The sequence below is a fragment of the Tachypleus tridentatus genome, chromosome 5 (genome assembly GCF_004210375.1).
Source record: "Tachypleus tridentatus isolate NWPU-2018 chromosome 5, ASM421037v1, whole genome shotgun sequence".
NCBI classification, from domain to species: Eukaryota; Metazoa; Arthropoda; class Merostomata; order Xiphosura; family Limulidae; genus Tachypleus; species Tachypleus tridentatus.
In genome coordinates this window covers 16879106-16951194 of record NC_134829.1, presented here as the reverse complement: position 1 = coordinate 16951194, position 72089 = coordinate 16879106, and the positions used below count along the sequence as shown (strand labels likewise).

Here is a 72089-nt window from a genome sequence, read left to right as displayed (position 1 = left end):
CGATTTTTTAATTGTAGAAACTATTATTAGAAAATAAGTAAAAGACGAGTAAGGTAATTTTGTAACTTCAATTATTACTTAAAACATGACTCAGTGGTGAATCTGAAGCTTTTAATGCTAAACTTCGGGTTTCAATGCGTGAGATGGATAGCCCAATATGTAGTTTTCTGTTGTTTATCAGCATATACTCGGTTTTTAAGTTTTTCGCTATAACATTTGCAATCTTACGAAATGTAATCGATAGTTAATGTTTACATTTACTCATTAGTCCAAGAAATGTATATTTAATGGAATAACAAGAGGGAATCTTCAACAGCCGCGACTGTAAAGTTTGTACTTGGAAAGAAACTCAAAGCCATTGTGTGAGCCGCTATGCAACGCCTAAAAATTTGTTTATACTCTAATTCGAGAAACGAGAATACCTATAAAATATAATTGATAAAATGATGGAAGACCAAACGTAAAACAATGAAAATAAACAAAAAACATGGCTGTTTATTATCCGCAATCGATAAAAGCGTCCCCGGGAGGTTCAGTGGTAAGTTTAACACTTCTAACGTTAAAATTCAGGTTTCGATACAAGGCGCGCGGTTGGCAATCTAAAAACATTAGGAAAAAATTGTTTACCATTCACAAAACTACACATTTATTTAAATATGACCTGTGTGACCTAAAGACGTTTAGAACACTCTTTGACAAGACAAATTATTTTCTTTATCTCCGTTACAATATGAAATTAATTTGTAAGTATGGCGCATTACGGTTAAAATAACAATACGCAGTTTTAACTTTAGTTACCCTAACTTAATATTTTCTGACTTAAATTCACTTGCATTCACTTGGTCGCCTATATGTATATATATACATATTGCTAAATGTCACTACAGTATAAAAGGTGATTGTAAAATAGTTTGCAAATATTATATTAAGATATTTCACTGAAATAGCTTTGTTGTCGTATCATAATACAGTTTTCTAATAGTACATGTTGGGCTTTTGTCTCAACCTTTCTGGAGAAGCTGATAAGGAACCACCCATTGAAGAAATATTTGAAACAGACAACGAAATGACAAACAACAAATAACAGAAACGGGACAGCCTATTTAAAGGGTGTGCTATTTAGAAAGAACCCCTCTTTCTTGTGAGAATAAAGAAAACAATGAAAGAGACATTAAATCTGAAACATCAGAAAACAATGATGATTGGCTGTCAAATGTGGACCAAAGCCAATTATCACAAAATGACCAAACCATTAGCAGGTTCACTGCACTGACTAGTAAGAACAATTTACTACTTAGAGATGATGCAAGTCCAGATGGAGAGGGATTTTTCTTGGACTCCTTTTTGATGAGGAAGAACATCTAAACGAAGAGTATGTAATTTTAATTTTTCACAAGAATATAACATGTTTTAATTTAAATATTTGCACTTATTTCTAAAAGTTCTTTTTTTTCAGAATTCCAATATGATCTGACTTTAAATATATATCACTCTATCAAATATAAATTCGAGGTAAACATTGCCTCTATTTGGGATATAAATTAAGTACAACTGCAATTATTCTCTGACATTGTTCTTGGTTAATGAAATACGGACTTTTAATAAGAAGTGATTACCAAACTTATCTTTTGCCTGCCTCAAACCAATAACTAAAAGGTTTATCGTTTAACATAAATTATTAAAAGCTGAGTTGGAATATGGTAGCTAAAAGTCTGCGATGAATGTTATTTATATGCAGTACAACCATAATTAATGATGTAATGACGTAAAATGCTATTCGGATGCAAAACGATAAATTTAATTTTAAAATGAAAGTTTTGTGTTGCATATCTTTTTAAAAACGGTATTTCAGCTCTACTTATTCAACTCAGGTGTCAACTGTAGGAAAAAAATAGATACTCCGTAATATATTGCATTGACTCTGCAGACATTTATTTACATGTGTAAAAAGTTAGTTCAAACTTTAGATAGTTGGGATAAGAAGTGGTTACGAATCATACTATGTACTACAGTAATTAATATTTTCTGAATCATGTTTACAATTATTAGTGAGTATGCATTTCAGTAATTAATATGTGATTGTGAGACCTAAAAATTATGGTTTAAACTTCAAAAGAAAACGAAGCACCCTAAACCAATAGTCCAAAGGTTTACGGTATAAATTCTATCACAAAGTTTAAACTTCAAAATTCATTTTAAGAACTATCGTTAATTAAGACTATGGCAATATTTTTGGGAGAAGGAAAGAAAAAATAAGTTTTATCTAAAAAGTTAATAATAAAAGTTATCGATTTTATCATCTAAAATATTAATAAAACCCAATAAAAATATAAGAATTGTGGTAATTAATCTCTAACTTAGCTGCTTTTAAAATTCGCCAAGAACTTCGAAATGTCTACGTCAAACAATGTATATGCATAAACTAAAACTCAAAACGATCTTTAAAAAGTGGAATTTAAGCCAGCCCTCGTGAGTGTTTTAAGTATTAAAAAATATAAAATAACTATGTTCGTTTTGAATTTCGCGCAAAGCTACACGTGTACTATCTGCGCTGGCCGTTCCTAATTTAGCAGTGAAAGTCTAGATAGAAGATAGCTAGTCATCATCACCCACCGCCAACTCTTGGGCCACTTTTTATCAACAAATAGTGGGATTGATCGTCAAATTATAACATCTCCATGGTTTGGTGTGACGAACCCGCGACCGTTAGATTCGAACGCCCTAACCATCTGGCCATACCACTCCTAAAATAATGGCGAAAAACTTTCTAAAGTACATTAGTTGTAAAACCAACAACAACGTTTTGGGCAATGACGCTTTATCGGGTTTCCAGTAAAAATGAAGCTGTTTATACAATGGTTAGGTTTAAGAAACAAGTAGCAGATGTCTTGAAAACTCGAGATAAAAATTCTAAACTACAAAAGGGTTAAGAGATGTAAAATAAGTAAATAATTACAAATAAGAATATTAAAATAAAATATAATTCGGTACAAATATAGTAAATCATGGTAAATAAATTAAATAAAAAAGAAAACAACAAACTACAAGATGGATATAGGCGTGTGTGTTATAGCAAAGCCTCAGAGGGTTATCTGTTGAGTCCACCTAGGGGAATCGAACCCCTTATTTTAGGGTTATAAATCCGTAGACTTAACGCTGTCCCAGCGGGCGACGCGGTTATAGTCAACAATATAAGAAAATTAATGAATACGCACTATTATTCACTATATTTATTTTATTATTTATTTATGTTACTTCTCTTAGCTCTGTTGTAGCTCACAATTTATCGAGCCTTCAAGCGACGTGTTACTCGTTCTTTTAACCTAACTCTTTTATTAAGTTTTATTCTCATTGGAAACATGACGAACGCTGTTTCCCAAAACGTTGTTTTCATGTTTTGTTAATAAAACTATTTTACTTTGGCCAGTTTTCACCGTTAATTTATACTATATATTGCACTTTATTTCCTTGCCTACGCAATTATTTTATTACTAGTTCGAAGTATTGTATACATAAGTCAACAGTATCAAAACATACTTTTGTTGCTAAGCAGCACAGACAAACGTCGCATTAAAAAGAAACAACTGGATTTTATATATATGAGATACGAGCCGGAGTGCCAGTCCACTGTAGCTCTTAAAAACTACAAAACAAAATTTGAAACCGGAAATGTTCACGTTTCTTCTCACGGAGACAAAATAACTTTCATGTGAGATTTTGTGAAGAACCATAAACAGGAGATCAAATATTGGTAAACCCTGCAAAATACAAACCTAAAAATTTGTATGTATACCCGCAAGAACCTCTACACCAGTTTTGGTGAAAATAACATTCACACCTTCTGATGTAAATAGATTAACAGATAACAGACAGTATTGTTAAATTCATATAGATACTAAAACATCTGATGTATATTAGAAGCTATATAAATATGTATATCTGTGTGTTGTAAATCATTTTACTTTCTACATCAGTGTTGTAAGCAGCGGTGTAGATTCTGGGTGGATGGGGGGTATACATTCCCCCTTCATTTTAGGTGAGGGGTATGTACATCTTTAATATAGGAGTACTTCTAAGCTTTTCGACCTAAGCGATAGTTCGTAAGTGTCAGTCAGTAGGCCTAAGTATACATGCAAGGCTTGCAAGCACTATCACAGAATCTACCTACGTCTTGCACGTAATGTAAGATTAAGTAAAATTTTCATCACAACAGATTAAACAGAGCATGAAATTCGAAAATATTACTCCCAAGCGTAAACTCCTGTGATCTAGATCTGGCAGGTCATTTGTAGCTTGTAGCTGCATCAATCTTATGTTTATATTGTGCGGTTTTCCTACGCCATCTGTTCTTATGCATGTCTAGTCGGTTTTATTGTCGAACGCCTTACTCTCCTAAGCTGCCGAATCCGCTGACCATAGTATACGTTTAGTGTACAGTTAACGACAGGTTCGGGCCGCTCGGATCCAGACGCGCCCTGCATCACCTCCTCCGCTCCCTTTAGTCTGAGCCTCGATTTTACAACAGGGCTCATTAGACCTGTGTTTGTGGCCCCATTAATCCATGAAATTTCAGATTACCACCGCCCTCTAATAACGTGCTGGTGCTTTATGGTAAAAGAACAGTATATTATCTTATCATAGATAATAAAAATATAGTATTTTCTTGTATAATTAGAACACAAAAGGAGCGATTTCAACGGCCTGCAGCCTCTACTCGAATTGTATTGCTAGTTTTTGTTTAGGTATTTTTATTTAATAGAAGTGCTTATAGACATTATATAAAAACGTCTTTGCCTTTTGATAAGCTTTAACAGGAATATAATATATTTGTGATTGTTTAAATATTTTTCAAGAAACTTGCAATTACTTGTGTTGTAACTAGCACACATTATTGTCCCAGCGATGCCCAGGTGGTCAGTCGGCTCGGTAATCACTGTGAGGTTCGCGCGTTCGACTTAAATACATTGTACAGTTCAGTCCTACTTCCATTTTGTTCTATCTTCGTTCGTTGTACGTTAGAGTTTTTCAATAAAGACTGTGTTTTAGCATGTTGAGTCATCCAGGAAACAGATTCCATTTATGACAAGCAAGCGTCTGAAACTTTCCGATATTAGACAGTTCTGCAAGCCAGTTACTAGTACTACAAGTGACAATACAAATGCAGATAATCCAAGAACCTCAAGAAAAGGAATAGAAACTTGCGATACAGAAGAAATACCATGTTCTTCAGAGAACGAGTCTGAAAATGCTTGTGCAACTATTGCACATCATGAACCACCAGATAGTAGTGAAACAAGTTTTAGCAGTAATGAAACATCTGACACTCCACAGATACAGTGTGGAAAGCCATATCATCCAGACGCACAACTAATACCACGACAGAGAGCAAAATCTCAAAATATCAACTTCCAGGTCAAGCGGTTTGATGAGTTCCCATGGCTGCACTTCAACAATCAGACTCAAAAAGTCACATGCTTTCATTGTGTCAAGGCTGAAAATAGAGGCCTTTTTACAGGGAAATTGGAGAGGCGAGTGGAGTATACCTTCATATCCATCGGTTTTTGCAACTGGAAAAAGGCAAAACATATATTCAATGAACACCAATCCTCCTCTCAGTACAGATTTGCTTTTTTTCCAGAAGGTTCACTTGATGTAACTCCAGTGACTATCTAGCTACATGATGGAAAAAAGAAGCAGCAGGAAGAATACAAAAGAAGTCTAGCCAAAATATTCAGAAGTTTACGTTTCTTACTGCGTCAAGGTTTAGCATTACGTGGACATACTGATACGAAGGGGAACATCCTGCAGTTAATGAACCTCCTGGAAGAGGAATATCCTGAGTTGATGGCCTACTTGTCAAAGAAAACCACATCACATTACCCCAGGCTCAGAATGAAATAATGGAGATTTTAGCCATCAAATACTGAGGAACATAGCACATGAAGTGCAGCAAAGTAAAATCTTTGCATTAATGGTTGATGGCACTCAAGATGTTACAGGTGCCGAACAGGAAGCAATATGTGTACGATACGTAGATGAGAACCATGACGTGCATGAGACATTTCTTGGTTTTTACAGTGTTTCCAATACAACTGGTGAAACAATATCCTCGACTATACTTGATGTACTGACTAGACTCAATTTACCACTGTCAGGATTAAGAGCACAAACTTATGATGGAGCCGCTAACATGAGTGGTGCGTACAGTGGATGCCAGGCAAAAATAAAAGAGAAGCAACTGTCAGCTTTGTTTTTTCACTGCGGAGCACACAAGGCTAATTTAATAATGCAACATGCAGTTGAAGCTTGTGAATGTGTTCGAGATTCTATCCAGTTGGTACATGAACTTGGTGTCTTGCTTCAGAGGTCAGGCAAATACAAGACAATTTTTTGAAAAAATTCTATCGTCAGACAGCCACAATGGTCCAGCTAAATACATCCGCCCACTGTGTCCAACACGCTGGTTGTGCCGCCTATCTGCAATTACATGTGCTAATGATCACTACAGTGACATTGTTGATTCTTTGTATGAATTAGCAAATGAAAAATCAGATGTAGCATTGAAAGCACGAGGTCTGCTGGACAGATTTGAAAAAGGAAAGACAGTTTTAGGATTGTTGATGGCTCAGCATCCATTAGCTGCATTAGAGAAACTCAACCGTGCATTCCAAGCAAAATCAGCGACAGTATCTGGCATGATTGAAGCATCTGCAATGACAGTTGAGCAATTGCGGGTATTGCGAACAGAGGAAAATTACAATAAGATATTTGATGAAGCTGAGAAAAAAGGTAACTTCCATAGATCTGGTGCCTATTGAACTACCACGCATTCGCAGAACCCTCAGAAGAATCACAGGTGATGGCTCAGCACACCATTATGCAACAGCTAGAGATTACTACAGAAGCCAATATTTTGAATTTGTGGACACAGTCATAGAACATCTGACCACTAGATTCAATGCAGACAACAATGACTTGAGGCAATATCTGGCACTTGTGAACATGATCACATCTGGCAAGACTGACAACTCAGTTATAAACTTCTATCCAAAAATCTCTGCACAACGGCTCAAGTTTCAGTTGCCCGTGTTCAAAGGAACAACAAAAGCAGTACCTCTGAAAGGTGCGAAGGATGCTTACTGTAAAATGCATGAAACAAGCCAGCAGATGTTTCTTCTCATGAAAATTTTGCTTGTATGTCCAGTATCCAGCTGCGAATGTGAACGCAGCTTTTCTGCATTAAGACGGTTGAAGACGTGGTTAAGGTCAATTATGTCTCAGTACCGCCTCAACCATGTGGCAGTTTGTCACACTCACAGAGATGAGTTCGACAAGATAAATATAGAAGAGCTTATGAAAGAATTCCTAAACAGATCATCACAAAGGAGGTCTACGTTTGGGAACATGTAGACTAGAGGACTAAATGAATCTTACTTCAATGAAAAGTATGAATAATTATGTGCTACATTGTATTGATGTGTAATTTTCAAGACAATTTAATTATTTTTATCAAACAACATGAACAGTTTTTCAGTAGATATAAACTTATCAACGGTAATTACTAATTTTATTAATATTTGAAAACGTAATTCATGCAATGAAAGTTATTAGTAACCTTGTCAAGTATAATGGCCATCTTTTATACTGTGCAGTGTGCAGGAATAAATTCATATGTCAGTTAATTTGTGACACATTTGTCTTTATTCTATTAACATTTTGAAAACTGTTTGACGGCGCCTCACTTACACAAACCTACATGGAAAACTTGAAGTATCGTGGCAACAAGATTACTCTGTGACTGCGTGTTTACAGCTTTCAGGTTCACGTAATCAGAGATTATCAATTTGCAAATTGAACAGTCCACATAAGTGATTGTAAAAATCATCCCCCCATCGGGTGTAAAAAATCTACGCCCCTGGTTGTGAGACATGCTATACATTGCATTAGTGAATGTGCTTTGATTTGTTTAGAATATTACACCAGTACTATATAATACGTTTTGAAATAATTATGTTTCGGATATTGTTGCCAGGAGTTCACGCTCAGAGCAGTTGAGTTATTGCGTGCATCATCACTCGCTCTTCAGGTAAAAAGAATTTTTGAATCAGACATGAAATGTTTGTAATGATGCAATTAATACGGCGTAGATATGAAAACTCTACCTGGAAAACCTGAAATTGTTTGTGTTGGTAATAAATATTTAACGATTTGGTTGGTTGTAATAAACAACTTAAGGATTTGAGCATATCACAGAATAACAGGTATTTAATGTTCTGTATTTACGTATTCTGTAAAAATGTTGATTAATGGTCGTAAATAACTTTCTAGATGCAACACAGGTTCGTAAAGTACCTAAAGGTATTATTGAAATGGGAGATGTTTATATTTCAGTATTTATACTTTTTTTCTATTAAGCCTATACCAATGAAGTTTAACTTTTCAAGACGATAGGCATGTAAACATTTAACTAAACAAGCACTCAGGTTACCAATCTAATATTAATCTGCCAACAGTGTTAACATTAGGAACTTTAAGAAAAAGCTAAAACAAGAAACGACTTAAAAATGCATCGATAAAATCATTGAAACAGATGCAATAACATACAAATTTTGAGGGAAATATTCAAGTCTAAATACAAATATTTTTAGGCTTTGGAGTGTTTTTTTTTGTTTTAAATATTCAGACTAAGCATATTATAAATTCAGTCAATAAATTTCACTACTTTGTTTTCAGAGACACCCCATGTTTTTGAAACGGTTACAAGTGAAATAGATTTATTCTCATACAACATTCTTTCTCGAAATCTATTGTCCAACCAATAGGCCTAAAATTTGTGAGAAAATCGCATAAACTGTATATTTTTATTTCTCCATATTCCTCTTGATTTGACTATATCGATTCAAAATCAAAGACGTAAAAATAGTATTTCTGATATATTTCTTGTCTCTCACAAGTCATTGCCCATTAGGCCTTTCATATCATACAAAAATTGTAGTTTACATTTCTTCTTAAATTGTAAGTCGATTGGTTTCTAAAGTGTATCTCATCACAACAATAACTGTTTTAAAAACGTCATATATGCTCAGACAGTTAAGACTCAGATGCTGTTAAATGCTACTTTGTCCTAAAACTTTAAAGGTACGTTTTTGTTGATATAGTCGTATTATCATGACTCAGAGCTCAAAACGTGAAATTGACAAGAAGTTTATTGTGTTAGGCGTCATAGACCATTATGGAATATCGTAACTAAAATTTTTAACTTGTGAGTGTTAAACTCAACTGAGCATAATATACAATTTAAATACAGGCTGTTTATATTCCGTTGAATGCTGTCTGTGCCTAAAATTTAGGAGAAACATTCCTAGGATTTATGTATGAATGATAATTTAATGTATGTGACTAGTATTTGCCACACTTACTTATGTGTTTACTTCAGTAAGAAAAAAACACATTATGTTAGTAATACGCTGGCAAACAACGACTTATAAGCGTAAGGAAGTTTTATTCATGGTAAAACATACACATATACTTAGAAAAGATAGACCAATGTTCTATCGAAACATGTAGTGTATTATACCGTTAATAAAATGTCCCCCGCTGATACAGCGGTAAGTCTTCGAATTTACAACCCTAAAATCAGGGGTTCGATTGCCCTCGGTTGACTCAGCAGCTAGCTCAACGTGGCTTTGCTACAAGAAAACACACACACACACTCTCCATTAACAAAACCATTTCTTATGCTTATAAATCGTTGTTTGGCTACCTGTTATTGTGTTACTAACGTATAGCCCGTCAAAAATAAGAGGGCAAGTACTACAACCCCACGCCATAGTATACTTTAACCTGACATTTCATGGCTAACTGAAATAAATTTTGTGAAATGAAGCTTTACTAAAAAGAAGCAGACAAACGTCGGTAAAATGCGTTGTAAACCAATCCAAATTAAGGTAATTCAAAATTAATTTTGGCATATTCATAGAAAAGCCATTGCGTTTTGGTAACACTACGTATCGACAATGACTTTTATGTTATGTTGCCTAGCAACAAAAGTATAAACCTAATGTTGCTATTCGATGCACAGAAAGTATAGAATGAAATGTTCAGACAACAAAGCTAGAAAAGTATTTGTTAATTTAGACTTTTCGTTTACTTTAGAAGTTTGTGTTTTTTATTAAAAACGTTGGTGATATAACAGGACTGTATGGTTGTTAACTTTTTGAAATTCGCGTAAAGCTATACAAGAGACCAATCTGCGCTAGTCGCCTCTAATTTAGCAGCGTAAAACTAGGGGGAAGGCAGCTAGTCATCACCACACACCGCCACCTCTTGGGGTACTCTTTTACAAATAAATATTGGGATTGACTGTACATTATAACGCTCCCACAATTGAAAAAGCGAATATGTTTGGTGTGATGCGAATTCGAACCAACGACCATCAGATTACAAGTTGAGTGCCCAAGCCACCTTTCCATGCGGACCAATATAACAAAAAATAGTTTAATTCAAATGGAATTGACATTTGCACTTTCATGATACATTTTATACACTTAGGTTTAGGCTAGTGATCCTACACTATGACTTTACGTTAACCTATTATACGTGGTTTACTATACTTATAAGGTTTCACGTCCCCGTTGTTTTCCGTCACTAAAATCGTAATTGGCTGACAGTAATCGATCTATTTTATCATGATAAATACATTTTAGCTTTTCTGACTCGTAATATTTTGAGATATCATACGTTATTTGACTCTACAGATACTGGCTTTTACATAGCGTAGAATACTACAAGTTTATTATGTAATACTTATAACCAATATATTTCGTGTATTTTTTTTGGAAATGAGGGTACCAAAAAAACGAATATAAAAACATGAGAGGAATGTTAGGGTTCAGAAGTATTTAATTTATTGAGTTGTTTTGTTTATTTAACCATTTATTTTAGTATCACTAAAATCTGAAGTTAGTATTAACTCGCAAAGTATTATTGATGTAAAAAAAAAAAAAGACTCATCGAGCAAATTCATCATTGGTTGATTTAATACCACGTGACTTTACACTATCAGTCATAAAATATTACGTTTTATCTTTCAAGTTTCAAATTTAGTAAAGATGACCATAATGAATTTTTGATTAATAACACTATGTAACACAAATTTTGTTCCTGGTTAGTACGTGTTATTTCTTAATTTCTTATGTTGTAAAAGTACAGAAAATGGCCATTATTCACTTCAAACTTAGCTTTTGTGACCTAGATAATGAAATTTAGAAATTAACCTACTTTCTAGATAAAACGGGAAAATTTGCACATATTTATTTACATAAGATCTGAATAAAATAACATATAGATAAAGATTTACATGTATTTATACTAAAGTTATACAGAAATTTGTGGTTCAACGAAGACATCAGCTTTGACCTTTGCCTCAGACAGCTTATGGAAGAAGTCTCCAAGGTACTAGAAGGTTGTAGACTCCTTATCAAGAGATGTGACAAATTGTTTCATAAGACCTAATTTTATGTGCAATGGTGGGAACAACACCTTCTGGAGGTCCACTAGTGGCTTACACTTGACATTGTGCCTCCCCACAGAGAACTTGGTCCGTTGTGACCAGTGCTTCCTGTTGTAGTGCGATGCGGTGTCCTTGCTGTCTCAAAAGGCAAAGACAGCAGGGAAACTTGGTAAAGTTTCTTTGGAGACCCATCAGGAATGCCACCATTTTGAAGTCTCCGATAACATCCCAGCCATACTTATCATACTTTGAGGCTTCTAGCAAGATCTTGGTGCTGTTATATTCCTCTTTGATGTGCAACGAAAGATATTTAAATTTTAAAAGGTCTAAAATTTGAATAACATAAAATATTACTATTCAAGAAAGCAAACATTGTCTGTTTTACCTTATAGAGTTTTTTTTTTTTTTTTGCAGTATTCGCAGGTAAAATGAGGTGCCCAGGGTTTGTCTTAATCCCCGTCAGGCGTGCCGAAATATGCCTTGTAGGCTTCACACATTTTAGCAGATGCTGTCACAGAGTACTTTTTCGCTTTTGTCTTGATAAATTGTCCACATACATAGCAGAATGCGTCTGAAGAATGCTTGCAGCTTCTTGATGCCATCTCTGATAAAATCAGATAGGTTTATGTGTTCACTTAGGCAGCTAGAACTAAACTGAAGTTGTGAGTGGTAAACCCCTGCATATATATTTCTATGGAAAATTCTAGAAAATTATAAAAGGTTCTTAAAAATTCTCGTAAGTTCTACAACATTCTAGAAAGTTCTTGAAAATTCTTGTAAGTTTGAGAAAATTCTCTATCAGCTACTCACCACTGAATCTACCTGGAATGTTCTGGAAAATGGGTAAATTTGAAAATTTTATTGCTCAGGTCACAAAAGCAAAGTTTGAAGATAAAAATAGATTTTTTTCCATTTATATTAGGCATAAGCAATTGGGAAATAACACTTTCTGCCCAGGAACAAGAAAAAGTAAAAATGTTGTTGCATAGTGAAATGTACTACGTAGTACTATGTAATACTTAAGCAAAATGGCGACTTTTCGTATTTTTAGGTTCGCAACTTTTCTAACTAAAAAGAACGGTAGCAAGAGTTACTCTGGTTTAATCTCCCCCAGTGACTCAGTGTATGTTTACACACTTACAACGCCATACACCGAGTTTCGATACCCGTGGTGGGAAGCGCACAGATTGGCTGTTGTGTAGCTTTGTGCTTAATTTCAAACATACCTCGAGCATGTAACGTGTATAAGGCTTTTTTTTTCTGAATTGTATCGAAACAAAACAGAGCATTGTAGATGTTTGAATGTACGCGTATTCTACGTTTCTTCTTCTTCTCTTTAATAAAACCATAATATACAACTTTCACTGAACTTGTTGCAGTGCCGATACACATATAATATTTAAAAATCATTTCACATTATTCAGTTCATTACTCTCGCCCTGTAATGTGCGTGTGTTTGTGTTTCCACGCGCGTACCTAACAAAATAATAATCTGATATACACAAAAAGTTTACACAAGATGGGAAGCCAATATAGAACAGTTCTCCCCAGATTTGGTACAAATCTGGATTTTGTATTCTTTTAGAAGCAATTTTTGGATAATGGGGAGATAGGACACTTTCGCGATTTTCAGTTAATAACTCTGTAATGTGTGATCGGATTTGCACCACATTTTATGGGCATATTAAGGTTTAGACTTTTCATTACACTACGAAAAATATGTTTCGAATCGTTAATTATTTTGCATCTGATAATGATTTGTCTGATGTTTGAAGGTGAAATTTTACCCTAATTAAATATACACAAACGCATGTAACCTCATAAAGAAACGGCGGGATGCAGGTATTCAATCTTTCTGAATGTTCTTGTTGACTTTGTTATAATTTATTTATTACAATCATTGTTGTATTTAGGTAGTGGCTAGAGGGTGCTTAGCCCCAGGACCCATTGATAGCTTCCTTCTGTGTGAAATTACATAGAATGTTGGGCCCATACAATGTGACTCCGCCAGTAATTACGACCTATTTTAGAATAAACTTAACAACACCTTACTACTGTACTCGTCACCCTTTGTTTCTTCTAGGTTTTTTGCTAGTTACAGTTTACTGTGTCTCACTAAACATCATATTTGGTCAGAATCTTACGCTAATGGCTTTATTGCATCTGTAAATGTCACATCCTTTCATCCATTTGATATAATATATTTTAACAACAACAACAAATAAATAAAATTGTAGATGCTAAAATCTAAAAGGGATTAAATGATAAATTTGTGAAAAGACATATCCAGAAAACAAAAACTAAACAGCAAATTTTGTTATCTCCTCATTCGTCGTATTGTTCACATAACTCTATTTTCAGCACGGACTTAAAATGATAAAACATTCCTCTAGGACCAAGACCATCCTATGTTTGCAACTAAATAAAACGAATCCGAAGAGCAGTTGTGAAATAGGAGTTATCGAGATTGAAATTAACGATACAGTTATTATTTTGGTGTGAACGTATTTTACAAGCTGGCAAAGCATAATTCCAATTATGTTTGTCCTATTATATTTTTAAATTTCTAAAACCCTTCACAACCTACCCAGTAACATGTCTGTGAACTTATGAAGCTAAAAATCGAGTTTCAATATTCGTGGTGGGCACAACACAGATAGCCTATTGTGTAGCTTTGCACTTCGCTACAAACAATAACAAAGTTCACCCCATAACAATTATTTTTATAAGAAATAGCTTAAATAAATAAAAAACGTTCCGACCACCACTGTATTGTATAACAGCGACCCTAAAGAGTTCTGGACTGAGCGGAACGTGTCGTCTGCAGTAGATATGATGAACACTATGTGGTTGAAATGTTATTATTATAATACACTATTTTAATTTTTGAAAACCCTAGTGGACTAGGTAATAAAAAAGTGTTTGAAAATGTTATATGCCTGATATTAGTATCTAATGACAAATGTAATTATAACGAGAGATCTAATTGCAGCCAGAACTCGCTTTAGAGATGAACTCTTCAGTCCATACTTTCGACAAGAAAAAATATTTTGGTTTTCACGGTTACGTTCCATATTACCTTATCAGGTTTTGATAAAATATACCAATACCTTTTACCTACTCTCTTACAAGCCTCGCTATACAGGGAAACGCTGTAGATCCATAATTATTATCGACATTCCCCAAACTGATATAAATATATGACCATTGTAATCTGACCATTGTAATCTGACTATTGTAATCTGACCATTGTAATCTGACTATTGTAAGCTGCCTCTAAATTCAAAATTTCAACATTTCAGAACTGACGGATACGGCCTTGATGATCTATTTGCCTTTGGGCTTGATAGTCCGAAGAACAAATAAAGGAAGAATGCTGTGTAATGGAAAGATATGGGGTATTATTGTTGAAATTAGTCGGACTAAGTAATATATACAACAATTCATCAACTTATGGGTGTGTTAGATTATTAATACGAGATTTGCATTTTTATGGCGTGCCGTTTTGCTATTCTGTTTTTCAAGAAATCAAATCTTTCAAGACTTATGATTTTTATTTCTATTTGTATCTTACGTAAAATAAAATAAAATTTTATTATGAATATATTATCACCTATTTATGGCCAACTATAATATAATAAAAGTAACAATTTTACGATGATATTACATATTTCTTTTATTTTCACTTAAGGAAAAATATAGAATATATAATTTTGGAGGTAGAAACCTAATACATTCCTCGATTCACCTTACGTTTCACAGTGGACTGCAGCAGATAGCCCGATGTGGTTTTGCTATAAGAAAACACACACACAGTGGACTGCAGTTTAGTCTACGACGTTTGAGAAACTGTCAAAAAATCTTATGTACTCTGTAACTATAACTCATAATTACCACTACGTGTTATTCATTTCGTTTCATTACGAATAAGCAAAACTGCAATCCACAGCAGAGGGTATGACGGATGAATCTTTTCTGTTTCATGGACTGCGTTAAAAAAAAACAAAAATTCGAATGTAGTTTTTAATGTTGATTTCAGAAATATAAATTAAACTTTGGAGAAATAAAAATAAATTTTGTTTATATTTTTAAGTTTGTTCATAAAACAAAGAAAGCACTTTTAACATTACTTATATATACCCATGTATTTAAAAGAATGCAAAACATCAAGACAGTACAAAGTATCTAGTTACAAAGTAACAAATTCAATGTGAAAATTTAGAAATATTTTTAAATATCTGCTTAGAGAGTTTATCATTTTCGTGTCTACGACACCAAGAGATACGAGTTAGTCGTGTTACGATTTGTACGAAAATGTCACTTGTTACGTCTTGGTACTTTTAACTTACTGCAAATTTCAGAAATATAAATTAAAATTTAAAGTACTGATTTTTATAGGGAAAAATGTGAACATATTTTCATTTTTTTTAAGAATTGTTAAAATTAAATTTGTTATTTAGATAAAAATGTAATTATTTACTAATTAGTCGAGCTTGATCTAACCTCACATTAACTGACCAAAACTAGCAAAATAAAAGAAATATATTTTCCATTTCTATAAATACTAATTTATATTTATGAAATCAGCACTAAAATCTACTGTCAAAAATATATGTGGCACAGCGATATGTCTGCGGGCTTATACTGCTAGAAATCGGGTTTCGATACCCGTGGTGAGCAGAACACAAATGGTACTTTGTATAGTTTTGTGTTTAAATACAAAACAAACAGAACAAAAACATATACGTTTTTATTTGAACGCAATGAATAAACGGAAAAGATCCTGGCAAATCAAGGAATGTAACTTTCCGTTACAGTTTTTATTCTCCATACGGTTGGTTCAGTGTATAATATTGAACTATATATTTTGCAGAATGCCATAATGTTATCTGTGTACCCAACTCAGTGCGTCCCAAATTTCAATTATTCGTGAACCACCTACACGGTTTTTGCCATATACACGTGCTACCTGTACTTTTATTTACATTTTACTTAATACTTTTCTTTAAACTGACTCACTTTTTTTAATCTTTGTATAACACTAACAAACAAAAATAGTTCTTTGTATGTCATTGCGCTTACTCTCTAAATAGCCAATAAGCGGACCAAATGACGCGCATGCCCTCTGTATAGTGGCCAATGTTTAATTGTCAGCAAATAATGTAATAAATTCGTTAAATATATTTTTTCTTATATTTTTTTTCTAATACGCATTAAAAGAAATATATAACTATTAAAAAAGTCATCCGCGTGCCATCTAAAATCATATCGTATACCACCGGATGTTTGCGCATGACACTTTGCGAAATATTGATATAAATTATCTAGATGTTACGTATTATAATTTATCTCGGACGATATTGTTTTGAATTTCGCGCACAGTTACACAAAGACTATCTCCGCTAGCTGTCCCTAATTTAGCAGTGTAAGACAAGAGGGAAGGAAGCTAGTCATCACCACCATCACCAACTATTGGGCTACTCTTTTACCAACGAATAGTGGGATTGACCGTAATGTTATAACGCCCCCATGGCTGAAAGGATGAGCATGTTTGGTGGGACGGGGATTCGAACCCGTAACCCTCAGATTACGACTCGAGTGCCTTAACCACCTGTCCATGCCGGGCTACTCTTACTTGACTAAACAATAACATTTTACCATTTTTCTTATAACGCAGCCACGAACTTAGAACTGTCAGATTTAAAAACCTTGCACACTAACCAATAGGCTACTCCACCCTCTGTTGTGATAGGCTCTGTAAATCCACGTTTCAATTAAGACAACTGTAAGAAAGACAAAATTTCAACTTGTAACTTTAGAATATTTTCAACAATCCTAAGAACAAACCCGTCAAACAAAGACTACATACTTATCGCACTGCACACTACAAATGAAACAGAGAGGAGATACAGTTTGTGACATACAATTAACAATAACTGAGACGTGAAGATTTTCTTTAATACAAAATAATGATATTCTTGTTAGGAAATGTGACAAAAAAAAGCTAATCTGTCGACAAGAGATCCATCTCGCGGAAATTAAATTTGTGATTTTCCTTTATACAATCTGGTAATTCAGAAGGGTTTTGAATAAATTTATGAACAATCCTATATAGGTGACACTTAATTAGGAAATTATTCTGAGCTGCTGTTCTTGTAAGTTTAAGAATGTAAGGTAGGTTTAGCAAGGCTGTATTAACAATATTATGGTCGACATTTGAAAAACCAGTTTTTGTAGTACACATTGGATTATGAAAGATATTTTAATGCTAGTTGTGGTTCGTGTTTCACTGGGACGCTCCTGAAAAAAACTAAAGAAAAACGTTGAGTATCCAATCAAAAGAGAAAAATGGCAGATATGGCGTTATTAGATCGTTTATTATAAGTTTTAAAATACTTTATTGTACTCTAATATACATTAAATAATTTATTAACGTTGAGAGTCTGATTTAAGCGATAACAAACTCCCTGTTAATGTTAATTTTATGAGTGTAACTCACTGATATCAAATATGCAATAGGCCCTTTCTGGTGATTATAGAAATAAGTCAAACCTTATATTAGTCTCAGAAAGAGAACAATGAATGAAGAGAGAAGAGTTCTGTGTAGGTGGTGGCAAATATGGTTAGAAAATCTTTACTAGTGTAGGCTAAGGATACGGGAGCAAGTTACATTTATACCAGTCAACAAATTTACTGTTTGTTGGTGTTTTATGTTATTTTTTTGTAAATATGTAATTGATTTAATGTGTGAAAATAAGTAACACATATCAATAACTGATGGAATTAAACAAATTAAATCTGATTGGATTATAAAGTGAAAACTTTCTGATCAAAACTGTTAAAATTCCAGTTTTCTTTCTTTTTTCATATTTTATAACACTTTCTTCATACGCAAGATCTTTTATGAACAAACAAGAAAATTATTTTGTTATTATTAGGTTAATAGAGAGAACAGTTATAAGTTGATAAGAAATAATTATTAAGTCCATTTGAATTGTTTAGGAACACAAAAATTATAAAATGAGGAAAAGTATATTTAATTTTGTTTAAATATCATTTCAGTCAAATTGCTCAAAATAAGATAGAAATACTAAATCAAATTAAATGTTTTTCAAGCATACATTACATATCACTCAAACAGTATATAGTAAATTCGATGCAGTTAGGTTAAGTTTTTTTTAAGTGTAAGAACAAAAAACCAGAGATAACTTTATTGCACACGTGTAGTCCTGATATTATTAATGAGGAAATTACACATATTTTTATTAATAATGTATGGTATATTTTTGAAATTTATTTTAAATGTATAAAAAATTATATACTCGCACGTAGAATCTTTAAGCCACGAAAAACGCAAACAAAGGGATATTTAAAATTATATATGGCATCACACGTACCCACAAGCATCATCAGGCTCTCCTCCACTGAAGATCTACTAAAAGGAACACCATTATATAATCTTCCTTTCAATATTATGCGAACTCAGAGACTCTAATACTGTGTTCATAGAGTAGTGAAATGTCTGAAAGCTCAAACTATATGTTGAACTGAATTTACCTTTTATTATATTATTATTTAAATTCTAGTTGCAGATATTCCATTCTTTCTCTTCCTTCGCTTTTATTCAGATTCTACAAACACATAGCTTTTCTCAGAGGCTTCACAAGAATTAGGAAAATGTTTTTCCTGATTAAGTCAGTAATATGTCACAAACATGCTTTACAATAACTAATTCTCAAAAACGCAGTATGCATAATACCATCCGCTGTGCCTTTAATATTTGTTTATGAATCATAACCTTAATTCCGCGCATGGGTTTGTAGATAAACAACTGTTTCTAATAACAATATATTTTTTAAAGAATATAAATGTGATGCCATTTTTAAGTATGTTTAATTTTTTAGGACTGCCTGGTTATCTCAAAAACATGATGCTAATGAAATTTAAGCAGACTTGGATTTCTGAATTCGTAAAATTACAACATATTTGGGAAGGGATGAGCAATCATCTAAAGTAAATAACGGTAAACAAATGTTAAAACGTATATTAAGGAGTTAATGACTACAAACGTTAATATTTTAGAAGAAGTCAATAAAAAAGAAATAACCTAAACTGCACTTCATCGTTTCAAGTTAACCTTTTATTTTCATTGTGGTAGATTTGTGTGTGTATTTTGTAATTTTCACACTAAGCTACAAAGGGTTATCTGCACATTAAATTCTCTAATTTTGGACTTATTAAGAAAAGGAAAGACAGTTTGTCAATGACACATTCTATTGACTATTTACCTACTCAAGGCTGACTGAGTAGTGATATTTAATAGTTACTATTTTATTGTACTTGTAGCCTCAAAGTATGGAACACGTTTTACGGAAATGATTGTTTGTTTCTTTTTTTTAATTTAGCGCAAAGCTACACGAATGCTATCTGCGCTAGCTGTCCCTAATTTAACAGTGTAAGACTAGAGGGAAGGCAACTAGTCATCACCACCTATCACCAGTTCTTGGACTACTTTTTTACCAACGAATAGTGGTTTGGGGATATGAGCTGTGAACTATAAACCTTCAAATTCGCAGTCCAAGCAGATTAGGCCCGGCATTTCCAAGCGCGTTAAGGCGTGCGACTCGTAATCTGAGGGTCGCGGGTTCGCATCCCAAACGCGCCAAACATGCTCGCCCTTTCAGACGTGGGGGCGTTATAATGTGATGGTCAATCCCACTTTTCGTTGGTAAAAAAGTAGCCCAAGAGTTGGCGGTGGGTGGTGATGACTAGCTGCCTTCTCTCTAGTCTTACACTGCTAAATTAGGGACGGCTAGCGCAGATAGCCCTCGAGTAGCTTTGCGATTCAAAAACAAAGAAACTTATTACAAATATTTCTGTTTTCGTTTGTTCGATATAAACTTACATTTAAATATGTTCCGTTCTTGTTTATTACTATTCTCATCTATGACTTAAATTATTTGTTATAAAAGAAGCGATGTGACTCTTCCATTTTCTAAGAATTATAACCAATCAAAAATTTTAATTTGCATGTTTTTTATATCAAACTGCCACAACTAAACATATTTAGGTCAGTCTTGTACATCAGAAGAAGGGCGTTCGCCCGAAACGTTTGTGTAATTTAATTTAATGAATACGACGATCAACGTTTTAAATATTTAATGCGACACAGCACTGTATTTGCAATGTGTATCGTTCATTATGGATATTGTTCATGTTAGGCCTATGTTGAGAAACTATCATTACTGTGAAAGATCTGGCTGGAAACAAATACCTATGTTTTCCTTACGTGTACTTTCCATACATATGGACCCTCAGTGGCTCAGCGGTATGTCTGCGGACTTACAATGCTAAAATCCGGGTTTTGATACCCGTGGTGGGCAGAACACAGATAGCCCATTGTGTAGTTTTGTGCTTAATTCAAAAACAACAGTAACATCCATACATATGTAACGTGGAGCTTGAAAACAAAATTATCAGATTTAAACAGACTAAAAAAGTTTATATATAAATATACAAATTACGAAAATTGATAAAAATAGCATATGTATAAATATATATCTTACTATAAATATTATACATTATGTGTGTGCGCGTATGGTAATATCATTGCTCAGTTACCAGTATTTCTGATAGAATAACTGAAAATTGTGTGAAGTTTTTAAAGGTAAAAATAAATCTTAATGTAAGACCAATTACCTCTTTTTTCTATTTTGTTTCTAGTTAAGCAGAAAGCTACACAATGGTTGCTCCAACCACGGTTAGGCCAGGTGGTTAGGGCATTCGACTCGTAATTCGAGGGTCGTGGGTTCGAATCCCCGTCACACCAAACATGTTCGCCTTTTCAACCGTAGGGGCATTATAATGTAACAGTCAATCATACTATTCGTTGATAAAAGAGTAGCCCAAGAGTTAGCGGTGGGTGGTGATGTCTAGCTGCCTTCCCTGTAGTCTTTAAATTAGAGATGGCTAGTGCAGATAGCCCTCGTGTAGTTTTGCGCGAAATTAAAAACAAATAAACAAATCAGTCATGAGAGCGTTATAATGTAACGCTCAATCCCAATCCCATTATTCGTTGGTAAAAGAGTAGTCCAAGACTTGGCGGTGGGTAGTGATGACTAACTGCCTTCCCTTTCGTTTTACACTGTTAAATTACGGTGAGCTAGCGCAGGTAGCCCTGGTGTAGCTTTGCGCGAAAGTCAAAAACAAACCAACGAACCACAGTTGCCGAAACCAGGTTTTTAGCGCTATAAGCCTTCGGACTTACCACTTTGTCACTGGGATACAGGTTTTACGATTTGTTGTCGCAAAAACGTAAGTCGTACTTAAAAATCCGCGAACTGGCAGTGTGTGTTGTTGATTAGCTGTGTTTTCTTTAGTCTGCTTACACTGAACTGAGGACGATAATTCTGAAACATGTAAACAGATATCATATTCTTTATATATAATATTTTCTCAAAAAACAGCTAGTTTCTATATGCTAAGTTCTATGTAAAGTTTATACATAAAACTTCAGAGCACGCAAGGCTTTAAGTCTCAAAAATTAATGCGTAATTCCGACCAATGAAAATTTATAAAAATCAACTAGCTCTATGTTAACGATAAGACAGACATTACAATTTAATGTCTAGAAAACTCAAGAAATATTGTTTGTATAACTCGGAAATCGTTACAAATCAACAAGACATCCGCATGATGAACAGTTTGGAAGCTTGGTACACAAATAGCCTTTTGTATTCCATATTCACCACTTTATGAAAAACTGCGTTATATTTCTGAGAAGGATATCTCTGCTTTTATGGTTGAGTCAAAAACGATAATAAAAACTTATATATTTATTGTTTAGGTGTGCAAATAAACACAAGCTACAACATATGGATAATAATTATGCTTTGAAATGAATTGTAAACAGCCTAAAAATATCAGTTAAACTGATAATGACGTAACGAGTTCGAAACGTTATTACGTGCTTTGTACCATAAATAAAAGCTTTTAATTCACAAATAAACGTTCTTTTTTACTTAATATTTAAGTCAGTTGGATGTCGCTTTCTTAGTCTGATCACTTTTGATCTATATATTGATAAAGTGTAACACGATTAAGGCGATTTACGTACAGATTATGAAATTCTTACTCGATACAGTTTGTTCAGTTTATCTAGAAAGTCTGAAAATGTTATATCTTCAAGTTTACTTCTGTTTCCCGTAGCTGATATCATTGTCTATTTTCTATCTATTTCTCCACGCCACCAGGATTATTTGCTTCCTAACTGACAAAACAGTGGAAGTTAGTATCTTTCTGGAAACATTTGTGCACAGCGGCTACTACACGGTCCATGGTTCTTCTGTCAAAATATGATATTAAACTTCATTTAGGTTTAAGGTAAACGAACATTTGTGGGAAGTTTTCACACAGTTTTGTCTATGAAATAAGTGTTTAGCCTTCCGTAAAGTTACACGTTATATTAAGTAAATATTCATTTTTTGCTTTAAGGTTTAGGCACAACAGATGAAACAAGTCAAATGCCAATTTCGCTCATTTTGATCTTGGTTGACATTGAATGTAACTTTTAAGGTCAAACTCTACGTAAACATTTGAACTAAATCTTTATCATCTTAAAATGTAGAGTTGACAAAAGTAGGGGCACTTAATGCACAATAACAACAACAAAAAAAAGGAAACATCACTAGTTAAAAATTGTATGTTTGACTGGACAACTATCTTGATGATTGCAGCGTGAGATTGAAATTTTCGTACCAGCATGACAAAAAATATTATATACTCTTCAAAAAGAGAAACGCAAAAGGGATATTTTTGTTATTTTAAAGAGAAATATATGTAATAGCGTTACAAGCTCAGAGTATGTGATGTTACACGTGTTAAGGCACTGATTGTCAGACCAAAATGACAATAAAAGTTCTGCACTTTGAAAACGGAGGAAAACATCGGATTTTTCGCCAAAAACGCATTCGTGTCCAATAAATTTGTTTGAGAGATCTGCATGTTCTGCAAGTGCAACATGTGCAAAATCCCTATAAAAGTGACGGGTTCTCGGTTTTCATAGCTCAGTGTTAAGCCACCGACACGCAATACAGTCAATACAGACTGACTGAAGCACAACGCAATAACGCCATTGGTCGCTTGGAAGCAGGCGAATCTCGATCAGATGTTGCCAGAGCTGTGAATGTCTACTCAAACACCATCACAAGGCTATGGAATCGTCACCAACAACATGGATCAACTTGTGACCGTCCACGATCTGGCAGACCTCGTGTGACCACGCCCGCACAAGATTGCTACATCCAGTTACGTCACCTTCGGGATAGGACCACCACTGCGACGTCTACTGCCTCAACCATACCAGGGCTGCGTAGGATTTCCGATCAGACCGTACGCAACCGTCGACGAGATTCTTAGGCCCCATGTGCAACCCATCATGGTAAACGTCAACGACGTTTTTCAACATGACAACGCCCGTTCTCACACAGCCCGACTCACCATTGTCTTCTTGAGACACCACAACATCAACGTTCTTCCCTGACCCTCCAGATCACCAGATTTAAACCCCATCGAACATCTTTGGGACGAGTAGGACCGACGTCTGCGACGGCGACAACCTCAACCGCAGACTATACCTCAGCTTGCAGCAGCTTTGCAGGCTGAGTGGACAGCCATTTCACAGGATGTGATTCGTCATCTCATCGTTCCATGGGCAGGAGATGCCAAGCAGTTATTGATGCTCACGGGGGGCATACTCGTTATTGACGTTGAGTGAAGTTAAACTTCAACTAGTGAGCGTGGACTTCGCCTTTGCAGACTTTGGATGTTCAGCAGTGAATGTGCAAAGTTTCACACATGTCATACAGAACTACCCGGAATAAAGTTGTTAACAATATGTCTCAAATTTTGCCTTTTGCGTTTCTTTTTTTGAAGAGTATATTTTAAACTTCCCAGACGTTTTATAGTTTGAAGTTTCAGATAAGAAATGAAATATTAAAACGTGTAGATATTCTTATCATTACGTATTTAAAAAATAAACATGACAGTAACAGTTACTGGAAAGATAGTTTTGTTGAGCTTAGAAAGTTTATTATATAACTAGAAAAATTAAAATACTGAGGAAAACAAATTAAATTGGAAGCTGGTAAAAATTTTAAAAGTTTCAATGGGAGAATCGACTTCCTGCTGTAACAATCTATAATTTATTACAAGTTACGTTTCTCTGTAATTAGGCCCGGCATGGCCAAGCGTGTTAAGGCCAGCGACTCGTAATATGAAAGTCGCGGGTTCGCATCCCCGTCGCGCCAAACATGCTCGCCCTTTGAGCCGTGGGGGCGTTATAATGTGACAATCAATCCCACTATCCGTAGGTAAAAAAATAGCCCAAGAGTTGGCGGAGGGTGGTTGTGACTAGCTGCCTTCCTTCTAGTCTTATACTGCTAAATTAGGGACGGCTAGCGCAGATAGCCCTTGAGTAGCTTTGTGCGAAATTAAAAAAAACAAATATTCTCTGTAATTGTGTTACTTTAGAAACGAAAAAAATGGATACTAAAAAGCTGTTAATTCTATACTTGTTACACGTTAAAGAATCAAATATATGTGAAAAATGAAAATTTTATTTTTTGACTTTGTTATGTTCAAACCTTTTGTATATTAAGATCGTTATGCATGTGTTGTAAGAAAACTAATTAAACGTTAACCAGAAGTATATATATTTTGAAGTTACACGTGATATACCTTGAAACGTATCTTGCAAATAAACAAATAGACAGCAAAGTATATCTTACAACACGTATACATGATATGAAAATGATATAGATATTTGCATTATCTGAAGTATTTGCTATAAATCAGTGTACTCGAGTTTAATTAGATATTGTATTAAATGTACACATGAATGTCATGAAATATGCATTAACAATATCATTCATAATCATAAGCAAACTTTCAAAACATTAAATTAGATTATACTATCAGCTCAACTTAAATATTAATAATATTTCAGATATGTTATAGTTTGTAATTTAGTGAAACAAACTAAACGTTCTCTGAGTTAGTTTCCATTCTATTTTTTCTCGATTAATTTATTCATTTTGTTTTTTTTTAATATTTTAAATAACTGATGTACAATTATACTTCTTTCCAGTCTGGTTATTTTCTCTGTTTTTATTGTTCATAATATTATATATGAGATAACCTTGTTACGAAAAAAGTGGGAACTCAAAATTACTCTAAAAAATGCGCGAAGCCTTGGGGAACGTAATGATCAGGAGATAGTGCTATTACATCTTCAGTTCTTTGCTAATCAGATAGGGAAAACGTTAAAATGCCGATACAACATTTGATGGCTGTCGAAACGATCGTATAACGTGACTCAGAGTTATACCCTCAGACACGTTGTAATCTTTTCAGTATGTGCAGGTGTTAGAGAGTTTAGCGCAACTCGTATATACTCGATGTACTGGATATGGGATTTTAAAGGTTTCATATTTCAATGATAAACAGTTTCCCTTCATTTATACTTTACATTATGATTTGTCTACTTTAGTAATTTATTCTTTTAGCTAAAACTTTTTAGTGTTTTACATATTTTTGTAATCTTTATTTCTGAAACCAATTTATTCAAATCTTAGGAATCTCTTTTAGAAGAATATTCAGTATATGACCTTTAATACAAGACCTTTTTTCATAATTTTTATTTCAAAACTCATGAGGGAATATGTGCACTACTAGCAACATACTCAATGAAATGCAAAACTCTACAACTTTTTATATAGAAAACACTAAAAAGTTTTAGCTAAAAGAATAAATTACTAAAGTAGACAAATCATAATGTAAAGTATAAATGAAGGGAAACTGTTTATCATTGAAATATGAAACCTTTAAAATCCCATATCCAGTACATCGAGTATATACGAGTTATCACTGAAAGGTTTGGTTTGTTTTGAATTTTGCGCAAATCTACACGAGGGCTAACTGCGCTAGCCGTCCCTAGTCATCACCACCTACCGCCAACTCTTGAGCTACTCTTTTACCAACGAATAGTGAGATTGACTCTTACACTAACGCCACCACGGCTGAAAGTTTTGAAAGGAATTAACGAACAAGTTCTATATAAAATTCTATAAAAACCCTAGGGTTAACTTAATCTTTACCAGATGGAAATGATTACTCTAACGGCAAGCATGTCAAAGTCTGAAAGTTTATAAAACATACAGTCCAGTTCTATTATGAAGATGACCAAAGAAACAAATCAAACAAGTAAAAACCACAAAAATCGCCAAAAAAGTGCATCATTAAAAAACTATTTATGTAAACCACTGTTAAACATATCACTACCAGTATATGGTATAAAAGAACACAACTGTAAGTTCTAACATTTACAAACCTTCCATTACTAGAAGCAAAAAACTTACTGTGGCTAAGAACTTTAACGTTTGTCCACTTTTATCATGCATAAGTATAGACACTGGTTTCACATCAAAATGAGACAGAAAACGTTAGGAACGTTTCTGGATGTGATGTGGTCTTAGAATTATTGATTTTAATGTATGTCTAAGTATGCTATAAAAATAGCTTGTTTTATTCTTATACTCCCTATTTAACCTACGGCTACCTGTTTTTCTTTCCTAATTATAATTATATTTCACGTTTTCATTTTATTATATAGCATTATTGCTTTTTTATCTTAAAGAACAAATACATAAAATAAGCTTTAAAAGAAGGCTTTTATTTGCTTTCTTACCATATATACGTATATTTACATTTATTCCTTTCTGTACTTGACAATAATTACTGTCATTTTACATAAGTACTTAAATATTTTTACCTTTGTAAAACTATTAAATAGTTTATTACCTTGAACTAATCACGCGATCGACATTTCCGTTGTCTAATGACACTCTACTTTAGCTTCGATTGGTCAGCTTTCATGGCTACCTTGACAAACACTTCCTGGTCACGCGAAGTTTACATCTCTTCTACGTTTATTGTCCGACACTCTGACTTTTGCTGTTCGTATTCCTAAAGAAAAGCTGTTAACTATTGGTAAGTGATCGAGTTTCTTTTTTTTTAAACATCTATGTAATCTTTTTTAATAATATTTCGTACCAATTCTGTTATTATGATAACTAAAAGGGAATGAAATACAAAAAAAAAAGATATATATGCATACAACTACGCTTTTTAAAAAAAAATGTGGCGTAAAAGAAAAACTCGATTCTTTATGCGAGGTCAGAAAATTTATGTTTGGTCAAGGTGAATACACATTACGTTTGTGATATACCGGCACACTGATTTCTGACAATTTACGCAGAAAGCTCTAAAATCTTTATACAAAACATAAACTGAATATGGAAACAGAAGAGAACAGAACAAAACGCAATTGTTGAATAAGAAACTATATTTTAATTTTTACGAGTACGAGCTGGTACTGGTGTCTTTATTTAACTGGTCAGCTTCAAGGTTTTGTGATTGCCGCTGACATCTGAAGCAGGAATAACATACACTTAAACAAGAGGCAAAATGGAGTAAAAAGTTCGGAGAACGATACCTCACAATCTCAGACTACCTACTTAATTATCACTCCTATTATATGTTTTGAAATAATGTAAGCTCACAGCTCATATTACTTTGTACGAATCTCTGTATCACCTCTCAATATGAGTACGCCTTAAACCTCAGTGTAATGATGATACAGAAACAGGTTCAAACAAGTATAAGATGCTGAAGTTCGTTGATTAACATAAGTTTGTGTAAGGTTGTAATCCAACCAAATTCAAAACTCCTGAAAGTACAAAGTACAAAATAATTAACCAAATATATTTGAAAAAAGACTTTTCTAGTTTGAGTGAAATATAGTTTATTTATCAACATGAACACTATGTTTAATACCAAGAAGAACTACTACTTATGACTTTAGAAATAGTATAAAATGCAAAATCTTTATTGCAATAGTTTTGTGGATGGTTGCAAAAACAAGATCAAAACATAACAAAGTTTATTGAGCAAGATAGTTGAAACATTATAAAGTTGACTTGATACCTAACAGGTTGGCCAGTGAGGTACTGCATCACACATATATGTGCAGAAATAAAAAATGAATCACAGGAAGGTGTAATTCTACAGATAGTAATAGAACAAAGTCTTCATCCTTTATCTTAAGGTGATTCTGTGTACGACCTCACTTCTAATTTAAAATCAAATTACACTTTACATAGTCTGTCTGTGAGCTCAAAGTTATCCTTAAATTTTTAACATACATAGTTCACATAACTTTACAATTAACTTACGTTACTTTAAGTCAGATTACAGTGATAAGGAAACTTAATTTACGTTACTTTAAGTCAGATTACAGTGATACGGAAACTTAACTCACGTTACTTTAAGTCAGATTACAGTGATACGGAAACTTAACTTACGTTACTTCAAGTCAGATTACAGTGATACGGAAACTTATTTGTAAGATTTCACTCAGTCGTTGCGGACATTAATCCTTAAACAAGGAAGGTCAAAAGGTCATATATATGTGTGTGTGTATGAAAAGTAGATAACTAATAAGAATGAGACGTTTTGACAACATAGCATGCAGACAGTTCTCTAAAGACGCCTCCAAACGTAGCATGCTAAATAATCATAATTAATTCAGAGGTATTTCGTTCAGACGCGAAAAGACAAGACAGATTATTTACTCGATATTTTTTATCCTCTGGTAATATGTTATGGAATATTTACCCGAATATTTAAAGAAAATAAAATAGGTTCTGAGGAAATAATAAGACATTCAAGATGTGCAACCTGTGAAAATAGAAATATACATAAGATACAACATGTAACAAGGAAAAACGTAAATTCTTTATTGTAACAAGTGTATGGACAGTTGTTAATAATTAATAACATAACTTTGTGTAGTTAGCTTAGCAAGAGATAAAATACTGCGAATTTGTTTTCAATGATCTGATGTTATTGAACAGGTGACAACAGGAACTTAATGCACTTAATAACGTAAGAGTTAGTAGAATAACGAGTTCACAAACGACTCACAATCTCACATCCACAACAATAAGACAGACACAAACCAAACTGACAAGGTGTCCTTGTTACAGGGCCAGTGACTCACAATCTCACATCCACAACAATAAGACAGACACAAACCAAACTGACAAGGTGTCCTTGTTACAGGGCCAGTGACTCACAATCTCACATCCACAACAATAAGACAGACACAAACCAAACTGACAAGGTGTCCTTGTTACAGGGCCAGTGACTCACAATCTCACATCCACAACAATAAGACAGACACAAACCAAACTGACAAGGTGTCCTTGTTACAGGGCCAGTGACTCACAATCTCACATCCACAACAATAAGACAGACATAACCAAATTGACAAGGTGTCCTTGTTACAGGGCCAGTGACTCACAATCTCACATCCACAACAATAAGACAGACATAACCAAATTGACAAGGTGTCCTTGTTACAGGGCCAGTGACTCACAATCTCACATCCACAACAATAAGACAGACATAACCAAATTGACAAGGTGTCCTTGTTACAGGGCCAGTGACTCACAATCTCACATCCACAACAATAGAACAGACACAAACCAAATTGACAAGGTGTCCTTGTTACAGAGCCAGTGACTCACAATCTCACATCCACAACAATAGAACAGACACAAACCAAATTGACAAGGTGTCCTTGTTACAGGGCCAGTGACTCACAATTTCACATCCACAACAATAAGACAGACATAACCAAACTGACAAGGTATCCTTGTTACAAAGTCAATGACTCACAATTTCACATCCACAACAATAGGACAGACACCAATCATGCAGGAGATAACAGTATTTTATGAAGCTTCAGGAGGAATATGATAAGTTCACTACACTGATACTGTTGTCACTTTCAAAATTACTGTTTCCAATGAGTGCATAAAAGCTATTTTATTATATAATGTCGTTTCATTTCCACTTTGAGCCCGACAGAATTAGGTGATTAAGACGTTTGACTTGCAATCTAAGAGTTGTGGGCTCGAATTCCCGTCACACCAAACATGTTTGCCCTTTCAGCCGTGGGGACGTTATAATGTGACGATTAATCCCAGTATTCTTTGGTTAAAGAGAAGCCAACAAGTTGAATGTGGGCGGGGACGACTAGCTGCTATCTCTCAGCTGAATTATAATTTTTTTATCGTGAAATGTTATTATTTTTACTTAATTTTCAATCAAACAGTGTTTACTCTTTTCTCACAAGGAGTGTACGTATCATAAAATAAAGTAATATATAGCAACTAAAAATGTTGAGACTATTTCTCATTCTACTTTTCTCCATTTTTAATGTGCATCTTTACTGTTGCAAACAGTTTTTACTGTAAAAGTAACATGATATCTTAAGCTTCTATGAAAACAAGTTAAGTGTTTTTACTAATTATCTTAGGGTTAAGTGTATTTTAAAAACTATATTGTCTTCCATGTAGTATAAAGTAACTTTTACCTTTGTCTATTTTAAATCTGAAACTTATATTGATAAAAAGTATGAATCCCTTTTTTCTTTGAAAGTTTGTGTTGATATTTTTTAGTTATTATTTTTAAAAGAGGCTCGCTTCTACTTGTGGCGACGTTATTGTCGCTTGTTCTAGAGCAGGGGTCACCAAACTTTTTTCACAGGGGGCCAGATTACTTGGGGAATGAGAAGCGCAGGCCGCATGATCATTATGTTCAATATTCATAAGCTAGAACGAAAGCTCTCTGTAAAAGACTTAACACTAAGTTTAGGATGCCACATTAGCCATGTGAGAGTAGCATGCAATACACACATATAACAAAAAACAAACAGAAATATAACCAACATTTTTATTTATCAAAAGGTTATCAAAGAAGATGACATTAGCAAAAACAATTGTCACATAGTACATAGTGAGTACATATCTGAATTTTACTAAGCCGCAAAAAAATTAGTGAGATTTATGAAATTGGCGCTTGGCTTTCAAAATATCTTCAATGTTCGGTTTTGAATTGCTGCATCCAATTATTAGAATTGCTTTCAAATGTTCATCAGTCAACCTTGATCGATGTACCGACTTCACAAACTTCATTTTTGAAAATGCTTGTTCATAAACATAAGTTGTTCCGAACACTGATGCCATACCAGATGCGAACTGCTTCAGCTTTGGAAAATCATCTTCAGGTATGCAGCTGTAAATTTCAATAAGTTGCCCCTCTCTGTGTTTTGCTTTTAACAAGTCATTTCCTTGCAAATCGATGACCTCCAGCTGAAGTTCCACTGGCACGTCATCAATGACACAATCAAAAGGATTCTGAAAAAGGAGAATGTCACTTTCGATTCTGTCGAAATCTGAAAATCTCTCTAAAAATGCTTATTTAAATCACCAACAATCTTTTTCTGAAACTCCAGGTTGACATCTGTGATTACAGCATGAAACTCATTGAAACACTGAAAATGAGAGAGGTTTCCTCCTTCCAAATGTGCTTCAAACAATTACAGCTTTCTCCGAAATCCTTTAATGATTCTATAGAGATCACAGATAAAGTTATTCTTCCCCTGAAGTTTCAAGTTCAATTTATTCATGTGGGATGGGATGTCAACCAAAAATGACAACTTTGACAACCAGGTTGGATCCGAAAGAAGTGGATCGGCTCTATATTTCTCGATAAGAAATATATCTATTTCTCTTCTCAGCTTATAAAAACGAGACAAGACTTTACCGCAGCTGAGCCACCTCACCGCCGTGTGATAAGGCAAGTCACAGAAATCCGAATCAATCCCTTCAAGAAACGCCTTGAACTGGCGATGATTTAGTGCATGACCACGAATGAAGTTCACTGCAGAAATGACTGGTTTCAGTACGCAAGAAATATCTAAGTATTTTCCACAGAGTGCTTGCTGATAAATGATGCAGTGTATGAACAGAGCGCTTGGGAGTTTAAGATCTTCCAACTGTTTCCTGGTCATCCTCACCAGACCCTTCTTTACTCCAGCCATGTTTATTCCTCCATCAACTGTTACACCTCTAAGCTGATTCCACTGAAGGTTATAGTTTTGCAAAGTTTTATGCACTTCCATTAAAATGTCTTCTCCAGTTGTTCTTCCGTGCATGCTGTAAACTGACGTCAACTCTTCCGCTATCTGAAAGTCCAAATTAACTCCACATTAGAAGTTGTGACGTACTCGAGAGATCAGTAGACTCATCCAATGCCAGAGAATACCATAGGAAGTTTCTAGCTTTTTGACGTATCTGTAATGCGATGTTCTCTCCAAGTTCTTCTGCTCTCCGTACAACTGAAGTTGCTGAAAGGCTGATACTTTCAAAGATATTGGCTTTTTCAGGACACAGCTCATTTGCTGCTTCCATCATACACTCTTGAATGAAGTTGCCATCAGTAAAAGGTTTTCCTCGCTCTGCCATCCTATGCACTATTTTGTAACTTGTACGAGTGACATTCATTTTCAGCAAACTTTCTCGTGAAGAGTTTCTTTTGAAATTCAAAAACACGTTTCATGGATTCAAATTTCTCAGAACTGAACTTTCCTGAAAATTTCAAATATATTGATAGATGATTTGTTTCATAGTGACGTTAAAGATTGTACTCTTTCAAAACGACAACACTTTCGGTGCATATCACACAAGTAGCTTTCTGGTTTTTTGTTTCCACAGAGAAGTACTTTTCTCCCCATTCTTCATTGAAAGCACGACACTCAGAGTCCACTTTTCTTCTTTTAAAAGCAGCCATAACGATGAGTGAAAAAAAAAAAACAGGATCTGAAAATGAAAAACAGAACGCTGTGATAAAAGTATTGTACTGGTCCAAGAACGCACAAACAAGATATATTGAAACGTATGTTTGCTACGACACTTACCTGAGAACCAGTTACGAAAAGCGCATAACCCGACTACTAAGAGAAATGAGCTTGCTGAAGCGGTAACCCTTGGCCGCTGAATTTACAAGACGAGTCGATAGGACGAGGGTTAAGTCTGTATTTGTTTTCGAAATCCTAATGCTTTCATAGATACGTGCCGCGATATGAATAAACGAGCAGCAAGGACGAAAGAAGAATTTTCCTGTTGGTTAAAAATGCACGTGACAGCCTTGTTTCTTTTTATCATAACGTCTTGTGTTTGCCAGCTTAAAGCGACCATCGGTGTGATTTATTTTGTTATGACAGTCGGACATTTGATGAAATGTCACTTTTTATTTCCAAGCGGCTAGTTGCTGGCGGGCCGGACAAAATGACCTCGAGGGCCGTAGTTTGGTAACCCCTGTTCCAGAGCAAAGCCACATTAGGCTATCTGCTGTATCCACTGCGGAGGTTCGAACTCTGGATTTTTAACTTTGTTAGCCTATAAACACACTGCTGACCCACCTGAAGACTACTTATGCTGAAAAACATGCTTGACAAAATCTGGATGTATGTAATGTTTTATATCTATTTCAAACAGTGTTTCATGTAATCTGTGTTGAATAGTTTACATTGGTTTATTTGTGAAGTTTTCACGTTATTTGAGTTGGAATTTTAAAAAGGCGGCAATATAATAACAAACCAGAGCATTAAATATACTGGATATAGCACTTTATTTATCAAATAGGGCATGTCATCTCTTGGCTATGCAGTTTCCAAAAGTTGGATAATTTCTTACTAATATGACGAATTAGTATTTGTCGAAAATACATTACTTAGACAAGTGTAAAAATGTAAAAGGAAGGAATAAACTAAGTCATTACATTCTACACGGACTTCCTTTAAATAATTTTTACAGGATAACTAACAATAACTTGCAAACGAAAGGACAATGTTACTACAATAATCTATGCAAATTCTTCTAAGCTCTTTCTTTTATTCAAGAAATAACAATTCTGGTGACTTAATAAAAAAGCTAAAACAATAATTTTGTTTATACATTAGATAAGAACTATCTAATTACTCGTTGTTGTCTCTCACAATGGAAAATAATATTGTAGAATTTCCTTTTTCTAGTATTACCCAAAATGTTGTTGTTTTGAATTAAGCACAAAGCTACACAACGGGCTATTTGTGCTATGTCCACCTCGGGTATCGAAACCCGGTTTTTAGCGTTTAAGTCCGAAGACATACCGCTGATCCACTGGGGAGCAGTACCCAAGAAATAAGGCAAATGTAATGGCCCTAAATATGAATTCAAGCGAAAAGCAGTGTTATACCAAAGTGTCAATTACACTGGTAAAATGCTTATTGTCTACCGTGTTGGTTAACACTGTAGTATTTTTAACAGTTTAAATAATGTTCTATCTTTGTTTTGTTTAATGTCTAACAATTTTTAGTAAGTTTTAATATACCAATAAATCAATATTTTCGTTTAACGCTGCTCAAGTTGGATTTTGACCCTAAATGTTTAATTTTTGGAACTGTAAGTGAAATTGCTAGAAACAACCAATTTTAAATACTATCGAAGTTATAAACAACTAACTATTTTGGTTTGAACAATAAAAATAATTTTATTTAAGAGTGATTTATAGTCTCAAATACATTTGAACTGATTCGACTCTCCTCAGAACGTCAGCTTCAGGAGGGTTGATCACAAACCAGCTACTCTGTTTTATTCTTTCTATTAAATTATATGAGTAACATCTTAATTAACACGCTTTTGAAAGAATATCACGTCATCTAAATAGCTTGTTTAATACATCATTATTTTTCTTAAACTTAATTTATTTCCAATGATTCAAAAAATTTTCAGGTGTTTTCATTTTTAGGTTAAGCGACTTACGTAATTTATTTTCTACTTAATCATGTGTTGTGTTATAATAATATGTTCAGGTAGTGTTGAAATGTCTATTTTCTTCTGTTCACATTTCAATTATGCTCATTCACCTCATATTATAAGTTATTTTTAGTCTGACCTGCGTATAGGCTTTCATGCTCACAAATTATTTTGTAAATACCAGCTCTTTCCATTATATTCCCTTTGTTTAGCTTTATTTAATTACTAATTATTTTTATTTATTGGGTTATATATAGGCAAAAACTCGGTTGTTTTTTTTAAAAATATATGAAAACTTTATAAGACAAATCCATTGTGCCTCACAAATTTCTTAACTCTTATATCAATGACATCCGAATAAAACCGCAATCAACTGTTACATGTTTCAACAACAGTATTTCATAATCCGATTCTTGTTCAGAACACATTTTTATCACCCTATGTACATAAAAATAACAAAAACTGACGTTTCAAAGTTTTTGTACCAGAAACAGCCGAAGTGGTGGCGTTACCATAGAGAAAGGTTTATGATAAATTGTGTTTTATTACTTCATCCATTGTTTGAACTGACACGTCTAAAAAGAGTAAACTACTATTTCTTCTACCTCGTAAGTGGATTTAATAGAAATATCTAAACTAGTTAAATAATTAGCACAATTGTTGAAGTATCTAAACTAGTTAAATAATTAGCACAATTGTCGAAGTGTCTAAACTAGTTAGATAATTAGTATGATTCTTCAAACTTATGTAGTAGACTGGCATGGCCACGTGGGTTAAGGCGTTCGACTTCTACTCTGAGAGTGGTGCGTTCGAATCCCGCTCGCACCAAACGTGCTCCCCCTTTTCAGCCGTTGGGGCGTTATAATGTTACGGTCAATCCCACTATTCGTTGGTAAAAGAGTAGCCCACGTGTTAACGGTGGGTGGTGATAACTACTTCCTTTTTCTCTTGTCTTACACTGCTAAATTAGGGACGGCTAGCATAGACAGCCCTCGAGTAGCTTTGTGCGAAATTTAAAACAAACTTATTTTCTATGTGAGCATTTCACAAAGGTGCAGCCAACATTTTATTTTAAAGATTACCTTTGAAATTCACTCACATACATATCACACAAAAACGGTGATAACGGAGATCCAATAGATAGTCCTGCCTTCTGTCTGGAATATTTATTTACAAAGAAACGATTTCCTTTACACGCAGCTCTTTACCAGGTTAATAACTTCTAATGGTGAAATTTTCATTTTTAGTTTGATGTTTTCTCTATAGAATCTTTCTCTTTTGATTAGAAATTCAGTAACTACATCGAATAAATCATTTTACTTTGTTGTGTTTAATTATATCTACAAGTCCTTTGAAAAATTTCTAACGTTTATTTATTTTGTTCACTTGAACATTCATATTTTTAAAAACGTATGTTTAGGTACTTATGTATTGGTGAACGTAAGTTAGGTAATATTGATTTATTTTCTGAATCTTAGGAACTGCGTAAAACCTTAGAGCTATGTAACTTGATGGTATTATCTCTGCTTTCTTGTAGTTTTAAACTCAAGGATCTTAGTATAAGGTTCATATTTAATGGTTTTATAAAGATGTTCTTGTAATAATTGTTAACTTTTTATTACCACAATTTTTCTATTGGCATCTTCCTTGCAATGCATATTTTTTTATTTTCAAAGGATTTATTTCTTTTATTTCTGTTTATTCTGTTTCAATAAAAAAGCAGATTTCTTAAGTAAATTATAACAATCTTAATAAATAATTTTTTTCTTACTTTGCGTAGATTTGTTTCTCGTTCTGTTATGTTATTTCTTTCTTTCGATAACTTATAGGATGAGAAGCAAAACCTAAGCCTTTATTTAATATTTTAATGTGTTTAGTATTTAACCAAATATTTTGTATATGTAATTAATATTTGATTTATTGACAATTTTGATCTTTTCCTTAGTTTTTCACAGATTTGTTGTGTTTTTTTTTTTAATTAAGCACAAAGCTACACAATGGTCTATCTGTGCTTTGCTCACCAGGGGCATCGAAACCCAGTTTTGAGCGGTTTAAGTTCACAGACATGCCGCTGTGCCACAGGGAGGCTTTGAATCCTTTATCCAATTTCTTTTTTATATAATAATTTTATTCTTATCCATGACGCTTTTCCACACTTTATCCATTCCACTTCGATTTATTTTGTATTCAGGAAATATAGATGGTAAAATTTCTAATATTGTTAATATGTTAGTTTACCTTTGATACGAGGCACCACAGGGAATTTAGTGTTATATTGGTTTCTAATCAACAGAAAGGCATTTCTAAAGAAACATATGTAGTAATATTTAATGCTATTGAGAGCAAGTTACCTTCACAAAAAAACAGGAAATTTGAATATTAAGCAAGGTTGATCCGAGATTTTGGTAAATGAAAGTAAACACATGTAGTTATGTTTGATTCAACACCACCTTTCTAAACAAAATGAATAACACAGGTGACACAGATGTCAATAGCTGGATGAACACTGACAGTCGTTAAAAAGTGCAATTCGTATACTGTATTGAGGTTTATAGTACTGATTTAACATTAATTGTATAACTCCTTTTCTTTTCACTTGCTGGCCTTACACGAAAAGCTATGACTGAACTCTTTGGAATGCAAAACTAGACTGAGATAAACACTGCTATAAATTCGATTGAATGGACTAATGACTTAACCACAAAATAAACTGAAACACAGATAGACTGAAACCAACCACAAAGATGCAGCTTCGGAGATTCTAGTTAACTCAGTCAAATATAAAATAAATAGTACCAATGATAATTCTGTTTTCCTATGTGAATGTTGAATCTATAACTTACTAAGATAATCTTCGTTGTTAAAATTCAAAAGAAAAAGATTGCCTAGGTTGGAAATATAGGTACAAGTTGTTTGAGGTTAAGAGTGGAAAATAAGGTCAAAGTCCAGAGAAATGTATATGACCCACGGTGTAGTACTTTTACACATTTTGTTTGTTAAACCCCTTCGTTTTTTACAGAATCTATATTATACTAAAGCGATTTTGTAACCTCACCGCAACAGTCCATGTTTCAGATCTGATCATGCGTAGTTTCCATGAGAAAAGGCTCTATGTAAAGCTGTCAAGTTTAAAGCATACACCCCTTCATATGTGCGCTCAATTATCCATCTAGTTTACGGTGATAACGATTTACCATCGTCTGTTTCAACATCTTGATCTCACACATATCCATAGGCGCTGCATCAGGCAACTTGACCGATATGTTTTATTATGGAGTATCTTCAATACGTGGCTCATTTATCAGCTGCTTGAGATATGCAGCCGTTTACCAAATCTGTTGTAGAAGCAATCTGTGTGCAACGTGAATTGTGTCGCTTTACTAGACGGAAATCTTTCTAAATTATATTGCATACCATTTGTTGTCTTGTAGTAGTTGTTGTTGTTTTGAATTAAGCACAAAGCTACACAATGGGCTATCTGTGCTCTGCCCACCACGGGTATCGAAACCCGGTTTTTAGCATTGTAAGTCCGCAGACATACCGCTGAGTCACTGGGGGCCTATTTCTTGTAACTAATATTTGTGTTATTACATTCTCACCTGTCATAACACAGTACATTTTGCTTACCATGTCTGTGGTATGGCTTGTTTATATATATTTCTCTATTTACCATTCGGTGAAAAGGAGATAACGTCTTCAAAATTTTAAATCCTCAATATGAACACATCTGAGCACATGAATATTTGACACATGAATAATGACCAGTATTTGGTGGTATCGCACCATCTACGCAATGCCAAAGATATCAAAATGTAATTCTGATACGATTTGTTCGACTATGATTTTATATCAGCTGTGATTATCACATGACTTCCATATTTGCGTATTAAAATCGTTTTAATATAGCCTACTCAATCTTCTGTGTTTGTACGAAAAGAATTAAGCAGAGGAAAAAACAAAAAAGGAAACTTTATAACGTTAAACAATTGTTAGATTTTATTGAATTTCAATTACACACTGAATAAACAAGTTTTAGCATTTTCTAATTATTTTAATATACCATTATTCTAACTAAAACGTTTAAATTTCTACGTTGCGCTGGTCAATTATGTGGTGGTGTATAACAAAAGCGCATGCGTGACTTTCTCACGATCTAACGTTTTTATCTTTATGTTCAGAAAAGGTTTCTTTTTACGTTTATTTTGCTCTAGTTACGTTGCAAACATAATATGCTATTGAGATTATTAACTGAAATAAATGATAAAGTAAAAAGCAACGTTACTTTAATAAGTACTCTTTAATAACTCTAACGAATTATTTCTAACGTTTAACAGTTCAACATTTAATACTTTTCACAACAATGAAAGTCAAACTTATAATCTACGACCGAAAAGATAATTTGTTTGTGACTGATTGGGTTGAAAAGCCTGGGTATGCGCTAATGAAGCATTTCAAGTTACGATATTTTCTACAGCTTTCATTTTTCAGTGCCTCGCCTCATCCGTATCATAGTCAGTAATCCCAGAAAGACGCGTGAAGCACTGATAGAGTTTTCAAACATTTCCCATGATGCCTGAAACAAACAATTTATCCCTCAGCTTTGTATCTATGGTGCTAGAAACCTTTTAAATTCGTGTTATGTGCACATTGTAATGTGTTAACGTTGTTGGTCATTTACAGCAAGCTTTACGTAACATTCTAAACTTTTCCTTCGCGATACCTTGAAAATAGTATAAATTTACAAACAGTTGTGAATTTTGTTTATACTTCAAAGGTATGTTTTACAATTGAAATTAATTATGAATAACGTTACAATTATGTAAACGATGATGAGTTATTTTACTTTATAGAGACCTTCTTCACTGAAATTAAAACTTTTTTCCCTTCACATTAAGTCTTAAGCCTAAAATTAAAATATACCACACTACAAGATGTAGCTGTGAAAAAAAATATATATTAAGGATTTTCACGATTACAATACGTCACAGAATTAAAAACACGCTCCAAGTGCTTTTTACTCTCTTTACCTAATTGAGTATCGTGAATATTTTGTAAACTAATTTATGTATCCATGTTCAAAATTTATATATCTGATCAATAATTCTGTAGACTTTTATTTCTTTAATACTGGATTTGTGTATATTGAAGAAGTTAACATCTATTTGAAATATAATAAAATGTGTATACTTCTTACCTTTCATGATGTCGCTTTAAAATAATAAATGTATGTACGTATAACACAGTGACACATCTAACTAATATTTTTAAATACTTAAATGTCAAAGGTGGTAATCGATTAGATAAAATTTTTCTAAACACAAAATTCTAGAGCACGTAAAATTTATTGTGTACTTTCTACTTGGCTACCAAAATTTCATCTGTTTACTTACGAATATTACAAATACAATCTTGATTTTTTTTCTGTATTAGAATGGGCTTAGTTTGCCGATATCAAGGGCTACATCATGTCGCTGTGCGCTATAATTCTATCTGGTACCGATGTTCATGGATGTGTGCATTTCACTCAAATCATGTGGGCTTTACGTGCTAAATTACGTCATCGTTTTGCATGTTATTACCAACAGCTGCAATTCAATACGAAATATTTAGGGCTGATTGGTATTCTTGAAGCAGTGGTAATGTTTCTGTGAGGAAGTTAATCTTTCTTGAAATATATACATACTTTCTTAGAATGTTATTGTCCTGTGCCCAATTATATCGAATACAAAAACTGAAAAGAAAGCGTTGATATCGGATTAATTTTTTGTAGCGAGGTACTAAAATTATTTTAGAAGATCGAAACCCTTGAAGATGAAACGAGAAATACATTTGAAGAACCCGAGTAGTTAATTTAAAACCGATTACTGCAGTCGATACTGGACAGGTGGTAACTCTATTTAGCAAGACAGCAGTGTGTATAAATACACATTTCTTTTAACACCACCAACAGATTCGTGGCGCTCTTGTATGTTCGTGCGTCCTCAATTAAAAGTTGTAGAAAATGAAATAGTCAGTATATTAAAATTGTGAAAATGTACTGCAATCAGTCGTTTAACAGATCTCGTGTGTTAAAGTTTTGAATCGTAATTTTACTGATTTTTGTTAATTGTTTCGACTATTTTTATTTGAAACTTTTATAAAAGACAAACATCTAAATGTGTAAGGAGATTAAAAATATTACCGTTAAAGAATAAGGAAAACAAACAGAATCAAAATGTTAAAAACCAGAAAAAATAAACACTTTCGTTGAGCCTGAACAACAGTAGGCTGTATGAAGTATGAGGTTCGTGAACATAAAAGGAAAGAGGTATTGGGATAAGGATGGGGTTGAAGGAAAACTAAAGCTGGAGGTGTGAATGAAAATTAGGGAAATTACGTTAGGCTACGTGTGATAACTTGGAGCTACAGAGAAAGGGATAAGGGCAAATAATAATTTAAGTGAAATAAGGTCGTAGGAGACGTTTTAGGAGAAATTATCTTTACTTCTAGTCTTCCAGTGACTAGTTCTTAAATAATAGTGTAGCGAATTTGATAAAATATTGCATGCTTATGAAATGTTTTTTGAGTATTTGTTGCCTAAATAGGTTTAAAGTTATCAACAATATATATGATACATAGATAACATAATGTTTTAAAGGTTAAGATAATTGATTAATGATAATGTAAACGAAAGAGATTCATAACCTTTCGCCCTTGGGTTAACATTAGGAATTGAACAACTTTTCATAGAAGGATCCCTTTTTAGTATTAAAAATGAAGTGGGAGAAAATTTGTAAAGAGTTTGTTTTGAATTTGGAGCAGACACGAGAGCTATCTGCGCTAGCCGCCTCTAATTTAGCAAGGTAAGCCTATATAGAAGGCAGCTAGTAATCACCAGCCACCGCCAACTCTTGGACTACTCTTTTACCTACGAATAGTTGTATTGACCGTCATATTTTAACGCTTCCACGTCTGAAAAGTTGAGCATGTTTCGAACCCGCGACTTTCAGATTGCGAGTCGAGCGCCCTAACCATCTGACCATGTTGGGCTTGAAAAACGAATAGGATATTTCACGTTACTGAAATTCTATGTGTATATATGTATATATGTATGATTTGTAGGAACATACTTCCATGGAACACAACATTATTTGTAGAAACGTATTTTCATAAAACACTGTTATTTTAGTTAATGTTAAATGGTCAAAAACATTTAGAATTTAGCTTTGTTATAAGATGAACTATGATATACAAACATTATCAAATTGCCAGGTATGAAAGCAACAGCTAAGAAGTTAAAACATATTAATCATAATATATATATATAACATTTAAATTTTAAAGCTTACTTATAGCTTTGAAATAATAAACATACTAGAGTGAAATAATTTGTACTCATGCCTTCTGATAATGTTTTTTAAAACTAGGATTTGAAATGACGTAATTAGCTCAGTGTTTAAACGGAAAAAAAAGAGAATAGTTTTAGAGAGAAAAATAACTATCGAATTAAAGGGGATAGTTGATCCCCTATATGGTTCCAAAATATATTTATATAAAGGGGATAGTTGATCCCCTATATGGTTCCAAAATGGTTATGTACAAATGGTCATATGTAGTACTATCGTACACTGAGACCAGATGTTATAAGGAAAACGTAACAATCACACAACTTGGTCATCTGTTCCTGGACCCTTGGCGATCCGAATTCTGCTGAAAAAGAGGCCCATGTCGGTGCAACATGGAGCTAAACACGAATCAAGACAGGTGCGAACGTATAGTCGAATTATATGGCAGTTGATCCGGAAATGACGCAAAGCGGGGCCAATGCACCAGATGTGCTGGAATGACAAAATAGCGAAACTGCAACCAACTGCCAAAGCGATTGGGAAAGCGCAGAGTATGGTTAGAAACTTGTAACAGCAATTCTTTGTTCCGGTGAAAATCTTATAGGCGGTCTTCCATACACAGTTAACAGAATAAGTGCCTTCTGGTTCAGCGATGACATCATCAAACTCCACCTAGCAAAAAAATCAAATTTAACATCAAAATTCTTATTTCCTTGCATCCATACGCTTATAATTATTAAAGTATTTTTGTATTCTATAAGCTTTAGAGTTTATTAGTGATAAATTATATGTGCATCTATCGTGCTGATTATATCGTTTTACAACACTAAAAAAATAATTATTCCGAGATTTAAAGATCCACACGTGTTGATATTTAAGAAAAAAAACCCAGCGGAAACTATAGTTTCGACAGACTTGAAAGCTTATAAAATCTTTAAGTGCATTACTACAGGTTTGTAACTGGAAAATAAAGCAGTACAGATATATTTTAATGCTTCAAAACAGTTTCAGTAACTGAGTTTAGAGAAAAATACTGAAAACGAATAATCTTTCAAAACTGCTGTTGTTATGTTAAATTATTAATTTATTGTTTAAAAACGCACTTTTATGTTTCTTCATAGAAAATGTGATTTATCTTAAATATAAGCGTAGCCAGTGAATACTAACTGGACAACTAAACCCGAATCAATGTACAACCAACAGTTACAACGGTTCACTAAATATATATGTCCAGACAGACTGTTTGTTACATGCTTGATAGCGCATAAATGCATGGAAAAATGAAAGAACTTTTTGGTAGAGAAATAAAAGTGTTGATAAGTTGGCAGAATCTTGTCAACATCTCGTCAGAAATGGATCTTCTATCTACATATCTAACTTCGAGCGATTAGGTATACCTGTATAAACAGTATTTAACATCTAGAGATTGGGTATACCTGTATAAACAGTATTTAACATCTAGAGATTGGGTATACCTGTATAAACAGTATTTAACATCTAGAGATTGGGTATACCTGTATAAACAGTATTTAACATCTAGAGATTGGGTATACCTGTATAAACAATATCTAACATCTAGAAATTGGGTATACCTGTATAAACAATATCTAACATCTAGAGATTGGGTTTACCTGTATAAACAATATCTAACATCTAGAGATTGGGTATACCTGTATAAACAATTAAATAAGATTCATTGAAAAGTTTTAAATTTGGTATTATATAGCTTCGAGACAAAAAAAAGCCGTTCTGTTAAATATGGTTAGAACTTGTGCTATTTTCAAGCGTTTTTATTATAACTATTACTATTTTAAATAGTGTGCTAATATATATATATATAAGCAAGCATATCTAGAATGTTAATGTTGTGAAACTTTTCTATATTTTATTAAAGGTACATTAATTTGAATTCTGGACGCATGAGTTGAAGATTACGTCAGATTCAGAATGTCTGCAGTGGAGCTCCCTAATATTAGCCTAACTAACGTGCGTTCATTGGAACGTGTGAGGGATTATTACTCTAAAAATCGGGTTTAGATACTCGCAGTAGATAGAGTGCACTGTGTGGGTTTACGCTTAACAGCAAAAACAATCTTTGATTCTAACTCCTATAGCAGAAAGCAAATTGTACCGTTAAAGGAGCAATTTTCCTGTTCTTTTACAATCGCTTACTTTCTTCTACATACTAATGTATTTCCACCTTCAGTTCGTTACTTTCTCTGCTAACGCTGTTGCACAATAACTGATCGACTTTGTAATCAGCGTTTTCTCATTACTTTTTACTGTTCTATATACATACAAGACTGTTGTAGTTTAAACTCCAAACATAGTTTATTTAACTATTTATAAAATATCTTTAATTAAATTTTTATTCGTAGCATTTCGCGACCATGACATTTAGTATAAATAGGTAACTTCCGAATTTCGATCATGCTTTTATATATATGACAGTGGTTACTATGTTGGTTGTCCTAGCAACACACGCTATACGTTTAGATAATAAAGACAGTCTTGGCTTTGAATCGATTCGAAATCTTCTGTAAAGAGACAAATGCTTTGAATGGACTTATATGAGCATGATGTCAGTTAGTTATTAATACATTGTCTGTTGTGTTTTGGTTTTTCCTACTTGACCTATCCAGTTAGGCTTCTGCGATACATTGTAGTTTATGTTTGTCAACCTATTAATGTGAGAACTTCACGATTATGTGTCACCAACCTCTATTGTTTTACTTTCCTAACAGGGCTATGGAAAACTTTAAAACATTGTGTAATGTAATTGTTATGTAATGTTACAAATACAGTCAAATATCTATGCTTGTGAAAAACTTTTGAAAAGAAAAAATAAATTACTTTTATTATGCTGTGTACTAGGTATGATTCCAGGTGTAAACGCAAATTTACTATAATAGATAAACGTTTCTTTATTTTTAAGGCACTTATCGACCTATAACGAATAAGAAAAAGTACTTGTCCTCAGTGACTGGAAAAGTTTAAGTTAATCTATCAATTTAAATTATTTCACATGCACTCAAAAAGGTTAATTGTGTTTTACTCAGTACCAAAGCTCTATGCTACTTACACTGCTTACAGCGAAAAGTAATTGTTAAGCATTTCGGTTTGTTTGTTTGTTATTTTAGAATTTTTCACAAGGGCTATCTGCGCTAGTTGTCCCAAACTCAGCAGTGTAAGACCAGAGGAAAATCAGCTTGTCAATACCGCCTACCGCCAACACTTGGGCTACTCTTTTACCAGCGAATAGTGGAATTGACCGTTACATAATAACGACCCCACAGCTGAAAGAGCGAGCACGTTATGTGTGAGGGAGATTCGAACCCGCAACCCTTAGATTGCGTGTCGAGTGCCCTAATCACCTGGTTATACCTGGCTCTAAGCATTTCAATCATGTTAAGATCCACTCAACAATAACACACAGTAGATCTACATTTTTATTCCGTAAGTTACGTAGCATTTTGAAATGTGAATATTAGTGTGACTATTTCTTAACATTTTAGAATAGAATATCCTGCTCGTGAAATAAAATTTAACATCAACAATATTCATGTCTGTTTTCCCATCATTTCAAAAGTGAATGTTGAGCTTTGTCAGAGTGCACATCTTTTCAAACGAGAGACAGACGAACGCTCGGACAGTTTGTTTGTTTTTTGAATTTCGCACAAAGCTACTCGAGGGCTATCTGTGCTAGCCGTTCCTAATTTAGCAGTGTAAGACTAGAGGGAAGGCAGCTAGTCATCACCACCCACTACCAACTCTTGGGCTACTCTTTTACCATCAAATAGTAGTATTGACTGTCACTTTATAATGCCCCGACGGCTGAAAGGGCGAGCATGTTTGGCGCGATGAGGATGCGAACCCGCGATCCTCAGTTTACGAGTCGCACGCCTTAACACGATTGGCCATGCCGGGCTCGCTCGGACAGACACCACGATTCACAATATATATATACATTGCTTACCAAAATCGTAAGGCCAATGAACATAAAAAAAAATATCCATTTTGTGTTGTTAGACTCAACCGCTTATTTGAGAAGAGCTTCGAAAGATGAAGGTAAGAAAAGGGAAAATAAAAATAAAATAACCTTTTCTTGCATTTAATAGGAAAAATGTGAACACTATGAAATTAGCCTAAATACTAGCTGGTCAAAAGTTTAAGACCATACCAAAAAGAAGTCCTAAACAGGGTAGAAAATGCCCAACAAGAGGTCTCAGTAGTGAGTTGCACGGCCATCATTGTGAATAACTTCAAATATTTGCTATGGCATGGTCGATATAAGCGTTTGCAGAAGGTTGGCTGGAATGTTATTCCAAGTAGTGAAGATGGATTCACGAAGATCATGCACTGTTTGGAATTGACGTCCATTTCTATAGACTTCCCTTGTCATCCACCGCCAAACATTTTCAATGGGGTTCTGTTCGGGCGAACACGCTGGATGGTCAAAAATAATCGCGTTATTCGCCATAAAAAAGTCCTTTGTCTTGCGGACATTGTGGATTGCAGCAATGTCCTGCTTAAAGATCCATTAATTTCCACACAAGCGAGGGCCTTCAGTCAATAAGGATGCTCTCTTCAACATGCCAATGTAGCCAGCTGCTGTATGACGCCCCTGTATAACCTGAAGCTCCATTGTTCCATGGAAGGTGAAAGCACCCCAGATAATGATGGAACCTTCTCCACTGCGTCGTGTAGAAAATGTTTCTGGTGGGATATCCTTATCGTGCCAGTAACGTTGAAAGCTATCTGGACAATCCAGGTTAATTTTTTTTCTCATCAAAGAACAAAACCTTCGTTCACTTTTCTTCGTCCCATGTTTGGTGCTTTTCAGCAAAGTTTAACCGAGCTGTTTCGTGGTGTGGAAGGAGGCGTGGTCTTTGAAGACGTTTACGGATTTTAAAGCCTTTCTCTCGTAGATGCCGTCTTATTGTCCTTGAGCTGCATTCTGCGTCCGTAAGGACTTTAATCTGGTTCGACGATCGGCTGGTATCTTGCCGGACAACCCATCGAATCCTCCTGCTCAACGCCGGCGGAATTTTCTGGGGCCGATCACTTGAAATTATCGTTCCGTATCCCTCAGAGTCTTTAATGAAATTTGCAACATCAGTTTTACTACGCCCAATCTCACCAGTGATGACACGTTGAGAGAGACCTTGCTTTTGCAGCTCGACAATTCTGCCACGTTCAAACTCTGTCAACTTTTTACCCTTTGCCATGTTTTTACCCAAAGTAACACACGAGATGTCAGTGGGAAATGTTGACAACGTAATGCTTGAACACAAATGACTAAATTTCGTTAGGTGTTTACTGATTAATGCTTCGTTTCAATATGGTCTTAAACTTTTGACCAGCTAATATTTAGGCTAATTTCATAGTGTTCACATTTTCCTTTTTAAATGCCAAAAAAGTTTGTTATTTTTATTTTCCCTTTTCTTATTTTCATCTCTACTCAAATAAGTGGTTGAGTCTAACAATGCAAAATGCATATTTTTTCTTTATGTTCATTGGCCTTAATATTTTGGCCAGCAGTGTACATAAAATAAAAACCTCTTTGTAAAACTAAAGAAGGATGTGATAACTTGCCGACTATACTATACATAACAGTGTGTGAAATTATGTCAAAAATAAAACATCCAACCCCGGATTAAGGTATGTGCTTATCGGGCTGAAGCCCAGGGCAAACAAACAAACTACGATTCTTAATTACAGAATAAGTGAAATGACAACAACGTCAACGGGAGAAGACTTTATTAATTATTATTAATGAGGACTTCTAAGTGAAAGCACAGAAGTGTAATAATATAACAACAACGCTACACATACTTACCAATGCCGTCGAGGCTACATAAATATAGTAATGATTGAACTGATGTGAAATGTATTGAGTTGTAGTAGAGGTGAAACTTTATGTGCACTTTATTTAAGTATTACATATCAAAATTAGGGCAAGAATTATTTAAAACACTTTTTTATTTGTTTTATTATCGTATATTATTAATTATTGCAATCACGCTGACATATATTTTATGTCTAGAGTATTGAATGATGTTTCATTTTGTAAGAAAATTGATGACAAAAACTTTCACAAACTTTCCGTTTCGGCTGCAGTACCAACTATATTATAAGGCCAGCCGTCTTGCTCTATGGATAGGTGTATTATAATTATACATACAGCGGTAAGTCTACGAGCTTACAACGTAAAAATGAGGGGGTTTCTTCCTCTTGAGTAACTAGCCCAATGTAGCTTTGCTATAAAACACGCTCTCCTTTCATTTTTAGCCGCGACATAGAGGTTCATAGAATGGCTCTGAGATTTTTCAAGTATAAGTGTTTAACTCGTAGCTCCATCTCTTCACCTATTTGAGATCTAATTACAGCCACGGCTATTGATAATTCCCTCTTGTTTATTATGTAAGCTAAACACATGTTTTAGATTTGGTACTTATAGCTTCTTGGTGAAAGTGTAAACTTAAGAAAAAAAGTTTAAAAAAACAACAGCGTAGTATAGGAATAATCAATTAGTAATTAGGTATGTTATATTGACAGAACAACTCTTATTTAAGTCTGTAAACAAAACAAAATCAACAAAGCCATCGAATATTTTCTCAGTCAACCACAACTCTTGAAACTTTCTTCTCTCTCCAGTTTTTCAGTCGATTTTCATGATTACATAATTTCAACAAAAACACGAAGGTTCGTCCGAGTAGGTGAGAGGGCGTGGTACGCAGTACTTTATTATTTTGCCACACCCAAGAGGTAATGTAGGTTCAAAATGAACGAAAAGATAGAGCAAAAACAATTGTCACATTTTACAAGCTAAATGAGCATTTGTCTGCAGTTGGAACACAAAGTTCACACACCAATAACTATCAGCTGTCTAATTTAATGTTAACATACATATTACAATCGTTGGTTGGAGTTAGGAAGAACGTAATATTATTTCAGAGATGGTAGTTTTTACAAATTAATAGTTCGTACTCTTGCTATATACTATTTATATTATCTATCCTCAAAAGCTTTTATGTGGCTCATAAAATAGAATATCATGTTTGGTTATGGAAATGGAAACAGTTAACTCTCTCATAGTCAGAAGAGAAGTAAAAAAATTGATTTGACCTAATTTTTTACGTCGTCATAACATATATATCTTTCATAAATAACTAAACTTTAATCCATTACCCTAGTAACAATTCCAGCTTCCGAACAATAAAGAAAGTCAGATACAGAGTTTTTTGTTGTAAAAAAAATTAAATTCTGAAAGAGAGATAGCAAAGATAAACAATGACAGACGATGCTGTGTTCTCATATTTTTTGGGATAATTCCTGCTTCATACAGGACGAGTTGTCTGATAAACTGAGAATAATGAGAGAATGTGTCCATAAAACGCTCACTACTTATGGTAATATTAATTTGTTATATGGTATTTTAAATCCTGATTATATATATATTGAATAAACGTTAATCACTTTACTTTTGCAGTAAAACTACATAGAAGACTGCCATTTAAATGGTTGTATTTTCTTGCGGGCCCGGCATGGCTAAGCGCGTTAAGGCGTGCGACTCGTAATCTGAGGATCGCGGGTTCGCATCCCCGTCGCGCCAAACATGCTCGCCCTCCCAGCCGTGGGGGTGTATAATGTGACGGTCAATCCCACTATTCGTTGGTAAAAGAGTAGCCCAAGAGTTGTCGGTGGGTGGTGACGACTAGTTGCCTTCCCTCTCGTCTTACACTGTTAAATTAGGGACGGCTAGCACAGATAGCCCTCGAGTAGCTTTGTGCGAAATTCAAAAAAAAAAAACGAACAATTTTCGTGCGTTTTAAAATTTTTGACTGCTAAAGAGTCAGAATTTTTCAAAGATATTTTTTTCTTCAGTATTCATACATAAAATAAAGTTATTACAACACATTGCCACTACCAGAAAAGGGATTATGCATTTTATGATTTGCATATTTTTGAATATAAAATCAGTTCTCAATGAAATTTGGATTTCAAGAAAGCTACACAATGGGCTATTTGTGTTCGGTCCACCACCGGTATTGAAACTAGGTTTCTAGCAATGGTGGTCCGCAGACATACCACTGTGTCAGTTCGGGGGGGGGGGGAGCATTCTTAATCACGAAACAATATCACTTAGACAAAACTGTTGGTTTCATTAATTCCAAGATAACCTGACAAGACTGTTTCTTAAACATGTGACACTTTATTTATGATCAGACTACAAATATATAGTGTTATAGTTAGCTTATCCCGCTGTATGCTGTTAGACACTTTGTTTTCTGGTAATTAGTATGTCCAGACTTTGAACTTGTACTCAAACGTAACTTGCCACGTTAGATACTTTGTTTCGCTAAATATATTTTCAAATAGGATTTGCCTTCCGGATATCACATCTAGAACGTGCAATCCATTAAAAGGTTAAGTTGATTATGAGAGGCTTAAATTGCGTTTATTGTAAGTTAAAATAACTAATTCGTTTTCGTTAGTTTCTCTTATTCGGTGAAAAGACAATATCTTATAGTAAAGATTCGTTCTTTAAGGGCTCATACATAACCAAGAAACGTCCTTTTAGAATAAAACCTTTGTCCTTCACATTTGAATCTGTTATATTCAGAAGAAACAGTAAAAAAAAATGTTTATAATTGTTAATAGCAGAGAAGCTTCTCGCAAAACAAAATCTGTTTATGTGAAATAGTTTTCTCTTTTTCACAACTCATTCAGAAACAACAAGAAAAAAAAAGACCACGAACATGCTGTTGGATTTTTATTTGATAAAAATATACGTGTATATATGTTAGAAATATTTGATAAATGGCTTCTGTGGTTATCCTTAAAATCGATATATGGTTCCTGTATTACCTAGTTTTCTAGATACAAAATTTCATAAATAGTCATTCCGTTAGTTAGTTTTTCAAGCTCAAAATATAACAGTCAACGAATATGTAATTAACAAAGCCAAACGATATTTAGAAAAATAAGTTTCAGTTGTTCTGCATTATTATTAGCCAAAAGAAATAGTAGTAACATTACCTCAATAATGTAACTATGCCACGATGTTGTTCTTCGGAAACAAAGTACAAACTGTCATAAATAATAGCAGGAATGACTTATCTTGTACGTTTACTTGTCGTCACGAAACCTATTTAGTACTCTTGATTTATCTTGTACGTTTACTTGTCGTCACGAAACCTATTTAGTACTCTTGACTTATCTTGTACGTTTACTTGTCGTCACGAAACCTATTTAGTACTCTTGACTTATCTTATACGTTTACTTGTCGTCACGAAACCTATTTAGTACTCTTAAAATAGTTACCTAATTGTTTCGTACAACTCTCCATTTTAATTTGTTCATTTGTTAAGAAAGTTATACATAACAATATAATGGAAAGCTAGTCTACTATTATAGATAATATTTGGTATGTGTTTTTCGAATATATCGGAGCATTCATGCTATATGTGGTTTGAAAAGAAATATTAAAACTAGAGATTGCAAACACCCAGTACTATCAACAACCAGCACCCGACAGGTGAAACTTCTTACTGATTGAAATCAAAATTGATTTGTTTTATAACGTGGTGTATTCTTAATATCACCGTATATTAGAACCTCCAAATAAAATGATGTCATGTATACGCTGATTTCACAATAACGTAGTTATCAACAAACAAATTGATATCTCTTTATTAACCACTTTCCTTTGACATATCTGAACAAAACAATTAGCCATCAGGTGTGAAAATATTCGGTCCTCATCAATTATAAAATCGTATAGATTCAAAAAGAACAAATTATGTAATCCTTCCAACAGTCAGTTATCACCCACCTAAAAAGAAGCGATTAACTTTATTTTTTAATCCAGAGACCTCTTACAACCATTTTGGCAGTTTAGAGGGTAATAAATCATTAGTGTATTTCAGGCAGATTTTACCAGGTGTCGTCCATCTCTTTTCTGTGTGTGTGTGTGTTTTTCTTATAGCAAAGCCACATAGGGTTATCTGCTCAGCCCACCGAGGGGAATCGAACCCCTGATTTTAGCGTTGTAAATCCGGAGACATACCGCTGTACTAGCGGGGGGGCATCTCTTTTCTAACTGTAAGCTTCTAATTTAGCAATGGAAAACTAGAGGGAAGGCAGCTGGGCAAGAGTAAATGTTGGACTGCTTTTTGGTTGGTTGGTTGATTTAGTGTTTTATGGCACAAAGCAGCTAGGTTATCTGTGCCAAACGTCCGGTAAAAGGTAAAAGTAAATTCAGTAAAATTCATCAAAGAAAATTAAGGTAAAACAAAACAAAGTTTTAAAAAATAAATAAATAGCATAAAACCAATGTTTACATCTAGTCTACTACGTTAAGAGAAAAAACTACAGTAATTCAAGTTGTAAAGGACTTTCTGTATAATGACTATGGGCTACTCTTTTAGCAATGAATAATTCGGTTGACCGTCACATTATAACGTCCCAATGACGCTTGCAAGAGAAAGCGTGTTCGATAAAGATAGTTTGAAACCACAATTCGCGAGTTGCGGGTCAAGCGTCCAAATAATCAGTCAACTATAATCCACAGATTGTAAATAATACTGCAGTTATTGTCTACAGATGAAGAAACCGTATTTGTATTTAGTGATTGTGGCAAAGCTACTAATGACGTTTGCAGCCGTCCGTAATTTGCAACTAGTATCCAGAGGGAAGGAATCCACATAGCAATTATCCTAGCTCCTACCAACCATAGTGAAGGATTGACTGTCACTGTTATAGTGCATCTACAATTTAAAGTGCTGGCAATAATTTGTGGTATTACACAGATTTGAACCAGAAAGCCTTTTCCTAAATATAGAGCTTCACCCATGGCCTAACCTGCTCGTTAATGAACAAACGATAAACTATCACTCCTGGATCAATGAACAAAAATTGATTATCATATAAGATGGCAAAAAATAAAACGACACAAAAACTGGGTTTTACCATGCGTGGATACAAAAATAATCAGCTTTCATTTGCGATTGTAGATACAATTAAGTAGAATTTGTAGAATATCAAAACAATAATATATCTTGTATAGAAGCAAACAAATATCCAGATAACTCTCAAGAATGTAAACACGTCACCATCACTAACTGACAAAGTAACTTCAAAAATAAAAACAATCTAACGTTATCTTTGGATACATAAAGTGTTGAAGTGTTTTCTTGTAATAAGTTCTTACTTAATAGTGTTTGAAGCATAAGTATCGTTTGAACAGTGTTAGATTACCTCAGTATATATGATAAACCCAACAGTGTTAGATTACCTCAGTATATATGATAAACCCAACAGTGTTAGATTACCTCAGTATATATGATAAACCCAACAGTGTTAGATTACCTCAATATATATAATAAACCCAACAGTGTTAGATTACCTCAGTATATATGATAAACCCAACAGTGTTAGATTACCTCAGTATATATGATAAACCCAACAGTGTTAGATTACCTCAGTATATATGATAAACCCAACAGTGTTAGATTACCTCAGTATATATGATAAACCCAACAGTGTTAGATTACCTCAGTATATATGATAAACCCAACAGTGTTAGATTACCTCAGTATATATGATAAACCCAACAGTGTTAGATTACCTCAGTATATATGATAAACCCAACAGTGTTAGATTACCTCAGTATATATGATAAACCCAACAGTGTTAGATTACCTTAGTATATATGATAAACCCAACAGTGTTAGATTACCTCAGTATATATGATAAACCCAACAGTGTTAGATTACCTTAGTATATATGATAAACCCAACAGTGTTAGATTACCTCAGTATATATGATAAACTCAGCTTCAAGTACTATGTTTTGCTGAAATAATTGGACTAACTTGTATGCCACAAACACGTATTGTTGTACTTTCGAGAAAGATATTTTAGGGTTTTTAAAGTGTACGAAAATAAATGATTTAAAGTTTGTTGCTTCTCAAGAACAGAACTGACATATAGCATGACCTAGCGACTTGTGTTAAATTTGATATACAACACAGAAAACTGAGTTTTAGTTAAAGAAATAAATCAGCAAATCAAGTGACAGCCAAGCCGCTATAATATTACGAAAAAGAATATGGATCAACTTGGATATTAGGACTTTCCACAAAGAGACCAGCAACAAGTTGTATCTCAGGCGTATTAGGCAAAATGCGTTGTCTAGTGACAGGTTAGGATCCACTTACAGAACTATAGGCGGCAAAAGTCATCCACGTATCCCACGTAACAGTATTCGAACTATTTAAGAAGGACTACATTTTGGATAAACGACACAAATCACGTGTACAAGAATTCCTTCCACAACATACCTTTTCGTACCTAAAGCTGGAGAATGAAACGAATATTCACACTATTCCATACGATACACATAACCAATCAAGCCGTCGGACGCAACACCAACAGATTTCTCTGCAATCAGAATGTTGAAATATTTGTTAAGCAAGCATTGTTCTCCTACATCAGAGGTATTACAGAGAATAGGTATGGGTGTGCTTTGAACATGACAGCTTTACAATGAGTTTTTTCCAATGAAAACTACAGCACTATGTTTTGGTCAAGATACACGATTGTCCGGTAGAATATGATTGCAAGTGGCAACGTTAACTGTAATGACGTGATGAGACTTCAAAAAGCAATTAATACAACATACTCAATTTCTTTATATTATGCATAGTTTCCTAGGCGACATGTATAAACCAATAATATTGGTAAATCAGTGAAGTCGAGAAAAATATACATGTAAAAACGGCTCGTTTGGGTTGAGAAAATTTTGGTGAACCTGACGATGACCGAAGAAGGTCGAAACGTTGTTCTCTTCTCTACGTAAAAAGATTTTCTCAACCCAAACGAGCTGTTTTTACGTAAATATTGGTAAATGTTTTGTTTGTTTTGAATTTTGCGCAAAGCTACACGAGGGCTATTTGTGCTAGCCGTCCCTAATTTAGCAGTGTACGAATACAGAAAAGGCAGCTAGTCATCGCCACCCACTGCTATCTCGTAGGCCAATCTTTTACCAACGAATAGTGGGATTGACCGTCACATTATAACTCTGTCACGGCTGAAAGGACGAGCATGCTCGATGTGACAGGGATCCGAACCCGCGACTCTCAGATAACGAGTCGAGTGCCTTAACCACCTGGTCATGTCTGGCCATACTAGTAAATGATTTTTAAATTAAAATTCTTTTGAACATAGGAAGTTTACGTTTACACGTGTCTTTAGTATTACAATACTTAAAATCTTTCACAGATATTATAAGTGATGAATGGCTCGCCATGGCCAAGCGCGTAAGGCGTGCGACTCGTAATCCGAGGGTCGCGGGTTCGCGCCCGCGTCGCGCCAAACTTGCTCGCCCTCCCAGCCGTGGGGGCGTTATATGTTACGTCAATCCCACTATTCGTTGGTACAAGAGTAGTCCAAGAGTTGGCGATGGGTGGTGATGACTAGCTGCCTTCCCTCTAGTCTTACACTACTAAATTAGGGACGGCTCGGTGCAGTGGGCTAACAACCTACTCACTTAAATACCTGTTAAAGAATCCGCAAGCGATTGCGGCCCTATGTTCCTTGATGGAATCTAATGGTGATAACAATAAATAAATAATAGTAAGTGATGAATAATTCATTTTAAAGAAATATTAAGTCACCAAATTACAGTGGTTTTGTAATTGTTTTTACCGGTGAAAACACATATTTTTTAAGTTTTCAGACCACGAGAGCTTTATATTGCATAATACTTTAGTTCACATAACAAGTGGTATACTATTGTTTTCTGCAGTTTAATGTCTTATGAAGGAGAAACTTAAAAACATAAAAAATGTAACGAGATAATTTGTCGTTTTCGTGACAGTTTGAAGCTAACTGAATTTGAAGACATACAAAAAATAGTTTAAGTGAGTACAGAGTTAAGTGAATTATGATTTTTAAACGATATCTCCTTAGGAGGCGCTGGCTGACTCCCAGTGATGAATATAGATTCTCTCAGTCTTACAGCGTATTTACTTATTATTTATGATTTAGTTTTTAAGTTTTTTGTCAAGCTGTTCTACTTTTAGCCGTAATATAAAAGCATAATATTGCAGACTAGTTCGAGATATGCATCTGAAAAAATACATCACTAAGAATATATATATAGTGGCTATCAGGAAATATGTTATGGTTGTCTATATATGTACGTTATTCAATCTCTGTTAACATGCATGTAAATACTGAGTCGTTAACAAGGAATACAAAGCATGTAGAACTATTAATATATTGAAACAAATGCAACAATGTTATAGTGTAAACTCTATCAGCTACTTTTCTTCGGCCCGACATGGACAGATGAGTAGGGCACCCGACTCGTAACCTTAGTGTCGCAGGTTCGAATCTCAATCACACCAAACATGCTTGTTAATCCCACTATTCTTTGGTAAAAGAGTAGCTCAAGAGTTGGTGGTGGGTGGTGATGACTAGTTGTCTTCTCTCTAGTCTTACACTGCTAAATTAGGAACGTCTAGCGCAGATAGTCCTCTTGTAGTTTTGCGCGAAATTCAAAAACAAACAAACAAACTTTTATCCTAGCAAAAGTTGATTCTATCCAATAATAAGTAAAGGTCGTAATAAAGTGGCCAATCAGTGTATTTATCCGTCATTTTTTAAAATAACTTTTCTTTGCTTGTAATTTATATTTAGGTACAAAATAATTAGTTTTTTAAGCTTACTTTTAGATTTTATAGGTGAATTTCGTGTTTAGTTAAGAAGAAGATTCTGCTAAGCTGCTAAAGAGAAAGATTAAAATGCTTGTGATCTTCAGAGAACCAACTTAATCTAAATCTGTCTATACGTGCGTGTAGCAGACGTTAATTTGTTCAACACAGTTCGTCAAGGAGGACTAACGTCATGTGATCTGACAAAGTTTCAAAAACTTTCCACAACAGCTCGTGTAAGCGATATATATATATTAATTTTATTTAACAAGTATGTGCCAAACTATGAAAACTCATGCTAAGTGTTAACCTATAAGGCAAACAATGTGATAACACTTCGTTTACTTCACCAGGGATCAAACATTACTTAGTGAATGTGACACAAAACAATCGTAATTTATAAATGTTATGAAAAAACACACACATCTGTATGACATGCTAAAGATTAAACTAACATTTACACTACATGCTCTGATGCGTCAAAATCGTTTTGACATTACTTTTTAAGTGTCCAAAGAAGTAAATAGAATGTTGACATAATATTTGATTTAATGTGTTATGAAACAAGTAAGTGTTTAAGTAATATCGCATGAATTATGTTTTGAAGAAAAATGTTTGCACAATATTTTATTCATTTTTAAGGAAACGAATGCAAATTGTAAGTGAAACTTTTCTGCTATATATAAAACGAATAAAACTGTTTTAGGCGTTAGTGATAGTAAAAACTAAAATATCATTCTGGGAGACCAATTAATAATAAATATCTATTTAATGAATGTAACCATGTTGTGGTCTGTGTGCTTAAAGACAGAAGTTAATTATATCCATAATAACATGAAACTTTAGAAACAATTTAGTAGGTAACGTGTTCACGAAGAAAGGTTTGAAGTTCGTATGAGGCTACACGAAGGTTATCTGCACTAACCGTTCTTAATTTAGCAATGAAAGAGTAAAGAGAAGGCAACTAGTCATCACCACACCCGTCAACTCTTGAGCTACTCTTTTACCAATAAACATTTGTATTGACTGTCATGTTATAACGCTTTTGCGGCTGAAAGGACGAGCATGTTTAGTGGGATGGGGATTCGAGCAAGTCGAACGTCCTAAACACCTGGCCATGGCAGGTCTAAGAAAAAACGGAGACCGTGGATGTGATTGAATAAAATCTGAAAACATGGATTTCTTTAACTAACACAGAACTCAAGGTTCAGAAAAATTAAATTATTATACAATTACTAAATGCAATACTAGGCACAATCACTCCTTTCAATGAACAAAGCAAAACTGATCATCTTGACGAAAAATGAACCAAAACGTTTAAGTTGCATTATTCAAAGGCCAGTTAAGATTCTGTATTCCCAGATAAATGTTGGGCCAGAAAATCCGAAGCAGTAATACTTTCTTCATACAACTGGAAAAGTGGAACTGTTTAAAATTGATGGTTGCGTAAAAAATGTATAACATACTGGTTTAAATTAATCAATAAATAATTTTAAACATAATTAGAGATTAGATGTCTGTACAAATTTTGATTCTTTAGAAACAAATTTACAGAAGGATTAGTTTGATGTTAAGTTTCTGAGGATTTCTTTCTAGAGAATCATTAGCAGTTGCTACCCAGTGGCTCAGCAATATGTCTTTGGGGCCTCACCACTGAAAATGGGTTTCGATACCCGTGGTGAAAACAGCACAAATAGCTCATTATGTAGCTTTGAACTTAATAACAAAATAAACAAACAATAGCTAGTGGTTGTTGTTTTAGTTTGTTTGTTTATCTTGAATATTCGAAAATAGCTACACAGGAACCATCTATGATAGTAGATAGATAGTTCATAGATTTTTTAAAAACTGAGATTAAAGAGAAGAAGCAAATTAACAGAACCCACCACCAACTTTTGGGATACTTCAAATACTTGAAATTGATCGTCACTCTTATAACACGCATACTACATCCAGGTGCAAAGCACGTTTTTACAACGATGGATCGCGAAAAATGAAGCCTTGGATTCTCAGTCCTACATGTTAAACGCTGGGTCACGTCTGCTCTGTTGTATTATAAGATTGAACTTACAGCAAATAGTAAACTACAAGTAGTTTGTATTGCTCATCTTATTTTATGATATTTAAGTTAGATTATGTAAAGGTAATGTTTTAATTGTCAGTCTTTTTAAGTTTTATATAAAAGTCTCAAAGTGGACACGAAGATGCTTTGCTTCTCTCAGTTCTATTTTTAAGCCCTTGGTACGGATGAACCTCTATTTTATTAGGTTACATATTTAGATTTCAAACAGATTAAACTAAGTTAAACTGTAATTTTAATTTATAAATTAATTAAACGTCAATATGTACTAAATTTACGATATTTGCCAACAAGATTGATACGCACAATTTTCTTTCTTAACACAAATATATTTTAATATTCAAGCAATGATACAACTTGTAACAACAGGTATTAAAAATAATGATTTATACACAAAAGTTTACAAACTTATAAACAATATTGAATTTTATATCGCATCTGGAACTGAATGGTTTATCGACGGTTCAGGAAGAGCGAATGAATTTTGAGTTCATATCGATACAGTTCACTTAATTGCCAGTTAACTAACTCTCGTTGACTGCACACAAGCTTTTCACAGTCAGCGTTATACGATATTTTCGTAGATATACTTACGTCCGATGGTAATCCGCTATAGTTAAAGGGCTTGTAATTTTCGAAATCTATAAACTTTCCTGGTCAAATATCCGTACTTTCCCGATTAATAAGCGTTAATCACAGTTATAACTTTCGAGATTTATAGTATATCAACCGTAGCAAACCAGCAATATATACTGTCTTTTGGTGCGTCGATTTATAAACTTTAGACGAGGCTCTTGAAAGTACTGTTAACAACAATACTGACAATCACTAGTATTTTAAATACACACTACGACATTATTGATTCTTACACTCGAGAATCTTCTACAAATTTAGGGAAAAGAAGGAATTATATGCATTTCAATTTAACTAAAACTAACATATAAAATAGAATAAGTGTATATTTATAAATCTTTTACACTCGTAACAACGAGGATGACGTTTAATAGGTTGGATAAGTTAAGGATATTTGAAAATTGACTATTTTTCTGTCTACATCCTAACGATTCTTTCCCGATCGTTTATCAATTTTTAGAACATTTGTTTTTTAATTTTTATAATTCGCGAATTTAGTAGGTATCAGAAAATCTTTAAAAGCGTGTCGTGTAATTATATTGTTTATATTGTTTTTAGAGAGATGTGGATTATTTTTATTAAAATAGAGCTTTTGTAGCTGTCGTTCTTTTCATTTAAACTGGCAAGTGTCGTACTTGCATATCGAACCTTACACTAAGCTGCTGTTGTTTGTTGTTTTAATTAAGCACAAAACTACACAATGGGCTATCGGTGCATTGCCCACCAAGGGTATCGAAACCCGGTTTTTAGCGTTGTGAGTCCGCAGACATACCGTTGAACCACTGGGGGCTACACTAAGCTACCCATTTAATTTTGCAGTGTAGTTTCTAATACAATTACTAACTAGATCAAAATTTTTGCTAGCAAAACAGTTAGTGAGTGTGTTCCTTGGAATTCAGTGTTTATAGCACATGCAGAATTGTAATGACATGCTTCGCTAGTTTAATATATTTAATGTTTTACTAACTGTTTAAAATTTTATTTAACATGCGTGTGTGAGAATAATTTGTGCCTGTGTTACCTTTATAGGTAATTATAGTTGGATTATTAATAGAGCGACTACCTTAATGTTAACAATGCTTCATGAGTAAAAAGTTGCTTCCCAGTAGCACATCTACTGCTCCCTCATCTACTGCTTGGTCTGCTAACTGCTGCTGTGTCCGAACCCATATGCAGTAGAGATTTTCACTACATGTAAAATAATATAGCAACTCACATAACATGTTAAATATGATTAGCATGATTTACCCTGTCAAGTAAGCCACTAATGAATGCTGTTTCACATATGTGTATTTACATATGTTTTAAAGTTGGTAATATGAAGCCTGTAGGTGCAGAAGGAAAGGTTCTGTTTCGCATCAAGATCAATAATCTACCAGCAGATAAGAATATTTAAAAGATTGCAGAATTATGGTACAATTATTTAATATTAAAACTTCGGTTTACTCATACAGGGTGAACACATAATTTTGAAACAAGACTGAAATGTAATTTAGAATTTGGTTTACATTAAACCAGAGCTAACTATTGAACAGCGGGAATGTTGTAAATAGCAGTATCAATTGATGATGGCCACCATTTAAGGGTTAATGCGGTTCATTAATGAATTGAATAGTGATGTATCATACAAAACCTTGGAACGTAACATGAGATACGCTTTAATGGATTAAATCCACGTAATATTATGTGCGTAGTGAAAAAAAAAGTAGCTTTTTGATCTTATTATGATTTGCACTAACTGCGTATTCGTATAAAAGATCCATTCGGTTGTATCTCTTCACTATTGTGCTGTACAGATCTTGATTTAAAAGTCAGGTAGGGTGAAATATGTTAACCTAGTTATATATTGAAAATCACACAAAACTTTGAAAGAAGTTTAAACCACTATGACACCTTTTATTACAGACTGCTCATGTAATTGAATAAGTACCTGTTCATTAAAAGTGTTTTAACTTGGAATTATAGAACAGATGCACTGGAATTACTTTCTCAGGCCAACATTCCCTTTAACCGATGCCAAATAAGCGATCTAGTTATTTAATACATAGTTTTCTAACGTGAATTTATGAATTTAGTTTTTACATTCATTAATCTTATTTGTATGATTCCATCTAGTGTTTGGTTAGTTAGTTAATTTGTTTTTCGTGCAAAGCTACTCGGGCTATCTGCGCTAGCCGTCCTAATTTAGCAGTGTCAGACTAGAGGGAAGGCAGCCAACTCTTGGGAACCAAAGAATAGTGGGATTGACCGTAACATTATAACGCCCCCACGGCTGAAAGAGCGAGTATACTTGGTGCGACTGGGATTCGAACCCGCGACCCTCGGATTACGAGTCGAACGCCACCTGGCCATGCCGGGCCTTGGTCAGTTTGAAAATAATTATTTTTTATTTATATTAATTACTGTACAGCTTTATAACGTCACTTAATTCTTTTAAAAACAAAGTTGTTTGATTAGATATATTCATATTTATACCCTTCTTGTGCCAGGTACGGCCTGTTGATTAGAATACTTGACTAGCAATCTGATGATCATAGGTTCGACTCCTGTTCTCAAACATGCTCCTTCTTCAATTCTGGGGGCGTTACAGTATGATGCTCAATCTCTTACCATTCGTGGATAAAGAGTAACTCAAGAGTTGGGGTTGTTTCGTTGTCTTTCCTGATAGACTTATCACTCCCTAATTAAGGACTGTTAAAACAGAAAGTCCACGAGTAACTGTATGAAATCTAAAACAAATGTCGTCATAGTTAGTGTTTACAGTGCCTCTAGTTAATGCTTTTAATTGTTAACTCATGTCACAAACCAAAATTTTTATCTTTTCAAAAAGTAATGAAGTGCAGTTTTAAGCATCATTAAACCAATCACACTGTTGATAAACTGTATTAGTCAATGAAATGTGTAGGGATTTATTTTAAGGAAGGTCTTGGTTAAACACCCACATTTATGTTTCTCTACTGCGAGGAAATGTTTCAGGATCTCTGGCACCATCTTTACTTCACCTAAGTTATAATATAGAACATATTAGCTTGATGTGTAATGTTTCGTTACATTCATGAAGTATTATAAAATTGCAGCTGCTTAGATATTACAGGATGTTTAGTAAACTACAATGTTTTATTCTAAACATCAATATTGTTTGCTAGACAATATCTACTCTCTTCCCTGTGGTTCCTCTTTCTGTAGACATCTCTGAAAACAGGATATATTTTACATTTTCCCACACTTGTGTCCTCGTGTTATTTGTTATCCTTCTGTTATTTAGTATCATTTTAATGGTGAGGATTACTTAGCTTTGAAGCTGGTGATCGTGGGATCTAACTTCGTCACCGAATATACATGTCCTTCCAGTCGTGGGGGTCTGAAGCGACGGTCAATTTCACTATACGACTCTAAAGAGTACCCTAAGAATTGGAGATGTATGGTATAAACTAGCTGTCTTCCCTCTTGTCTGTCACTCTTTAATTAGGGACGGCTAGAGTAGTTAGCCCTGAATAAGATTTGTGCGAACTTCAATATACAAACAAATAATAGTTTGTTTGTTTTTCTTTAGGAAAAGGCTTTGGTCTTGTATTAGTAGTTATGCCAATACACATGTTCTAATCAAACAGAAAGAACGAAACGAACTGAAGTATATATATATATAAACCAGTTTAAATTATTTTACTCAGCGAACCAACTAGATCTGGCATGGAAGCTAGCATTAATTCATTATGGGAAGGTTTGTTTGTTATTGAATTTCGCACAAAGCTACTCGAGGGCTATCTGTGCTAGCCGTCCCTAATTTAGCAGTGTAAGACTAGAGGGAAGGCAGCTAGTCATCACCACCCACCACCAACTCTTGGGCTACTCTTTTACCAACGAATAGTGGGATTGACCGTACATTATAACGCCCCCACGGCTGAAAGGGCGCGCATGTTTGGTGTGACGGGGATTCGAACACGCAACCCTCAGATTACGAGTCGAACGCCATTATAGGAAGGAAAAATCCCGCTGAGATTTTTTTCGACGAACGTGTTAGGTTTTTGCTGTCTTTTGGTGTAGAACTGGACTTAGGTCAGTCAAATGAAGCCTTGCTCCAAGACGTTTTTTCAATTACTCCGTTTGCAGTTGCTATACTTCACTTCCACTAGCTGCCGAAACTCAGGCAGAAAATAATTCAGTTAAAGCCATTTATTCACCTCTTTGTCTCGTATTGAAGGGAGAATTCAACCCTGATTATTACCTACACTTTATAAGTTAGAAAATCAAGTTGCAGGTTCCGAATGATCTATAACACTATCTACGATAGTGATGTTCAAACTGAGTTTACTGGCTAGGTTGTCAGTGTATGTTCTTTAGGACAAATATCTCCTCCCTTATTCCAGCACCTCAATCGATCAGGAAAAATTCCTTTACTTGATTAATTACATCATCCGTAGAGCCAAAATTAAACTACTTTAGTGGCTTAAAAATAAATCAATTATTCGCCGTGGAAAAAATACCTTAGGTAAAGTGTTGCTTAGCAATTTCCATGGGAAGTTAATCATTCTTTATTCCTCCAAGGAGTGTCATTGAGAATTAAATACCAAGAGCAATTCCCTGGGATAGCCCTCATATAGATTTGTATGATGTTAAAACAAACAGTTCCCTGGGATAGCCCTCGTATAGATTTGTATGATGTTAAAACAAACAGTTCCCTGGGATAGCCCTCCTATAGATTTGTATGATGTTAAAAGAAACAGTTCCCTGGGATAGCCCTCCTATAGATTTGTATGATGTTAAAAGAAACAGTTCCCTGGGATAGCCCTCCTATAGATTTGTATGATGTTAAAACAAACAGTTCCCTGGGATAGCCCTCCTATAGATTTGTATGATGTTAAAACAAACAGTTCCCTGGGATAGCCCTCGTATAGATTTGTATGATGTTAAAACAAACAGTTCCCTGGGATAGCCCTCCTATAGATTTGTATGATGTTAAAACAAACAGTTCCCTGGGATAGCCCTCGTATAGATTTGTATGATGTTAAAACAAACAGTTCCCTGGGATAGCCCTCCTATAGATTTGTATGATGTTAAAACAAACAGTTCCCTGGGATAGCTCTTGCATAGCTTTGTATGATGTTAAAAAAAGAAACAGTTCCCTGGGATAGCTCTTGTATAGCTTTGTATGAAATTAAAGAAAACAGACAGTTCCCTGGGAATTACATTGGAAATTAATAGGTCTATGGTTCTTCTTAAAAATTCGAGAGGGAGCTATTCATCCTATGTTAGTTCCAGAAGGTTCCATGCTGAGATAATTATTCTGCGGTACTTTAGTTAATTCTTTCTTATTAACACCTCTAAGTACACTTGTTTCGATTGACTATCATCTTAAGTTTTTAACGAGGAAGTTAAACTTAGCATTATCAAATATATATCCGATGTATGTGCAGTTAGATATTGATTTAAGAATAAAAGAGGGGTACTTACAGCGTTTAGAGGCAGACACCTACATAGCTCTTAAAGGTAAAATAAATGAGAAAAACAGTAACAAATACTTTACGCACCCAAATACCAAAGAAAAATATACTTTGTATGAATATAGAGGTAAATACGGTTCCCTCGTATATGAGTGGTAATGTAAAAATGTGGCATTTATGATTATTAAATACAGAATATCAAATTATTTTTATAAGCTCAAAGATATACAATAAACTGCCTGCGTTCTTTTTGCATCGGGTATCGAACCAGTTTTATATCAATGTAAACCCTTAAAGTTAACGCTAAGCCATCACGAACTATATAGTTTATATACAACAATAAACATTTCTACGTATCCGGTCATTTAATATGTACTGTAAAACATTTTAACGTGTCTGATCTCTAGATTTATATACAGTAGAAATTTCAATATGTGTCTGATCTATAGTTATATACAGTAGAAATTTCAATATGTGTCTGATCTATAGTTATATACAGTAAACATTTTAGCGTGCGTCTGGCTCATAGATACATACCGTAACAATTCTAGCGTCTCTGATTATTAGATGTATATAGTAAACATTCTAATGTGTGTCTGATCTATAGTTACATACAGTAAACATTCTAACGTGTGGTTGGTCTACAGATGTGAACTGTAAGCATTGTAATGTGTGACTGATCAATATTTATACACGTGTTTGATCTATAAAAAATATATTGTAAACATAGGTAAATATCGTTGGTGTTTTATGGCGCAAAGTAACTAGGCTATCTGCGCAGGTAAATAACAACCACGTATCTAAAAATGTCAATTAACTTGCAAAGAAAATTAATTCTACCATGTCAGTAATGGCACATGAAATATTCTTATAAATAACAAGAACGTTTTGTGCCCGAAACAGTAAAGTAGAGACTGTTTAAAACAATCAGTGTCCCCTAACGTCTCAACAATAACCATATACAAGGGTTAAATAAGAAAATTTTCATGACATTTTTGTTACTATGTGTTAGAACAAAAGATCTTCTGCTTAGGTTATTTTATACTTAAGCAGAAATTACTCAAAGGAAACTACTCAAACAAATACCAGTAATTTAATACTAACAATACTAGAAATATTACTATATTCAGTTAGTTGTAATGTGGCTCTTCTTGTTGTTAGTTTGAGTAACTGCAGACCTAATGATTTCGGATCAGCTATTATTATCCATTGTTGAATAGCCCAACTTTCAACAATGAATTTCTCTGACTTTATTATTTATTGTTGAAGAAGGTGCCAAAGCGAAACGTACAATTAATTATCTTACTATTTTAATTGGTTTAACGAGTAATATTGATTTTTAAAAGGTATGAGATCTCATATATATATATATACATATATATGTTAAATCCATTAAACAGGGAAACTAAAATATGTTTATGTTGAATTTAGCGCAAAGCTACTCAAAGGTCACCAGCGCTACCCGTTCCCTAATTTACATGTGATAGACTTACGCGGAGACAGTTAGCCAATACCACCCATCACCATCTTTGGGGCTACTCTTTGCCAATGAGCGCTCTCACAGCTAAAAGTGCGAACATGGTTCGATGATGAGTTACGAACACGAGACCCCTAGATTACGAATGGAGTGCCCTAATCATCAGGCCATGCCGTAGGTAAAACTATATCAGGGCTTTAGATTAGGAAAACTAATACAACCATATCAACACATAGAGAAAATTTACGAAGAATTCTAGCCCTAGATTATTTACGCTTATGAAGTAATTTTGTCAAATTAAGAGTTATTTATTAACGTTTTTCATAATAGTTATTCATTTAATCTGTATTTGTAATACATTTGCTTTCTCAAAACAGAAAAACATTCAACACTTACCTAATTTATAATCTATATTAAAGACCATACCATTGGAAAAATGTTGTACGATAAAATTATTTTAAATATTGATACTGTGGTAATAATAGCGTGGACTAAAATATGAAATCAAAGCAAAAATTATGCTGAAATTCAGATATGCATTTGCCTGGCATGGCCTAGCGCGTTAAGGCGTGCGCTTCGTAATCTGAGGGTCGCGGGTTCGCGCCAAAACATGCTCGCCCTCCCAGCCGTGGGGGCGTTATAAGTTACGGTCAATCCCACTATTCGTTGGTAAAAGAGTAGTCCAAGAGTTGGCGGTGGGTGGTGATGACTAGCTGCCTTCCCTCTAGTCTTACACCGCTAAATTAGGGACGGCTAGCACAGATAGCCCTCGAGTTGCTTTGTACGAAATTCCAAAACAAACAAAAGATATGCATTTCCTAAAAATATTGCTAATTTTCAGCTTCACATATTCTATTATGTGTGCGTATTATTACAAAACAAATTTTGTTATGATAGGGAGGCAAACAGCTTCATTGGTCTAAGAATTCACACATGAAAAACAAAAAGTACGTTATTTACTACTTATTTCTTTATCTATTTCCCATGACTATTTAAAACGTACGGTTTCTTTCAAGCGTTATGCACAAAATATTGTCCACTCAGTGTCTCACCTGTAAATACTCGTTAAGAGTATTTGGATCCCTGTTGTCTAGGTTAAGACCACTTGTGTTGGTCATGTCTCTGACCCTCACTACGTGAGCGTTGCCGGACACCGTGGCCACTGACTGATCTGAAGGAAAAATTTTGATTTTTTTTCCCCCACGCGAGATTGTTCTTATAAATTGACACGAATATTGTTTTGCTCTAAGAAGACCTTCTTTTAGTGGTTTAGTAGAACAGTGACACTTGGAACCACCAACAAGATTGGATTACCAGACACGTGTTCTGACAGTTTATTTTCGCGTTAAAGCGTGGTGAGTGGTTCATGGCGGTTTTAAACGTCACGGAATGCCGAACAAAACGGTTACTATGGCAACCAAATTGTACACAGTTTTAGTTTAGCAGCTAAGTCAATCACAGTTCTGCACGCATTTCCCTGTGTAGATTTCTTTAACGATGTCGTAATTCCTCATGGCCAGCTATCACGTGCTTCGTTACCATTTCATTACGCATTTCATGTTCTTTTGCTAAGCGCGCGCCTCTGCTTGAAACCTATTCATATAACATGACATTATTACGAGGTAATAGCACAGGTGTAAGATCTGTGATGTCCTTACTCACCTCAATTACTAGAAATGTTCCGACAATGAATCGTGTTAAGAAGATTTTCCTGGTTTACTCTTTGTTACAAAATAATAACACAGACACACAAATTATGCATAAGATGTGCACAAGAACGTTAGATTTATTATTTTTTATTTAATAACCCATTTACCTACGTTATCACATCCAATGTACAGTGTATACGAGAATGCCCATATTACCAGCTCTTCGAATCTGACGATGCATGGTTCGCGTTCTATTGCCACTAAACGTATTCCGCACTTTCAGACTGTGGATTTCGATATAAGACCGATGGTCAAATTTCTCCATTGGAGTGGATTAGATCTAGAGTTAACAGTCATTGATGTTGATCAATTATCTTCCTCCTAGAGCATCATTTCAAAATTAGTTGGGGCTAGAGCAGGTAGCTCTTGTATAGATTTACACAAATTTTCTAAACAAAACATTACTACTTCATCAAATTGTATCACTCGCTCTTGGACTCCAGGTTCCACATTACTTTGTGGACAATTCACTCTTCAATACGTGTAACTCATTTTTTTTCGATGCTGTCTGTCTGTCGACTATTTGGAGCTTTCCAAAACGTATAACTCTATTTTGGATACTACTTGGAGCTCTCCGAAACGTATAACTCTTTTTTGGATGCCATCTGTCTGACAACTATGTGTAGCTCTTCAATACGTATAATCTCTTTTGGACGCTACCTGTCTGACAAGTATCTGGAGCTCTTCAAATTATATTATTTTTTACTGGATGCTAGCTTCCTGACGACTATCAGAAACTATTCAATTCATATAACGTCTTTGATCAAAGAGTAGCCCAAGAGATGGTGGTGGGTGTTGATGACTAGCTGCTTTCCTTGTAGTATTACACTGATAAATTAGGAACGACTAGCGCAGATAGTCCTTGTATAGCTTTGTGCGAAATTATAAAAAAACAACGTCCAATGAACAAATCTCACCTGAATCAGTAATTTTCAGTTCTCACACCGTGACCGGTTTACTCCACATGAACAAATCTCACCTGAATCAGTAATTTTCAGTTCTCACACCGTGACCGGTTTACTCCACATGAACAAATCTCACCTGAATCAGTAATTTTCAGTTCTCACACCGTGACCGGTTTGCTCCACATGAACAAATCTCACCCGAATCAGTAATTTTCAGTTCTCACACCATGACCGGTTTACTCCACATGAACAAATCTCACCTGAATCAGTAATTTTCAGTTCTCACACCGTGACCGGTTTACTTCACATGAACAAATCTCACCTGAATCAGTAATTTTCAGTTCTCACACCGTGACCGGTTTACTCCACATGAACAGATCTCACCTGAATCAGTAATTTTCAGTTCTCACACCGTGACCGGTTTGCTCCACATGAACAAATCTCACCTGAATCAGTAATTTTCAGTTCTCACACCGTGACCGGTTTGCTCCACATGAACAAATCTCACCTGAATCAGTAATTTTCAGTTCTCACACCGTGACCGGTTTGCTCCACATGAACAAATCTCACCTGAATCAGTAATTTTCAGTTCTCACACCGTGACCGGTTTGCTCCACATGAACAAATCTCACCTGAATCAGTAATTTTCAGTTCTCACACCGTGACCGGTTTGCTCCACATGAACAAATCTCACCTGAATCAGTAATTTTCAGTTCTCACACCGTGACCGGCTTGCTCCACATGAACAAATCTCACCTGAATCAGTAATTTTCAGTTCTCACACCGTGACCGGTTTACTCCACATGAACAAATCTCACCTGAATCAGTAATTTTCAGTTCTCACACGTGACCGGTGAACAAATCTCACCTGAATCAGTTTCAGTTCTCCACATGAACAAATCTCACCTGAATCAGTAATTTTCAGTTCTCACACCGTGACCGGTTTACTCCACATGAACAAATCTCACCTGAATCAGTAATTTTCAGTTCTCACACCGTGACCGGTTTACTCCACATGAACAAATCTCACCTGAATCAGTAATTTTCAGTTCTCACACCGTGACCGGTTTACTCCACATGAACAAATCTCACCTGAATCAGTAATTTTCAGTTCTCACACCGTGACCGGTTTACTCCACATGAACAAATCTCACCTGAATCAGTAATTTTCAGTTCTCACACCGTGACCGGTTTACTCCACATGAACAAATCTCACCTGAATCAGTAATTTTCAGTTCTCACACCGTGACCGGTTTACTCCACATGAACAAATCTCACCTGAATCAGTAATTTTCAGTTCTCACACCGTGACCGGTTTACTCCACATGAACAAATCTCACCTGAATCAGTAATTTTCAGTTCTCACACCGTGACCGGTTTACTCCACGTGGTAATGTGTGAAGTTCGATAGAAAGTAATTATAGAAAAAATAATCTTCGTTGTTTTTTTCTAAATTAAAGAAACGTGTAAAAATAAAAGTTAAAAACTCCTTTCTGAACTATAGGAATTTGACAGTACATATACGTAAAACTTTACAATACGTAATAACAAATGTTTAAACCAACTATATTTTTATAAGACACCATCAAATCTTGGTGGCGCAAAATTATGCAGTTCAGGTAGCAGTTTCACAAATTTAGCGAACAAAGTGTCTCAAAAATATTCCTGAGGGATAAACACATATAAACAGTTAACTTGAGCTAGATAAGTTAATATAAAAAACACTACGTTTGAATGTCACAATTACGTAGAAAGTTTATGCAGAAGAAATTATTGTTTTGATTTCAATAAACGTTTAACAGTTTACTTGTTTGTTTTGGAGCAAAGCTACACTGGCTTATCTCCTGTGTTCATTGCGATGAATCTAACCCTGGATTTTAGTATTATAAGTCCATATGCTTACCGGTTTCTGATTGTTTGAACGATTAATGGACAACTGAAACTTCAGTTGGAGTCACTGTATAATATAAGCATGAATGAACTTAATTTCTTTCATTTTAGTGCTGGAATTAGTTTTTATTGGAATAATTATACTTGACTTGTTCTTTCTGTCGAGTTTTAAGACACGTGTACACTGGTTGGTCATGGATTCTAAGTGTATAACTAAAACCTTCCTAACATTTTAAGCAGAATTTAGAGAGAAAAAAGAAACATTCGATTCTGCAAGAGTTTCCATGACAACCTGTCAACATCACAAATACAGTTTATTTTCAAACAAGAGAAAAACATGAATGTTTCGCCCTCTTTGTTTTTAAATTCGCTTTAGGAAGAAATGAATTAAAATTAATTTATATTTTCCACTTTTTTCTAGCGTCATTACAAATCCAAAACACTATTCATGACTACAAAAGTTTCTCTGGATTTTGTTCATTGAGGCAGTACAAGCAGCTAGACATGTTGGGAACGTCGGAAAGAATCATTATTAACTTAAACTTTCAAAATTGCGGTCTAATACGTCTTAAAAACAAGAAACATGATTCGTTATTCAAGCGGGTTGCAAAACAAGTTTCATTAATGAGCTTG

General features: G+C 34.4%; 1 protein-coding gene across 1 annotated transcript; it reads right to left on the bottom strand.

Moving 5' to 3' along the window:
- Positions 1–39236: 39236 nt before the first annotated feature.
- On the bottom strand, positions 39237–68327 carry LOC143250614 (caveolin-1-like). The gene is made up of 2 exons (XM_076501437.1): positions 68005–68327; positions 39237–43271 (listed from the first exon to the last, which is right to left on the bottom strand). The coding sequence occupies exons 1-2, from the start codon at positions 68068–68070 to the stop codon at positions 42915–42917; spliced, it is 423 nt and encodes a 140-aa protein (XP_076357552.1). The 5' UTR covers positions 68071–68327; the 3' UTR covers positions 39237–42914.
- Between the last annotated feature and the right edge of the window lie 3762 nt (positions 68328–72089).

Bases quoted from the DNA above. Each gene is read 5' to 3' on its own strand.
- LOC143250614 (XM_076501437.1), bottom strand. From the start codon at position 68,070: ATGACCAACACAAGTGGTCTTAACCTAGACAACAGGGATCCAAATACT. The intron at 43,272-68,004 runs GTGAGACACTGA...TTTTTTTGCTAG, and splicing joins CTCTTAACGAGTATTTACAG to GTGGAGTTTGATGATGTCAT.